Below are 55,067 nucleotides of genomic sequence, written 5' to 3'. Positions count from 1 at the left end.
TTCTTTCCTGGAAAATCCCATGGACAGAGGGGCCTGGCGGGCAACAAATGGGGTTCCAAAGAGTCAGACATGACTTAGTGACTTCACAACAATAGCAACAACAACAGACTATTTATTTATTGCCTGTCTCCCCTATTCCAATCCCAAAGAAAGGCAATGCCAAAGAATGCTCAAACTACGGCACAACTGCACTCATTTCACACGCTAGTAAAGTTAGGCTTAAAATTCTCCAAGCCAGGCTTCAGCAATACATGAACCGTGAACTTTCAGATGTTCAAGCTGGTTTTAGAAAAGGCAGAGGAACCAGAGATCAAATTGCCAACATCCGATGGATCATCGAAAAAGCAAGAGAGTTCCAGATAAACATCTATTTCTGCTTTATTGACTATGCCAAAGCCTTTGACTCTGTGGATCACAATAAACTGTGGAAAATTCTGGACAGCCCTCAGATTGGGAGAAAATAATAGCAAACGAAGCAACAGACAAAGGATTAATCTCAAAAATATACAAGCAACTCCTCCAGCTCAACTCCAGAAAAATAAATGACCCAATCAAAAAATGGGCCAAAGAACTAAACAGACATTTCTCCAAGGAAGACATACAGATGTCAAAAAAACACATGAAAAGATGATCAACATCACTCATTATCAGAGAAATGCAAATCAAAACCACAATGAGGTACCATTACACGCCAGTCAGGATGGCTGCTATCCAAAAGTCTACAAGCAATAAATGCTGGAAAGGGTGTGGAGAAAAGGGAACCCTCTTACACTGTTGGTGGGAATGCAAATTAGTACAGCCACTATGGAAAACAGTGTGGAGATTTCTTAAAAAGCTGGAAATAGAACTGCCATATGACCCAGCAATCCCACTTCTGGGCATACACACCGAGGAAACCAGATCTGAAAGAGACACCTGCACCCCAATGTTCATCGCAGCACTGTTTATAATAGCCAGGACATGGAAGCAACCTAGATGCCCATCAGCAGACGAATGGATGAGGAAGCTGTGGTACATATATACCATGGAATATTACTCAGCCATTAAAAAGAATTCATTTGAATCAGTTCTAATGAGATGGATAAAACTGGAGCCCATTATACAGAGTGAAGTAAGCCAGAAAGATAAAGACCATTACAGTATACTAACACATATATATGGAATTTAGAAAGATGGTAATGATAACCCTATATGCAAAACAGAAAAAGAGACTCAGATGTATAGAACAGACTTGTGGACTCTGGGAGAAGGCGAGGGTGGGATGTTTCGGGAGAACAGCATCGAAACATGTACATTATCTATAGTGAAACAGATCACCAGCCCAGGTTGGGTGCATGAGACAAGTGCTCGGGCCTGGTGCACTGGGAAGACCCAGAGGGATCGGGTGGAGAGGGAGGTGGGAGGGGGGACCGGGATGGGGAATACATGTAAATCCATGGCTAATTCATTTCAATGTATGACAAAAACCACTGCAATGATGTAAAGTAATTAGCCTCCAACTAATTAAACTAAATGGAAAAAAAAATAGAAATAAGAAAAAAATTAAAAAAATTAAAAATAAACTGTGGAAAATTCTGAAAGAGATGATCATACCAGACCACCTGACCTGCCTCTTGAGAAACCGGTATGCAGGTCAGGAAGAAACAGTTAGAACTGGACATGGAAAAACAGACTGGTTCGAAATAGGAAAAGGAGTACATCAAGGCTATATATTGTCACCCTGCTTACTTAACTTATATGTAGAGTACATTATGAGAAACGCTGGGCTGGAGGAAGCACAAGCTGGAATCAAGGTTGCCAGGAGAAATATCAATAACTTCAGATATGCAGATGACACCACCCTTATGGGAGAAAGTGAAGAAGAACTAAAGAGCCTCTTGATGAAAGTGAAAGAGGAGAGTGAAAAAGTTGGCTTAAAGCTCAACATTCAGAAAACTAAGATCATGGCATCCGGGCCCATCACTTCATAGCAAATAGATGGGAAAACAGTGGCTGACTTTATTTTTCTGGGCTCCAAAATCACTGCAGATGGTGATTGCAGCCATGAAATTAAAAGATGCTTACTCCTTGGAAGGAAAGCTATGACCAACCTAGACAGCATATTAAAAAGCAGAGACATTACTTTGCCAACAAAGGTCTGTCTAGTCAAGGCTATGGTTTTTCCAGTAGTCATGTATGGATGTGAGTTGGACAATAAAGAAAGCTGAGTGCAGAAGAACTGATGCTTTTGAACTGTGGTGTTGGAGAAGACTCTTGAGAATCCCTTGAACTGCAAGGAGATGCAACCAATCCATCCTAAAGGAGATCAGTCCTGGGTGTTCATTGGAAGGACTGATGTTGAAGCTGAAACTCCAATACTTTGGCCACCTGATGCGAAGAGCTGACTCATTGGAAAAGACCCTGATGCTGGGAAAGATTGAGGGCAGGAAGAGAAGGGGGCGACAGAGGATGAGATGGTTGGGTGGCATCACTGACTCGATGGACATGGGTTTGTGTGGACTCCGGAAGTTGGTGATGGACAGAAGGGCCTGGCATGCTGTGGTTCATGGGGTCGCAAAGAGTCAGACATGACTGAGCAACTGAACTGAACTGAACTATACATTTCTAACTGATAATAAGCATTTTGAATGTTTTGACAACACATATTAAAGGTCATGCAACAGTTATTTTTCCCATTAAATATTAACATCACTTGGCATGATTTTAACTTGCATGGTAATTGCAGCAGTAGCTTAAGTAACAACTGTAGAGATTACAGATAGTATATTTTCCATCAGAGAGGCTCTCTTTTTTCTCAGGCATTTAGGTAAGGGACTGATCAACTTAACTCAATCAAAAAGCAAGCCAAGCCAGGGCTGTTTTATTAAGACTGCGATCTAACTTTGGTATAGTCTTGAAGCAGCCGGGTTCAGTTCTTGGTAACAAAACCAACTCACTGGCTGGCTGGAAGGGTGGGGTGGCAGGAAGGATGGCGGGGAGTGGGGAGAGGGGGTTGGGGTTGGGGGGACGGAGTTGGTAGGAAGAGAGTCTAGCCCTTAACAATGTACGCAGCGCTTTTAAGTACCTGACAGGCTCTTTTAATCCACCCAGCAGCACTGTTGACATTAAAATCCCAACTTTGCAGATGCAAAAACTGAGGCCTGGGGCTTCCCTGGTGGCTCAGTAGTAAAGAATTTCACCTGCTAGTGCAGGAGACATGGGTTTGATCCCTGATCCAGGAGGATCCCACATGCCCATACGACACAACTATTGAGTCTGTGCTCTAGATCCCAGGAGCGACAACTCTTGAAGCCAGCATGCTCTGGAACATGAGAAGCCACAGCAATGGGAAGCCTGTGCACGGAACTAGAGAGTAGCCCCTCCTCGCTGCAACCAGATAAAAGCCTGTGCAGCAACAGAGACTCGGCACAGTCAAAAATAAACAAATAAATTTTTTTTTTAAATCTGAGGCCAGCAATCTTCTGAACAGATGTTTTCTGATTCCTAAATGTTTTTGCTACGTGACCACATGAAGAATTCAGTTCAGTTCAGTTGCTCAGTCGTGTCCGACTCTTTGCGACCCCATGAACCACAGCATGCCAGGCCTCCCTGTCCATCACCAACTCCCAGGGTCCATCCAAACTCATGTCCATTGAGTCGGTAATGCCATCCAACCATTTCATCCTCTGTCGCCCCCTTCTCCTCCTGCCCTCAATCCTTCCCAGCATCAGGGTCTTTTCCAATGAGTCAGCTCTTCGCATCAGGTGGCCAAAGTATTGGAGTTTCAGCTTCAACATCAGTCCTTCCAATGAACACCCAGGACTGATCTCCTTTAGGATGGACTGGTTTGATCTCCCTGCAGTCCAAGGGACTCTCAAGAGTCTTCTCCAACACCACAGTTCAAAAGCATCAATTCTTCTGCGCTCAGCTTTCTTCATAGTCCAACTCTCACATCCATACATGACCACTGGAAAAACCATAGCCTTGATTAGACAGACCTTTGTTGGCAAAGTAATGTCTCTGCTTTTTAATATGCTGTCTAGGTTGGTCATAGCTTTCCTTCCAAGGAGTAAGCATCTTTTAATTTCATGGCTGCAATCACCATCTGCAGTGATTTTGGAGCCCAGAAAAATAGTCAGCCACTGTTTCCCCATCTATTTGCCATGAAGAATTAGGCCCCTTTTCACTGTACCTAGTTTAGTAACTAAAATAGATGACCAGCTCTAATATCAAGACCAGCTTTGTTAATCATTCGACAGTCATTATGCAACCCCTGGCTGTTGTGAGTGAGGAAAAAGCTAAAGCAAAATAGATCTTTACCCTTGAAGATGTTCATTTATAACAAAAGGACATGGCTATGAGCAGTCCCTCTCAGGGACTCTTGAGAGCAACATACAATTTCTTATGAATTGCAACCTGCACGCTACTTCACATTTTAATATCTCTGGATGCTGTAAAATCAACTGAACATCAGTTAACTTGTTAGCATTTGTGTTCTATGTTAATGGGACGTAAAATAACATGCCTCTTATAAAATCAATGGCATCTTATAAAAGTCAAGAAAATATAAAATAATTAAGTGGCCAGTTATTTTATAGCAATCAACAAATATTTGTCAAAAAGTAAGCCTTTTTATCCACAGGTAATAAAATTAATATCTGTTACCATAAAACTGGAAGTCATTAGTACCACCGTTATTGATTCCCACTACCCAACTCGGGTTCAAGGTCTTTCATCCCAAGATACAGGCACAGCAAGAGGTTCCTCGGTGTTGGTTCAGAAAAGCCTGCACAAAGGAGGCAAACAATTAGGTTGACAGTCCCAGATGACAGCGTAACCAGTGGGCAAATATGCAAAAAGCATAATCATGTTGAACTTCGGGTTCCTCCTTTGTAAAATGACTATAAAATACGTTTAGTGGTGTGATGAGGAGAGATAATGTTTGTAAAATATTTGGTAAGGACAGCAGACATTCAATAAATGGTAATATAATTGGTTAGAATGTTTTGAATAGAATTAAATCCGAAAAGCTGTGATTTGAGAAATTAACGTGTTATCTGTGACTAAAACGGGTTGGATAAAGAAAGTGCTAAATATAAATCTAGTTAATATGCTTTTTCAACAGTCTGGATGAAAGGTGGAAGGGCAGGGGGGCAGGTGGGGGGCAAACTAGCACCTCTATCGGTGGAGATGCGGCAGTCGGGGGTCCCTAGGGGCGAGAGCTACAAAGACTGTGAAGCTGGTACAGTACCCGCCTGGGTACAGAGCCTGGTGGGTGGAAGCCCAGCAAAGCACGCGAGGAATCCGGAGGGTCTGCAGTTTGGCGCCCAAGTACCAGAGAGAGGACGCGGAGGGGAGAGAGATTGGGGGTGTGGGGGGACACGTGTTCACCACCGCCACCTAAGGCCCACCCTGGGGAGCTTCTGTATCCAGGCAAAGGAGTCAGTCAGTACTGGAGGCTTGGACTGGCAGAAACCGGTTCCCCCGCGGGATACTGGCGGACAGCCGGGCGGAGGCGGAGCGCAGTCCCTGCTCCGCCCCTCTCGCCTTCCCGCTCCTCCGAGCGCGTTCCGAGGGGCGGAGGCCGAGACGCCCCGCCCATCTTGGCCAACCCCACTAGTTGCGCCCCGCCCTCCCACCACCCCGAGCGCGTTCTGAGGGGCGGAGCCCAGTGCGCCACTCCTATAAGGGCCACGCCCATCCTCCGCCCCCCACTCACCCGCGCTCGCGCGGGAGCCCTGCCTCCGCCGGCAGCTCCAGCCCTTTTCCACTTCCCAGCGTTTCCCCGCGCGTCCTGAGCACCGCGGCGACACCATGTTGGGCATGATCAGGAACTCGCTGTTCGGGAGCGTGGAGACTTGGCCTTGGCAGGTTCTGAGCAAAGGGGACAAGGTAGGCCCACAGGGCTGTTGAGGACCAGAAAGGGGGCTCTGCTGGGAGGAGGGGGGCCAGAGAGACAGGATGGGTTTGAGGGGAGAATCCCAGCTTAACGAGATGGGCTGCGCCTGTTGAATGCACGGGTCCATTTATACATTACAAACATTCTGAATGTTTGTGTACTGCGAGGTCTTCGGTTGCAGGAAGGACTGAAAAAGTGCTTATCTTTAAGAAGCTCCCAAACCGTCCTTGGTGGAGAGCGGAGTTTAAAAGAACAAGATCCGTGCCGCGTGGAGGTAACTGTGGAATGCCAGAGCACCTAGCAAGGAGCAGTCCAATTCTGCCAGTGGGTGCCTGTGAGGCCTTCGCAGAGGAAGTGCCTTCAGCTGGGCCTCGGGGATATGCAGGAATGCTCAGGAACGAAAAGAGCCTGTGCAAAGGCTCAGAGCTGTGAAATGGCTTGTTGGTCAATGGAACTCCCAGAACTGGGTGCCTGGAATACAGGATGAGTGAGGCATCAAAGCAGTTTTCCCCCAGACTGACATCAGTGCTCACCCAGGCAGATTGGATTCCTCCCTGAAAACAAGGAATCTGCCACTGGGTGATAAGCTCCTTGCAGACAGGTACTTTGTGCTCCTCCTGGCTGGATTCTGAGCTCCCCACCCAGTGCTTCTTTTGTTAAGAAACCATGTTGTCTGGGCGGCCAAGGCCAGGTACCCATTACACGATCATCACACAAAACCCTCAACTAGAGTCTGGACTGTTTAAGCAGCTAAGAGCCAGAGGCCTGTGCCTTTGTCTCTTTACTCATATGTAGAATGAGCAGTTTAGATCTATCAACGGTGACCTTTTCAGATGCCTACAAGCAGCCAGGCACATGATGAAAATGGGTGACAGATTGAGGCAAGCGTAGGCTAACTGGAGTGAGAACTCAAGTCCCCATCTACAAAGAGTGATTCCAGGCAGTTGTCATGCAGTGGGAAAGAAGCCACGTGCCAGTGCAGGAGATGCAGGAGACGTGGGTTCAATCCCTGGGTCGGGAAGATTCCCTGGAGGAGGAAATGCAACCCACTCCAGTATTCTTGCCTGGAGAGAATCCCATGGACAGAAGAGCCTCGTGGGCGACAGTCCGTGGGGCTGGAGAGTCGGCCACGACTGAGTGACTGAGCACACCCATCATGCATTGATGTGAACCAGAGTTGCCAGGTTTTTAAGGAAAACCAGCAATCCAGACTCTTGTGTGTGAAATCTCTAGATATAAAATTTATTCATTCAACAAATAACTGTTTATTAAGTGCCACGTGAGGGTCAGGTACTCTTATAGGCAGCAGGGTAAAATAGTGAACAAAACTGGAAAAAATCCCTGTCCTCATGGAGCTTCTGTTTTAGTGACTAATGAACAATTAAATGTCAAATATTTCATGTATCAGGTGGTGATCAGTACTGTGATCAAAAAAAAAAAAAGCAGAGAAGTGGAGGAAGGACTAGAGAGTGTTAGGCTGAGGCTATAGTTGGGCAACTGTGTCAGTTTTAACTGTTACAAATGTTTGTAAACACTGCAGATCAGGTGGGCAGGAGGAGGTGTCTATGATGGGATGTCACCCATGTGCACACGCATGTGTGGACTCAGCCCAGTGACCTCCAGGGTCCTTGCTGGCCTTGACACTGAAGAACCCGCCTGTTACTTAAACCTCACAGAGAACTTTCCTTTCTGTAATAGACTTGGGCTCACTTTGTCTTTGGGGTACAGGATTATTTGCAATGCAGGCTGAGGGTTTGGTCTCCTGGGAGAAAGGACTCGAAGGAGCCAGGAGGATGGGAAGAAGGGAGAGACCAGGGTATTTCTTGTCTCCTTCTCCACCCTATGAGGTCTCTGGAACCAGGAGCTTCTCTGGGGCTCCAACTCTTGCTGGCCGGGTTACCATGGTTCTAGTTTTCACACATGACCCAGGTTTCTGAGCTCAGGTAACAGATCACCCTCCCGCCACAGCCCTGTAGAGCTCTTGCACACCTCTGGGTTGCTTCACTCTTCCCTGCTGGGCTTCTCAGCTCTTTTGCAAAGTTGTTCAGTCGTGTCCGACTCTTTGCAACCCCATGGACTGTAGCCCACCAGGCTCTTCTGTCCATGGGATTCTCCAGACAAGAATACCGGAGTGGGTTGCCATGCCCTCCTCCAGGGGATCTTCCCTATCTGGGGCTCGAACCTGCATCTCTTACATGTCCTGCATTGGCAGGCTGGTTTTCTTCACCACTAGCACCACCTGAGAAGCCCCTTTCAGCTCTTTTAGTATCTGTGAAGTCAATTCCTTGGTCAAGTTGCCTCTGTTCAAAAGTCTTTTTCCTTATTAGCCACTTCTCAGTACAGAGTCACCTGACGCTGATTTGTTGTCTCCAGGCATAAATGCACCTCCCTGATAAGCATCTTTCCTCAACATTTGGTAAGAATACGGGGCCAGTTTGCAGCAACATGGGTGTACCTAGAGATTACCATACTGAGTGAAGTAAGTCAGACAGCGGAGAAATATCATATGACATCCCTTATATGTGGAACCTAAAAGGAAATGATACAAATGAACTTACAAAACAGAAAGAGACTCACAGACTTAGAGAACGAACTTATGGTTGCCTGGGAGAAGGATGAGGAGGAGGAATAGTTAGAGAGTCCTGGATGGATATGTACAGACTGCCATATTTAAAATGGATAACCAAAAATAATTAAATAAAAATAAAAATAAAATGGATAACCAACAAGGGCCTACTATATAGCACAGGGAGCTCTGCTCAATGTTATGTGGCAGCCTGGAGGGGAGTTTGGGGGAGAATGGATACGTGTATATGTATGGCTGAGTCCCTTTCATTCACCTGAAACTATCACAATGTTGTTAATCGGCTATACCCCAATAGAAAATAAAAAGTTTGAATCATGGGACCATACAGGGTATTATTACCAAGCCGAAGCAAATCATTTAACCCGAATGAACCTCAGTTCCTGCAGCTTAGAAGGGGTATCAATATATCTCCTCCATCCACTCCCAGAGTTGATAGAAATCTTACATTTTTTTGAGAAACATGAAGATGATTTATAAACTAAAATACCCCGACAAATGTAGTGATATTGTTATGTCAGAACTCAGCTCAACTCCGCTCTCACTAGCTGCGCTGCGTGGTCCTGGGTAGCTTAACCTCTCTGATGCTGATGAGGGGGTAAAAATAATTCATGTCTTATTGAAATTTAAATGAGAACCAATTATAAATTGTGCAACAGAATACCTAGCACTTGATTGTTAACTTTTCCTTTCTTACAGGTAATTTGGGGTAAGTTTCTTAACCTCTCAGGCTCAGCTGGTAAAGAATCCGTCTGCAATGCAGGAGCCCTGGGTTCAATCCCTGGGTTGGGAAGATCCCCTGGAGATGGAAAAGGCTACCCACTCCAGTATTCTGGCCTGGAGAATTCCATGGACTGTATAGTCGATGGGGTTGCAAAGAGTCAGACACAGCTGAGCGACTTTCACTTCACTTTGCTTAACGTCTCAACCTCTCTGAACCCTCAAATTCCTCAACTGTAAGATGAGAATGACAGTGCCTTGTGTGACAATTAAACATTCAAAGACTCTTATAACCCTTTTAAAAGATATACACTTTCAGGGTGTTATTATTGTGAAAAGAATCTTTTTCTGAAATGATCTCTCCTCAGAAGGAGTCTTAAGTCAGAAACTGTTGTCCACTGTCCTGGGTCAATGAATGGAGCGCATGGTATGCCCCATGTAGTTTGAGGTTAGGTTCAACCAGATGTTCAGGGCTGATTCCAGGTACCTGCTGGGCGCGCAGGCTGCCGCAGACCTTATCAGGTGCCTTCTGCATTGCCTGGAGGGAGAGAAGGATGCACAGCTCTCTGTGTGGGGTTGGGCAGGACTTGTGGGTTCTCAGTGCAGGACTGATATTACTAAGGGACATCTTTATGGGATTTGTTTCCAGCCTGTGCACATGAGTTAGGACCCCACTGCCTGGCTTGGAACCCTGGCTCCACTTCTTGCCACTATATCTTGGGCACATTGCTTAACCTCACGTGCTCCAGCTTCATCTGTAAATGAAGATAAGAACATTTCACTGGGTTGTTGGAGGGTTGAATGAATGGATCCACATAAAATGTGTCAAATAATACAGGACACAGAAAGTACTCAGCTTGATCCTCATTATCATTAGTTATTCCCTTATAATGAGAAAGCTGTCTTCCAAAATCCATGTGTATACCCACCAGATCAAGTGGCAAGGGGGAAAATCAGCCTTGCAGAGGACTTTGCAAATCTCATAGCAAGAGGCATTCTTACAACATCTCTGTCTGGGGCTTGACTATGGTTCCCACTGAATGTTGAAAACTGGTGTTTGTGGCCACTGGCTGAAATCCTCATCAAGTATCTGGGAGCATGAGCTAGCTGAATGTGGGGCCAGGAAGGGTCATTATTTTGTTCCATGTAGCAAGGAAATGCACTCAAGGTGTTAAATTTGAAGAATCAAATATGCTAACAGTGTTAACTTAAGTGCTTTATTTTCTGCAGAAATAGAGAGAACCTATTTAAATTGAGCTCCCTGGAGAACGAGAGTAGTTGGATAATAACCATCTCTCAAACCTGAATTTTCGTAGTGATCCAGCAGTTCAGATGAGAAGTTGCAGACACAGATGCTGTGAAAATAGGGGGTACCTGTTGGAGAACCTCCTTCAGATAGTGTGATGCAGCCTTCCTCCAAGACACACATAGTTAGGCTAGGGTCTCATCTCTCTAGCCATCTGTGTTTGCCGAATTCCTTGTCGTTGGAGTAAAGCCAGGTTTCACCCCACGACCTCCTCTCCCACAAATCCTTATAGAGACCCCGCTGTATATATGAAGGACATGGTCCTCGATGCTGAGAGATAACACTGGTAAACAATGCAGACAGTCCCTGACCCCGTGGGGCTTATGGTTGCCAGTAGAGATTAAACATGTTATTATTCCATTACAATTTCCATTGTAATTATATTCCAATGTTGTTCAGTTGCTAAGTCATGTTGGACTCTTTGTGACCCCACGGACTGCAGCACTCAAGGCTTCCCTGTCTTTCACCATCTCCTGGAGTTTGCTCAAATTATGTCCATTGAGTCAGTGATGCTATCTAACCATCTCATCCTCTGTCGCTGCCTTCTGCTTTTGCCTTCGATCTTTCTCAACGTCAGGGTCTTTTCCAATGAGTCAAATCCGCTTCAGGGATCAGAGCCTTGTCATGGCGAAGGGGCTTGCATAACTCAGTGTAACTCATATTACATCAGATATCGGTTTTGTGCTTCTGTCAGTATTTTTTTTTCCCGTGTTTTTCCCCTATGAATTCATCTGGAACATTTCCGATTACAGGGTTTTTTCTTAAATGTCCCGTACACTAGTCTTCTTACCTCAATGGCCTAACATTTTCACTCTAACAAAAACAATGTTCCACAAATTTCAGGTATAGTATGAACTCTTTAGACAATAAGACAAACATGGGAAGGGCTACACAACATGTTTGACATTTCTGAGAATAGTACCATGTGAAAACCCTGATATTTTTCTTTACCTGAAATTACAAAGTTTACAATGATTAACTGTGAAGCAGCAAAACACCTCTAAAGCGGCAAAACACCTCTGTTAATAGTGAGGGAATGGCAGTGAAGCTGGTTAATATAAATCTTCTATTGAAATCCTATGTACCCCATTTCCTAACTCTACAAAAATACCCATAATCTTCCATGTTGTTTAAAGAAAGGGAAACAATGGACAAATAGCAAGGAAATAGCAATAATGAAAACCCTCTCAACCAAGGAGCAAGTAAACAGAAGCAGTATATCTACTAAATCTAAATGCCTCTACTCTTTTCTATTCTAGAACATTATAATCTTTTAAGCAAGCAGCCAAACTATGCCTGTGGCCTTTTCCTTTATGACTTGATGTTTATGGTCATATCCTGAGCCAGAGCAATCATGAGCATTTCCAAAAAGGCTTGGACTTTTCCAGGGAGGCCTGATCACTATATGTTACATTTCCAAAAATTAATAGAAAGCCCAACAACAGTAAGACAGAAAGAGGAAAGAGACATACAGGGTCCCCAGGACAACCCTGAAGGAAAGAGTTGCCTTGGACGTTCCTCTCTCATCCATGACCTTATCACGGTCTGGGTACGTCCCGGTGATTCTTGAGGGGACCTGTTGGGTCCCCGGGGCAGCCCCGTGTGAGGAACAGCTGCCTTGCAGGTTCCTCTCTCGTCCCATGACCTTGTCAGGGACTGGACGCATCCCAGTCCCATGAGCTTGTCACGGACTGGGCGCATCCCGGCAGCTCCCAGCACCACTCCAGTATTCTTGCTGTGAGAACTCCAAGAACAGTATGAAAAGGCAAAATATCATGGGGCACCTGTTTTAAACTGGGATCCTCTCTGAGGAAGTGACTTTTAGGTTGAGACCTGTTGGATGAGTAGGAGTTCATCATGCAGAGAAAGGAAGGGAACCCCCAGGCAGAGGGAGAGGCAGGTAGAGAGGCTCTGAGGCAGGAATGACCAAGACATTGACAAAAATAGCAGAAGGCCAATGAGGAGGTGCTCTAGCGTGGCTGCCAAGGTAGGTAGACACTCCGGTGGTGCCTGGGCTATCACAGGAAAGAGCTTGGTGAATGACAGCTTTTAGGTGGGGATTCATGAACATGATTAATTTATATAGAATGCTCTGTATACATTCCCTGGGGTTTCCCAGGTGGTGGAGGTGGCAAAGAATCCACCTGCAATGCAAAAGACTCAGGAGACTTGGGTTCAATCTCTGGGTCAGGAAAATCTGGAGGACCACGTGGCAACCCACTCCAGTGTTCTTGCCTGGAGAACCCCATGGACAGAGGAATCTGGCGGGCTGCAGTCCTTGGGGTTGCATAGAGTCAGACACAGCTGAGCACACAGCAGCACAAATATACATTCCCTGGGCAACACATCCTCTTTCACAGCTTTGGTTACCCCTCTGCTGATGCATCCCAACTGAGCCAGGCCCTGGCTGAACTCCGGACATGTTTGTCCAACTGTACAGTGGACTGCTTGCTTGTAATAAGAGGCAAATGAACTGATGGATTTGTAAGCACCCTTCCAGCTCTTACTGGAGAGAGCTGATCATTGGTTTCTCCATTTGCAAGAGAAGGAACTGCATTCAAAGACTTTTGATGCCCTTGATCTGAGTTTGACATGGGCCTACAAGTGTCTGTCAGAAGTGCCTACCTCTGTACCTAAACAGAGAGGCTGAAAAACACTCACTTCATCCCTCATGGAGCTTCCAGCCTTGTGACAAGTGTTAGACCACTGAGTGAAAGTCACTCAATTGTGTCTGACTCTTTGTGACCCCATGGACTGTATACGGATTGTATACAATCCGTGGAATCCTCTAGGCCAGAATACTGGAGTGGGTAGCCTTTCCCTTCTCCAGTGGATCTTCCCGACCCAGGAATCGTACCAGGGTCTCCTGCATTGCAGGCGGATTCTTTATCAACTGAGCTATCAGAGAAGCCCCTAGACCAGAGTCTGGGGATTTAAATTCTGGTTCCTAGTTTCAGACACTTAGCAGCTATATGTTGTTCAGTCACTAAGTCATGTCCGACTCTTTGTGACCCCATGGACTGCAGCACACCAAGCTTCCCTGTCCGTCACCAACTTGCAGATCTCGCTCAAACTCATGTCCATCAAGTTGGTGATGCCATCCAACCATCTCATCCTCTGTCGCACCCTTCTCCTCTTGCCTTCAATCTTTCCCACCATCAGGGTCTTTTCCAAGGAGTCAGTTCTTTGCATTAGGTGGCCAAAGTATTGGAGTTTCAGCTTCAACGTCAGTCCTTCAATGAACACCCAGGACTGATCTCCTTTAGGATGGACTGGTTGGATCTCCTTGCAGTCCAGGGGACTCTCAAGAGTCTTCCCCAACACCATAGTTCAAAAACATCAATTTTTCGGTGCTCAGCTTTCTTTATAGTCCTACTCTCACATCCACACATGACTACTGGAAAAGCCATAGCTTTGACTAGGCTGACCTTTGTCAGCAAAGTAATGTCTCTGCTTTTTAATATGCTATCTAGGTTGGTCAGAGCTTTTCTTCCAAGGAACAAATATCTTTTAATTTCATGGCTGCAGTCACCATCTGCAGTGATTTTGGAGCCCAAGAAAATAAAGTCAGCCACTGTTTCCATTGTTTCCCCATCTATTTGCCTTGAAGTGATGGGACCATATGCCATTATCTTCGTTTTTTTTGAATGTTGAGTTTTAAGCCAGCTTTTTCACTCTCTTCTTTCACTTTCATCAGAGGCTCTTTAGTTCTTCACTTTCTGACATAAGTGTGGTGTCATCTGCGTATCTGAGGTTATTGATATTTCTCCCAGAAATCTTGATTCCAGCTTGTGTTTCATCCAAAGGGGAAGGCTGGGAGAGATAAATTAGGAGTCTGGGATTAACATAGAAACATTACTATATGTATTAAATAGATAACCAACAAGGATCCAGTGTATAGCACAGGGAACTGTACTTAATATTTTGTAATAACTTACAAGGGAAAAGAATTTGAGAAAGAATATATGTCTGAATCATTTTGCTGTACTCTTGAAACTAACACAACATTGTAAATTGACTATACTCCAATTAAAAAAAGAAAAGGCATGTATCATCATGCATCCAAACCATAAGGGTAAAGTGTTATTTTGTGAAACTTTGCTTCAGACATGTATGTCCATGATAGGCCATGATGTAAAAATGTATTTCTTGTTCTGGATTGTGGGTTTTTAAGTTTGAAAGTACTGCTTTACTGTATGTTCGGGAATGCAAAATTATATCGTGTTTGTTTGTGTGTGTACTGTCATGTCTGACTCTTTGCATCCCCATGGACTGTAGCCCACCAGGCTCTTCTGTCCATGGGAGTCTGCAGGCAAGAATACTGGAGTGGGTTGCCATTTCCTTCTCCAGGGGATCTTCCCAACCCAGGGGTTGAACCGATGTCTTCTGTCTCCTGCATTGGCAGGCACGTCCTTTCCAGTTGAGCCACCAGAGAAGCCCAGTATCATAATGAGACGTCAAAGGGCAAGGAGGGGGAGGAGGGCTGGAGGAGAGCTGTGTGGTCTGTAGGGTAACGGTAATGACTTTGGGACAGAGTCGATGCAGGAGGAGATCACTGCCAAGGAGGAAGGTTTGAAGGGGAAGTGACAGGGCCGCTGATTCCTCAGGGGATGTGCTTAGTGAGACGGGCTGGGGACAGGAGCCATGACTGGGAGCACAGTGCGAACAGAACTGCCCTGACTCTTCTTGAAAGGCAGTCCTGCTACTAGATTGAGGCTAATCTCGGGGCCTCAGAGTTTTGTGGGCTTGTCATTGTAGTTGTTTGTTTCCTCCTTTGCCATTTTGCTTTCTCTTTTCCTGCGTGCATGCATGCATGCTCAGTCGCAAAGTCATATCCAACTATTTGTGACCCCATGGACTGTTGCATGCCAGGCTCCTCTGTTCATGGAATTATCCCGGCAAGAAAACTGGAGTGGGTTGCCATTTCCTCCTCCAGGGATCTTCCCAACCCAGAGATCAAACCCTGGTCTCCTGTGTCTCCTGCATTGGTCAGCAGCTTCTTTACCCCTGAGCCACCTGGGAAGTCCTCTCTTTTCCTAGATCTCTTATTATTCAGATGTTGGATCTCTTGGCTTGATCCTTTTCCTTTTCTATTTTCTACATCTTTGCCTTTTTACTTGATTTTCTAGAATATTTCCTTCAATTTTATCTTCCAACCTTTCTGCCAAATTTTTCCTCCTCTGCTATATTTTTAATTTCCCAGAGCTCTTTGATCTCAGACCATTCTATTTTTACAGCATCCTGGGGCTGTTTTGGGTGGTTTGGGGTGTAACATCTTCTGTTATTTCTCTGAGAATGTTGATTATATGAAGTTGTTTCATGTTCTTGATAAGGCATGATGTAAAAATATTTCCTGTTATGGATTGTGATTTTCTTTTTAAGTTTGAAGGCACAACTTTACAATGTGGCAAAGGGTGAAACAAACCAATACAACGGCAATCACACAAGACTCGGAGACCCCAAGACTAGCCTCAGTCTAGTAGCAGGGCTGTAATTCAGGAAGAATCAGAGTAATTCAGTTCACACTGTACTCCCAGACGTGACTCCTCTTCCCAGTCCGTCTCACTAAGCAACACCCCCGTGCCCCTGAGAAATCAGCTGCCCTGTCACTTCCTCCTAAATCCTTCCTCCTTGGCAGCAGTCCCTTCTCTGCTGTCTCTAGGTCTGTAAGAACTCTCAGAGTCTATTTCTTATGGTTCTTCATACTCCGGCCTGTCTCTTCCACTGTCACCAGAGTTAGGCTCATAATGTAAAGCTCCTTAGCAGTTTGGACCTCTTGTAACTGGACTTTTACTGCTTGTAGGGGCTTCCCTGCTGGCTCAGATGGTAAAGGATCTGCCTGCAATGTGGGAGACCTAGGATTGATCTCTGAGTCAGGAAGATCCCCTGGAGAAAGGAATGGCTACCCACACCAGTTTTCTTGTCTGGAGAATTCCCTGGACAGAGGCTACAGTCCACTGGGTCACAAAGAGTCAGACACGACTGAGCGACTAACACTTTCAGAGTCCTCACAGGTTGCTCCCTCACAGCTGTATCCTCTGTATCTTCTCTGCCTCCAGGGAGATGTCTCCTACGAGGAGAGGGCCTGTGAAGGTGGGAAGTTTGCCACAGTGGAAGTGACAGATAAGCCTGTGGATGAGGCTCTGAGGGAAGCAATGCCAAAAGTCATGAAGTATGTGGGAGGCTCCAATGATAAGGGTGAGTGTCGCTGAAGGATGGGCTCTGGTCACCCGGGCCAGGGCTGCAGTCTCACGTCATCGATGGAAAACACAGGAAGGGACCCCACGACGCCTGTCACCACCTGTTTGAGTGAAGTGAGACCTTGCTATACTGTGTGGGCAGGGAGGCTCTGGGGAGACCCCCTGACTTCATGCCCGCTCAGTAGCCCTGAGTTCATGCCTCTCTCCCCGGTATGAAGACACACGCTTTGTTTGTTCGTTTGTTATTTTTTAACCTTACAGTGCTTATCTTTGGATTGGTGGACTGGGTAAAGTGTGTCCGTGGTAAGCCAGGTCACAGAACAAAGCCAACCTCTGACTTGAGACCTCTGCTCCCAGACTGAAAATCTCAACAGTCAGCCCCCTAGTCGCTCAGATTCTATGGGGTTCTGAAGATCAGTGAGTGATGAGTGTGGCTGGTCCCCAGCTCTGTTCTGGCAAGTCAGGAGCCTGAGAATTCTTAGTCCCCTTCTTAAACACTTGGCAGTCTATGGGGATCCCCTGGTGGTCCGGTGGTCAGTACCAGTGCTCTCACTGCTGGGGTCCAAGGTTTGATCCCTGGGCAGGGAACTAAGATCCTGCAAGCCACATGGCACGGTCTAATAATAATAATAATAAGACTTGGTAGTCCATGCTGGCTGTCTCCCTGTTTTTGTGATAAAATGAGAGGCCTGAAGTTTCAGGGTACCCGTTTGCATGTAAACCATATTTAAATAGGACTTTAACACTTAAGGGCTTCCTTTGTGGCTCAGCTGGGAAAGAATCCACCCGCAATGTGGGAGACCTAGGTTTGATCCCTGGGTTGGGAAGATCCCCTGGAGAAGGAAAAGGCTACCCACTCCAGTATTCTGGCCTGGAGAATTCCATGGACTGTATAGTCCATGGGGTCACAGAGAGTCGGACACGACTGAGTGACTTTCTTAAGCTCTCTAACTTTGTCTGCACTTTAGAATCTGTACAAACCCAAAATGGTTCAGAATACAAGATGAAAAAAAATGTATTTCATATTTAGGATATATCTCAAGTTGGTAAATGAGAAAGAAGCTCATATCAAGCTTAGTAATATTTGCTAGAACCAAAGAAATTAGGCTTTGAACATAAGTCGACCAATAGGAGGTCACAAAGAAGTCTTTCCCTTCTTAGCACTGTCATAAATTTTCTTCAGAAGAAAATATGTGTAAAAATTATAAACTCATCAAACATTTTTGAAAACAAAACAGCACCCCAGTCCATCTTTTCTAATGTAATCATTGTCATCTTTGAATGTATCTTTAGGGCTTTTTAATAGGTTTTTAAAATGTAATCATAATAGCATCTTCCCTGGTGGCTCAGATGGTAAAGGATCTGCCCACAATGCAGGAGACCCAGGTTCAGTCCCTGGGTCGGGAAGGTCCCCTGGAGTAGGAAATAGCAACCCACTCCAGTATGCTTGTCTGGAGAATTCCATAGACAGAGGAGCCTGATGGGCTACAGTTCATGGGGTTGCAAGAGTCGGGCATGACTAAGCGAGTCACACACAATATGTAATCATAGTGTTTGTGCAATATATCCTGTTTCTGTTCCTTATTTCATAATTATTTTCCACTGTAGCTCACTAGTCCTAAGCATGACTATTCATAGCTAAATTGTATTGCATCATGTGCCTATAATTTACTTAGACATATTCCTCTTTTGAACATTTATATAAATCCCAGTTTTTCACAATTATGAATTCTGCTGCAAGGAAAATCCTATTCCCTAAATATCCTTTTTCATAGTTTAGATTATTTCATTAAAATCAACAATTATGACTTCTCTGGTAGTATAGTGGTTAAGAATCCGCTTCCGCTTGCCAGTGCAGGCAAGTGGGGTGCCGTGGGGCCACTAAGCCCATGCACCGCAGCTACTGCAGCTCGTGTGCCCAGAGCCCAGGCTCTGCAACAGGAGAAGCCACTTCAGTGAGCAGCCCAAGCATCGCCGCTCGAGAGTAGCCCCCACTCTCTGCAACTAGAGAAAGCCCATGCACAGCAGTGAAGACCCAACACAGCCAAAAACGAAAAATTAAATAAAATTTTAAAATATATAAAATCAGCAATTAGACAGGAAGTACTCTGTTGTTGTTTAGACGCTAAGTTGTGTCCGACTCTTTTGCGACCCCATGGACTGTAGCCCACCAGGCTCCTCTGTCCATGGAATTTCCCAGGCAAGAATATTGGATTGGTGTAAAGTAATTAGCCTCCAACTAATAAAAATAAATGGAAAAAAAAAAAGGATATTGGATTGGGCTGCCAGGGTATCTTCTCCAGGGTATCTTCCCGACCCAGGGGTCAAACGTGCATCTCCTGCATTGGCAGGTGGATCCTTTACCACTGTACCATCTGGGAAGTAATTAGACACTGATATATTTATAGTCTTGATATATATTGCTAAATAATTTTTTCCAGACAAGTTTGAATCACTACCTCTAGTATGTACAATTAAGAGTCACTTTATATGTGTGTGGTGATACACACTAATGCCTGAAATGCCTATTATAAATTTCAAGAACAGCAAATATTGTCTTAAAGGAAGAATGAGACCAGCAGATGGTCCATGGGCCTGAGCAGGTTCTGTCTCTAACACCCATGTCTTTCTGTGGGCTTTTATGTTTTCAGGACTCGGAATGGGGATGACAGTTCCTATTTCCTTTGCTGTGTTCCCCAGTGACGATGGGGACCTACAGAAGAAATTAAAAGTCTGGTTCCGGATTCCAAACAAGTTTCAAAGTGACCCGCCAGCTCCCAGCGATAACAGCATTAAGATCGAAGACAGGGAAGGCATCACTGTCTATTCCACGTAAGGAGACAATTCTTTGGGCATCCAAGGGTAGCACTTGATTTTCATAATCACTTCTTGAATCATCTACCATGAACATTTGCATTTAAATTATTTTTTTTCCAGTTTTGAGCTGTAATTGATATATAATATTGCATTAAAGTGTACAACATAATGCTTTGATTACATAGTTATGAAATGATTACCAATGGAAGTTAGCATCTTTCATTTGACAAAATTCCAAATCTTTTTCCTGAGATGAGAAATTTTAACTCTCTTAGTAACTTTCAAATATGTAGTTCAACATACAGTGTTGTTAACTGTAGTCACTTTGCTGTGCCTTACATCCCCAAAACAGATTTATCTTATAGCAGGATGTTTCTACCTTTTGACCACCTTTACCCATATCTCCCACCCCCTCACCTCCCCACCCTATGGCAATCACCAGTCTGTTCTGTATCTGTGAGTTCAGATTTTTTTTTAATTCCACATATAAGTGAGATAATACAGTATTCCCCTATCTCTGTCTGTCCTATTTCACTTCGCATGATGCCTTCAAAGTTAATCCATGTCATCACACATGGCAAGTTTTCCTTCTTTTTATGGCTGAATAATATTTCATTGTACGTATATTCCACATCTTCTTTATCCATTTATCTGTTTGTGGACTCTTAGGTTATTTCTACATCTTAGCTATTGGTAAATTGGTGCTCCTGTGAACATAGGTGTGCCTCTATCTCTTCAAGTTAGTGGTTTCATTTCCTTCAGATATATACCCAGAAGTGGAATTGCTGGATCATGTGGTTTTTATTTTTCATTTTTTTGAGGAACTTCCATACTGTTTTCCATAACGGCTGCACAATTTACATTCCCACCAGCTTTACACAAGGATTCCCTTTTCTCCACACTTGTTACTTCTTGTCTTTTTCATAGTAGCCATTCTAACAAGTGTGAAGTGACATTTCCTTGTGGCTTTGATTTGCATTTCCCTGCTGACTAGTGATGTTGAACACCTGATTATATACCTTTTGCCCATTTGTATGTCTTCTTTGGAAAAATGGCTGTTCAGATCCTCTGCCCATTTTTTTAATTAGATTGTTTGGAGTTTTTTAGTCTCAAGTTATAGGAGTTTTTAACATATATTACATATATATGATTTGCAAATAGTTTCTCCCATTTAACAGTTTGCCTTTTTCCTTTGCTGTGCAGAAAGCTTTTTAGTTTGAAGTACTCTCACTTGTTTAGTTTTGCTTTTGTTGCCTGTGTTTTTGGTGTCCAATACAAAAAAAAAAAAATCATTGTCAAGACTGGTGTCAAGGAGGCTACCCTCTATGGTTTCTTCTAGGAATTTTACAGTTTCAGGTCTTGCGTTCAAGTCTTTTATCCACTTTGAGTTAATTTTTGTGTATGGTGTAAAATAGTGGTCCAGGGACTTGCCTGGTGGTCCATGCTCTCGATGCTTCCATTGCAGGGAATATGGGTTTGATCCCTAGTGGGGGAGCTAAGATTCCACATGCCACGCAGTGTGGGCAAAAGTTTAAGAAACAAAAAAAGATAGTGGTCCATTTTCAGTATTTTGTATTTGACTGTCCAGTTTTCCCAACACCATTTATTAAAGACACTGTCCTTTCCCCGTTGTACATTCTCAGCTCTTTTGTTAAAAATTAATTGACCATATACGCATGGGTTTATTTTGGGGCATTCTATTCTGGTCCGTTGATCTATGCATCTGTTTTTATGTCAGTATCATACTGTTTTGATTATGAGAGCTCTGTAATATAGCTTGAAAGCAGGAAATGTTATGCCTTCAGCTTTGTTCTTCTTTCTGCAGATTCAGGGTCTTTTGTGGTTCCATACAAATTTTAAGATTTTTTTCTATTTCTGTTTAAAAAAAATTTCCATTGAAATTTTGATAGGGATTGCATTCAATCTGTAGATTTCTTTGAGTAGTATGGACACTTGAACAATATTAGTCCTAATCCATGAGCCTTCTGTCTTCTCCAGATTTTCAGATTAATGTTTTATAGTTTTGCATGTAAAAATCTTTCACTTCCTTGGTGAAATTTATTCCTGGGTATTTTGTTCTTTTTGATGCAATTGTAAATGGGATTGTTTCTTAAGTTCTCTTTCTAAACTCATATTATTGATGAATTAAGTAAGAAACGCTGAGTACTAACAGTTTCTCTCAGAATTTCTTCAGCCTATAGCACACAAACATTTGCATTGTATCTAAGTAAACACCTTTATGTGCTGTGTGTGCGCTCAGTTGCTCAGTTGTGTCTGACTCTTTATAACCCCATGGAATATAGCCCACGAGGCTCCTCTGTGCATGGAATTTCCCAGGCAAAGAATACTGGAGTGGGTTGCCATTTTCTTCTCCAGGGGATCTTCCTGACCCAGGGATCAAACCCATGTTTCTTGTGTCTCCTGCATCAGCAGGCAGATTCTTTACCACTGTGCCACCTGGGAAGCCCAAGTAAATGCCTTTGCCTGTTAAATTGATTTGGATATAGAGAATATCCTCCCAACCCCAGCTTCAGCTGGACACCTACATTAGCCACAGCAGAATTCTGGAAGAATGAGAATATCTAGGTCAATCTGTAGTTTGCAGTCATGAATACCTGGGGAGCATTCCCCACATTCCCCTTGAATGCCAGAAGGGCAGGGAGTAGTTATTCATGGTTTGTGGGCTTTTAGCAAGGCACACGTGCATCCTATTGTTCTAGTCCTGTTTCCAGGGCCTCACGTGGGGTCCAGGTCCCTTGACTGTAGAGAGCAACAGGTGCACGTGTTTTCATCATTTTATTCTTTAGGCCTCAGCCTCTCCTAAGAAGTCAAGTCTCTTCTGGATAATCAGGGACTTCCCATTTGTTAAAATCCTCTTGTGTGACAGGCGTGAAACCATGGAGAGATGAGCGAGACCAGAAGCCTCACCAGGGCTCTAGAACAACCTCATGAAAAATATACAAATAATCTGCCACTGGACAGTTTTTGTCCACTCCTGGGGTCTCCAAACTTAGTTACTTTTATCTGCACTGCTCCAGCGCCACCCACAAGGATGCAGCTTTCAACACTGCTGCTGCGGCGGCTGCTAAGTCGCTTCAGTCGCGTCCGACTCTGTGCGACCCCATGGACGGCAGCCCACCAGGCTCCCCCGTCCCTGGGATCCTCCAGGCAAGAATACTGGAGTGGGTTCCCATTTCCTTCTACAATGCATGAAAGTGAAAGGAGAAAGTGAAGTCGCTCAGTCGTGTCCGACTCGTTGCGACCCCATGGGCTGCAGCCCGCCAGGCTCCTCCGAACGCTAATGCTGACAGTGTAAGCTTGGCTGCCCTGGGCAGTCCTAGACTGGGTGACGCAGAGCCCCCCAGAGGACGCTGTGTGCACTGCAGCTGGACGGCTGGAACTGGAGCCGCCAACTCCCGCTGCAGTCCTCATTCAGACTTTTGAGCCTTCACTGCAGAGGCTGCCGAGAAAGCAAATTCTACTGGAAGCATGTCAAGACTGTCTTTTCACAGGGCAGGGAGTAAGGTAGGGAGGCGGGGTGCCTGTTGTGCAAAATTTAGGGAAGCGCTCACTCCACCATTGTCTAGTACATATAGGGTAGGCCCTGAGAGTGAAAGAAAAGTGAAAGTGTTTTTCACTCCATCGTGTCTGACTCTTTGTGAACCCATGGACTGTAGCTCTCCAGGCTCCTCTGTCCATGGGATTTCCCAGGCAAGAATACTGGAGTGGGTTGCCATTTCCTACTCCAGTAAGAGAACCTTCCCTCATCTACTGGTTGGTTTCCCTAAGACAAAGTCACAGCAAGAAGGCCAGATACCTTCTCTTTAGCTTGATGCCTTCTCTTTATCAGTTTCCAGAATAATGACTTCTTTTCTTAACATCCTCCAAAGGGGAGATAGTGCTGATCTCTGTTTTCTGAGTATCAATATAAATATATGAATTCAAACATAATTGATGTGTTTCAGTTGTTTGCAGTTATTATTCTCATTGATGCTCAAATTGTCCCATCTTTGGCCAGTGAGAGCCTCTTCACTGGCCATGGTCAGTTGATTGATTGGTCCTTTTGGTTTCTTGGTCCTTTTGACATGACCCTGGTAATCTCCAGCAGCTTCCTCGGTTATTGATAGGACAGGATATTTTAAGCACATCTTAACATTTCTTGCTCTAGAGCTGAAATGAGCCATTTCGCCAAGGAACCCTGCTACCCTATGGTGGAAAAGGGACTCTCTTTAAAAGGTACTTTTCAAGCCAGGTCTGTGGAAATTTCCTTTACTGCAATTTAAAGGAACTTCTCTCTTCTAAACAGAGGAGAGTGTCTAGCGTAACTTGGTGAATTTTTTTTAACCTGTTTGTTATCTCTGATAGGCTTTCTTGGATTTCAGTCCCTGGGTCGGGAAGATCTCCTGAGGAAGGGAATGGCACCCCCACTGCAGTATTTTTGCCTGGAAAATCCCATGGACAGAGGAACCTGGCAGGCTACAGTCCATGGGGTCGCAAAGAGTCGAACCCGGCTGAGCAACTAACACTTTGACTTTATCTTTGATGCTTTTAGTATCTGATCATTCCTCCACTTGCCACTTGGTGTCACTGCATAGTCAAGTGTGCATTTAAAAGTACCCTTCTGTGGAAGGCAGTTAATGACGTAGCCAAAGGTACAAGTCCTGTTTTACATACACATGGGTGCCCACTCACTTCAGTCATGTCAGATTTTTTGCGACCCTGTGAACTATAGCCTGCCAGGCTCCTCTGTCCATGGGATTCTCCAGGCAAGAATACTGAAGTGGATTGCCATGCCCTCATGGGAGGGATCGAACCTGCGTCTCCTTCAGCTCCTGCATTGGGCAGGCGGGTTCTATACCACTAGTGCCACCCAGGACACCCTTCAGATACACAGTGCATCCTTAACTCAGTCTTCCTGTTTTGTGACCTTGTGATGTCCATTGATTAGCAGTAGGTACTGCAGATGCTTTTTAAATGAATAGAAGTCTGTGAGGAAGCTGTCCCTCTGGTCTTTTACAGACTGGTGCTTACAAGGGGCTTCGGTCATCCATTTCCAGGTGGATGAACCCAAATCAACAGGGCCAGTGCTGCTGCCTTTTGTTCCAAGTTTCCTGGGAGGTTTCGCCAAGTAAACCTCCTCTGTGCTGTGTGTGCTGTGCTCAATTGCTTGAGTCGCTTCTGACTCTTTTCGACCCAAAGGACTATAGCCCGCCAGGCTCTTCTGTCCATTGATTCTCCAGACAAGAATAGTGGACTGGGTTGCCGTGCCCTCCTCCAGGGGATCTTCTCCACCCAGGGATCGAATCTGTGTCTCTTGCTTCTCCTGCATTGGCAGCCAGATTCTTTACCAGTAGTGCCACCTGGGAAGCCCCCAAATCCACATGCCCTGATGGAACTCAGATTCCCTCCCACTGTGCTCTGTGTTCTGCCTTCCTAGAGGTCCCCTCCAACCTCCCCATCCCGTTCAGATCCATCCTGACTCCTCCGTCTTCTGCATCAGTCGCTGGTCAAGTCCTCGTCACCCCCTACTGTGCGTTCCCTTCCATCCTATGACCACGGTCTTCATCATCTCTTGCCTGAACTGTTGCAAGGCCTTTTGAGCATTTCTAGTTCTCCCACTTTTCCTGCCCCTTCTGGCTTCTCCGTTTGTCTCCTCCAGCCCTAAAGCTAAGGACCACTGATGGCACTGCCACCCCCTGCTGTTCGACTCTGGTTGCGGGCCTTGCCCGCCTCTGCCTGAGGCACACCCAGAGGTTGGGACCAAGCCCAGAGTAGCAGTAAAACCAGACGGGAGAGGGATAGGCTTTGGGTTGGGTCCAAAGCTTCCACCAAGCAGTGAATCCTACCGAGTAAAGAGCCTTGTCGTGGCACATGCTGTCTTCTACAACACAGCCCCACTCCAGGGTTCCACCTGGCCTCAGAGCATCCCATCCCCACCTCCCAAAGCCCACTTAAACACACACGTACAACATCCACGACCAGATCACTCACCCAGCACCTCTCGGCCCCTCCCCAGTCTCTGCTCATTGGCAGCTCTGTGAGGCAGGAACTTTGGTCCTGTGCATTGCCAGCAACACAAGAGATGCTCCAGCAATAACAGCTTGATGTCATATCCTCCTTAGCCTCCTCCCCTTCACGTTCTAAGTCAGAACCAATCATTCCTTGTTCCTTGGCCCGAGAGCATTCTGTATGTACCTCCATTCTAATCTTTTCTCCTGCCCTGCATAATTTTTCTGTTTCTGTCCTGACCACTACAGTTGGACCTTGCTGGGGCAGAAAGACTTCCCCATCATCTTTACGGCTCTCTGTTGTCAAGCATGTATTTCCTGCTCAGTGATGCTCAACTTGTTAAGCCTGGTTCCGTCCGATTGAATGGAATGCCATATGGTGTTACGCTTCTTTCCCATTGACATGGAATTATCAGCTCTTTGTCTTAGGCGTCTCTTGCCTAGCACAGGAGCTCCCTGCATAGCAGACTCTCTGCAAATCTGCTGACCTGTAGATTATGAAAGTTCTAGACCACACCGAATGGTCAGGCTCAGAGTCATTCCATTTCTCTTCTTCCTCACTGCACTGCCTGAAAGATAGCACTTGATCATTTTTTGAACTTTGGACCAAAGCTTCCATCTGCTAGCCCGCCGTCATCCCCCTCCACCCCAACCCTTCCACACCTTTTAGTCAGTTCCTTTTGTATTTCTGGAATCCAGGGTGTGTGTTTTCTTTCTCGGTTCCCATGGCAACCAAATTCTCGGGAATACTGAACTCTGACGTTGAGTAAGATTAAAAAAAGACAGCCCTGGAGGTGAGCAGCTTTGAAGATGGAGACTTAGACTCTTGTTAACAGACTTGTATACAGTCTAATGTATAGACGACTCATTTATTTCTTTTGAGGAGCTCAAAGGGCTTATGAGCATTCCTCAACAGGTGCAGACCTGCCCGTGGACTTGGAAAATGGGGCACCACACGGTTATCTTCCAAGTGCAGCATGGAAGCTGAGCTCTGAGGAGTGAGGCAGCCAGAGCTAGGCCTCCTTCACATCTTAGGGCTCTGGGCCTGGAAGGGTTTGTGTCCTGGCTCATTTGCGTGGTTCTGTGATGGAGGTTTGGGAGGGATGGCTAGAATGAAGGCAGGGAACACTCATGGATCTTTCTGCAGCTCACTCAGCTTTGTTTGTTCCCTTGATGAAGCAGGAGGGAAATTTTCATTCTCGTTATGAGCGTCTCAGTAGGCCTGGGAATAAATATCGAGAGTCAAGGGTTTTTATTCCAGTAATGAATGAAAGAATCCCTGAATGATGACGTTCTCCACGTCACTCTGGTGGGTCTCCCTGGACTCAGACGGCTCCTTCTCAGTGGCCTTTTCTGAGTCCTCAGCCTCTTCCCACCACCTGGGGACTAGGATTCCTGAGAGCAGCATACCTGTTTGCTCCCCACCTGGCGTCGTCTGCCTCTTGGCCATGACCACAGCCAGCACTCACTCACTGGTTATGCCCAGATGCCAGTGTCTGTCGCTGGACCCATCTCTTTCTCCAGTTATTTCTCTGATTCCAGTTCTTTCCAGAGTCTGAGATTTCACAATGCCCTCCACTCACTTAGGGGCACAGTGACTGCTGCATGAATGTGGTTCATTTATAGAGAGACCTTCATATCAACATGTCCCAAACCAGATGATGAACCCACCCACCCCTCCTCTCCAACGGGACTCTTCGGAATCCCTCTTCTGTTTGGCAGCATCCATTTCCATTCAGAGACTTAACTGGAAGCCCTCAAGAATTCTCCCTTCTCCCCACCCCACCCTCGCCCTGGCCTCCCCACCCTTCAACTCACCTCCCAAACTTGCCTTTATCCAGGCTTTAATTGTCTCATATTTGGCTGCTGTTAGCCTCCGTGTCTCCCTTCCCCATCCCTCTACCACCTCCAGAGGGGTCTCTATCAAACTACAGTCTGATAATGGCAGTCCCTTAACCTTTTTGGGGGAGATGGGGCACATGTTGTGGCATGCAGGAGCTTAGTTCACTGACCAGGGATCAAACCCGTGCCCCTGCAGTGGAAGCACAATTCTTAACCACTGGACCATCGGGGAAGTGCCTAGACCCTTAACTTTAAAACCCCTTCCTGAGTCCATCTTTGTATCTAAGGTCAGGCTCAGAGTCCTTAGCCTGCCCTTCGGCGTGACCCTAGTCAATCCACTTCCTTTGAATTCCCACCACTGTGCCGTTAGTAGGTGCTTCAGATTTTATTCTACAAGTTAGTGAATATGGAGGCCAACAGATTCAGTGCCCTCATCTTTAGGTCTATCAGCCCAAAGACAACAACTTTGATTGTTTATTGCAAATTTGTTCATTTAGCCAAGGGGTCTGATATATGTGTTAGGTCAGAATATGCTGGTGGACAAAGAGTGACAGGATCACTGCCCTCCTGGGGCGTGAGTCTCCCTGCCACGGAACTCACCGTAAACAGTGAATAATTTATATACCATGTTAGAATAAATTGTATAGTATTCAATATGTTAGAAGGTGAGAAGTGCTGAATAAAGAAAAGGATAAAAGAGAAGGAAGGAAGAAATAGAAGGAGGAGGGATAAGGAAAGAATGGGGAAAGGGAATGCTATTAGACGATAAAAAGCATTTTGCGAGGAGGCCTCACTGAGAAAATGAGATTGTCATTTGAACCAGGTCTTCATTATTAGGCCCTGGGTTCTGGATCTTACTTTTAATTGCCATCCTGTCCCTCACCTTGGGAGTCAGGGAATTGAACAACTGTTCTGAGCGGACTATAAAGTACAATGACAATAATACCTGCTGTTTGCTGTGAGTTTCCTCTGTGATAGGCATGAGGCTGAGTCATTTGCAGGGTCTTCTCGTCTGTCATCTTCACAACAGTCTTCTGAGAGTGACACCCTCATCCCTACTGAGCAGATGAAGGACCAGAAGGCTAGAGACATTAAAGCACTTGCCCAGACGAGGAGCTAGACAGACAGTAGAAGAGCTGGGATGTGAGCTCACAAGTAGCCATTTTGCCTCCAGCTGATGAATGAAGAAGGTTGAGGACCAGCCACTGCTTTGGATGTTTCTAGAAACCAGTAGATTAAAGAGCCAAAATCGTCCATTTTCATAGAAAACAGCTCAGTATCAATATGTGAGAGGGGGCCGCAGAGGCACTAAATTCCTGCCCCCTGCCCCATTCAGCATTTGATTGGTTGCAGACAGGTGGTCCTCAGTTTATAGACATTCTTTGGAAATAAGCCCAGCATTTTACAGGCTTTTATTGCCAAACCAGTACCTCCTTAATATTCACCCTCTGTCTCCTCATCCAGTTTTATCTCACTGGAGCCTCAGTGAAGCTAGAACTCACCTTTCTCCATCAGCCTTACACTCTTTCTTGCATAGACTTGAAGAACTAACTGTCACGTCTCCCAGATTGGTCTCGGCCCTGTGTTCTGTAGCTGTTATCTAGACACTGGAATAGCCAGCTCTTTCAAGATGAAATCCTGGGTGTTTGCAGATCAATAGCCCTGTGATGTATGTGCTGAATACTTAGCAAGCCTGACTAACCGCTCATAAAAGAGCAAAGCATGAGTCAGAGAACCCCACCAAAAATAATGCATTTGGATGAATCTTAGCTTGGTGTGGATTCAGGCCTTTGAGTCATAAAGCTCATTAGAAATGGGGATGTCCTTGACTCTAATAAAGATTTTAGTGCAGCCCAGATTTAGAGTGGTATATTTAGGGGAGGTCACAGGATGAATTTTTGGAGTAGAGGCAATGACGTAAGGAGAGAGTCATAGTCTTGAAATGACAAGCTTTATTGTTTCTCTGTCTCCACCTTCTGCCATCAAGAGAAATGCCTGATTTAGGAACATTCTCTTTACTTATTAGAAAATGAAGGCTTTCCTGATTTGAACAGGAGAAGGGGTTCATTGAATCTTCCCTGGTAGCTCAGATGGCAAAGAATCTGCCCGCAAAGCAGGAGACCCAGGTTCGATCCCTGGGTCGGGAAGATCCCCTGGAGTAGGAAATGGCAACCCGCTTCAGTATGCTTGCCTGGAGAATTCCATAGACAGAGGAGCCTGATGGGCTACCGTCCATGGAGTCGCAAAGAGCCAGACATGACTGAGCAACTAACACACACACACGATTTATTGGACTTCCCAGGTGGCGCTAGTGCTAAAGAACCCACCTACCAATGCAAGAGACATAAAAGACACAGGAGTCAGAAAGATCCCCTAGAGGAGAGCATGGCAACCCATTTCAGTATTCTTGCCTGGAGAATCTCATGGACAGAGGAGCCTAGTGGGCTACAGTCCATGAGGTTGCAAAGAGTCAGACATGACTGAGCAACTTAGCATGCATGCATGCAGGGATTTATTACAAGTGATTTCTTGGTGCGTACTTCAAGCTTGCCTTGAAGCCCTCCCAGGGCTTCCTCGGGTCCCTGTCTTTGGCTGCTCTGATTTTAACAAAGCTGCTACTTGTCCCAGCTGGGATGTGTGAGAAACCAGTGCTCCATCTTCACCCTAACACCCTGGTCTGCCCCCACCCCCTCCACCTCTCCCCCCACCCCCAACCCAGCTGGATTCAGAGAAGCAGCTGGGGCAGCAGAGGGAGCTAGGGAAAACAATGAAGACTTGGCCTTGGGAAAAGTTGGCCTCCCCTCTCTTGGGCAGATTTCAGGAAGAGAAGGGAAGCTCGCCTTTAGTACAGTACTGGTTCCAGGAACCCCGCCATTACCAAAATCCAAGAATGCTCGAGTCCCTTATATAAAATGGCATATAATCTGCATGCATCCTTCTGTATACTTTAAATCATCTCTAGATTACTTACAATGCCTGACACTATAAATGCTATGTAAATAGTTGATGTGTGTCATTGTGCTCAGTCACTCAGTCGTGTCTGACTCTGTGAACCTATGGACAGACTGTAGCCCACCAGGCTCCTCTGTCCATGGGATTCTCCAGGCAGGAATACTGGAGTGGATTGCCACTTCCTCCTCCAGGGGATCTTCCCTGGCCCAGGGATCAAACTCTTGTCTCCTGAGTCTCCTGAAATGCAGGGGGATCCTTTACCACTAAGCCACCAAATAGTTGATGGTGGGTGGCAAATTGAAAGTTCTGCTTTTTGAAACTTTCTGGAAGGTTTTTTTTTTTCCCCTAAATATTTTCAATCTGCCGTTGATTGAGTCTGCAGGCCCAGAACCCACCAATGCAGAGGGCCGATGGTACTGTGTTTCAGGTTCCACATTAGTTTTTTTATACCCATGATTGTAGTTAATGTTCATAATCAGTTGGAAGGAAAAGGAAACATATCCCAATTTTGGCTCTCAGGTGTCACTAGTGGTAAAAAAAACATGCCTGCCAATGCAGGAGACATAAGAGACTCAGGTTCAGTCCCTGGGTCAGGAAGATCCTCTGGAGGAAGAAATAGCAACCACTCCAGTATTCTTGCTGGGAAATCCCATGGACAGAGAAGCCTAGCGGCTACAGTCGATGGGGTTGCAGAGAGTTGGACATGACTAACGTGACTTAGCACGCATGCACCCAGATTTTACACAAGATGCTCTGAGGCTCAGTGAGCTTCAGTCCACCCCAGTAGGAAGGGGCAGATGCAAAATCTTACCACTATAGCCTGCTTGTTGTAAATAAGAGTAGTGAGTGACTTTTTTGGAAAAAAATCCCCCCTCTCTCCGAGACTCTGCCCCTTCTTAACCTGCAGCTTGCTCTGTGTCCCCAGGCAGTTTGGCGGTTATGCCAAGGCAGCTGACTACGCTGCCCAAGCCGCCCAGCTGCGCTCGGCCCTGGAGGGCACAGCCACGTACCAGACGGACTTCTACTTCTGCACCGGCTATGACCCTCCCATGAAGCCCTACGGACGTCGCAACGAGGTCTGGCTGGTAAAGAGCAGTGAATGAGTCATTGGCTGAACCCGAGCTCCCCGGATGCCTGCATCTGTGCCCACCTCCCCTGGGAAGAAGCAGTGCCCCTGTGCCGGTCCAGCAGAACCAACTTCCCTTCAGAGCCAGTCACTGCCAATTTCCTGAGATAAGCACCGTCCAGATGCTGAGGCTCTGTTTCTCTTGGTGGGAAATAATGTACCCACAATACACATGAGTCCTTCTAATTGACTTATAGACAATTCAGTGGTAGGCCAGAAAAACCCAGCAGCATTTTCCAGCTCTCTGGATCCCCTAAAAACAGATTTTTAAAATCATGAAAACTGTATTTTTGTTAATCCACGAAGAAGTGTGATTTACGTGTGATCTTTCCTATGTAATTCTTAAAAGAGCTTTCTTTAAAAAGAAACCAAAAATAAAGATCTTTGACTTAAAACAGCTGAAACAAATCCTGTTGTTATTTAGTCACTTTTCTCTCTCCCCAAAACCCCAAACAGTGGAACATCATCAGATGACGAAGGGAGGACTTTTCAGTCTCCTGTTCCATGGTGAGGACACAGATAATGGGATGGTGTCAAACAGTGAATTAAGAAAAGATAGGGACAGGAATCAAGGAAATATTAATAGGTTGTGTATCTTCATCCTGGATTAAATAGTGAAAAATAGGACAGAGACCAAGGTGGCTGACTGTCAATCTATGGACTATTAAAGCAATCTTTTTTCCCAACTTCAACCCACTTTCTTGTCCGCATATTTCCCAAAATAGAGGTTGATGAGAAGACCTTGCTCATCCCTCTCCTCCTCTTACTAGGGCCTAGAGTAGAACATATGGCCAATATTTTAGATTTAGATTGTTTTATGATTAAGTTGGGAAACAGTTGACAGTAGAGATATTAGCAAATATTCAAACTGTGCTCTAGATGTAATGCTGGGGTTCACAGCCTTAAGGCTGCAGGCTCTCTGGAGCTGCACATAAAAAGATGCTCTGCATTCCACCACAGACCGTCTTCCCATGCCATTAATATTCTTATATGCAACTCAACAACAAAGAACGAACAACCCAATCGAAAAATGGATGGAAGACCTATAGACATTTCTCCAAAGAAGAAATACAGACGGCCAATAGGCACATGAGAAGATGTCCAACATCACTAATTATTAGAGAAATGCAAGTCAAAACTACAATGAGGAACCACCTCACACAGGTCAGAATGGCCATCATAAAAAGTCTATAAATAACAAAGGCTAGAGAGGGTGTGGAGAAAAGGGAACCCTCCTACGCTGTTGGTGGGAATGTAAGTTTGTGCACCCACCATGGAGAACAGTAAGGAGGTTGCTCAGAAAGCTAAAAATAGAATTATCGTATGATCCAGCAATCCCTCTCCTTGGCATATATCCAGATAAAACTAAAATTTAAAAACCCCTATGTTCATAGCATCACTGTTTACAAAAGCTAAAACACAGGAACAACCTGAATGTCCATCAATAGATGAATGGGTAAACAAGATGTGGTAAGCTTCCTTGGTGGCTCAGTGGTAAAGAATCTGCCTGCCAGTGCAGGAGACACGGGCTTGATCCCCAGCCCAGGAAGATCCCACATGCTGCGGAGCAGCTAAGCCTGTGAGCCACAACTATTGAGCCAGTGCTCTGAAGTCCAGAAGACACAACTATTGAGCCTATGTGCTGCAACTACTGAAGCCCTCATCCTAGAGCATGTGCTGCACAACAAGAGAAGCCACTGCAATGAGAAGCCCCAGGACCACAACTAGAGGGTGGCCCCTCTCACCACAACTAGAAAAAAGCCTGTACAACAATGAAGAACCAGCACAGCCAAAAATACATAAATAAAATTATTTTTTAGAAACTCCAAAACTTGTATTTTTTAAAAATGTGATGTGTATATATATATATGTATACACACACACACACACACACACACACACACACACATATATATATATATATATATATATATATATATATATATATATACATACAGTGGAATATTACTCAGCCATAAAAAATGAAACAATGCCATTTGCACCAACATGGGTGCAACTAGAGATTATCATACTAAGTGAAGTAAATAAAAAAGAAAGACAAATGCCATATGGTATCACTCATATATGGCATATAAAATGTAACACAAGTGAGCCTATCTATGAAACAAGCGATCACTAAAAGAACAGACCGGTGGTTGCCAAGGAGAAGGTTGAGGGGGGAATGGAGTGGGAAGTTTGAGGTTAACAGATATAAGCTATAGAGTGGATAAACAACAGGGTCCTAATGTATAACACAGAACAATGTTCAATATCCTATGATAAGCCATAATGGAAATGAATATTTTTTAAAGTATATATTTACATATATATACATATATATGTTGCAAAAGGAAATGGCAACCCACTCCAGTGTTCTTGCCTGGAGAATTCCATGGACGGAGGAGCCTGGTGGGCTGTGGTTCACGGGGTTGCAAAGAGTCGGACACAGCTGAGTGACTAACACACACACACACACATATGTATAAATGAATAACTTTCTGTACAGCAGAAATGAACATTTCTGTAAATCAACTGTACTTCAATAAAAAATATTGATTAAAAAAATAAAACATCCCTCAAGAAAAAAATTATCCTTGTATGTTTTGTGATCATACCCAATAAACTTTGTCCTGTATATACCACAACATAATTCCACACTCTCCTGCTTACACGAATGCTTAAGGGGCCATCGGGTGATTGTCTATGCCGTGCAATGCTTGGCTGAGCTCAGGGTCATCACCTTTCTAAGACCTCCTTCATTTACATTTGGCTTCTCCACTCCTGAGTAATGTTACTTTGATCTTGAGCACTGTAATTAAAGCTTCATAGCATGCCACACAGATGGGTATTTATTTGGTTGAATGCCATAGGTTTTGCCTTCCAATTTATATCTTTGACAAGCTCTAGGTTTTCCTTTAAAGTATTTGATTTCTATAGCAACCATAATTTTCTAGGAATAAGAAGATAGACTGAAACAATATCTACACATGCAGAATCAGAAACCAATCCATGTAAGGTGGAAAATGGCCAGGGTAGACTGAAGGTGTGGGCTGCATAGAGTCATCTCATAATCAAACATGGAGTAAAGTCTGAATCACCTTGTCTTGACAATGAATTATCAGTCGCTTCAGTCATGTCTGACTCTGTGATCCCATGTACTGTAGCCTGCCAGGCTCCTCTGTCAATGGAATTCTCCAAGGAAGAATACTGGAGTGGATTGCCATGCCCTCCTCCAGGGGATCTTCCTGACCCAGGGATCGCACCTGTGTCTTTTATATCTCCTGCATTGGCAGGCAGGTTCTTTCCAACTAGAGTCACCTGGGAAGCCCAGAACTTCATCAAAAAGTCACTTTATGTGCTGGCTCAAACACAGCCTTTTCTCACATCACGCCTCTTCCTCTCTCCTGGGTTCCCTTCCCTCTAGCAGAACCAGAATAAATGCTGGTTCCCCTGCGATGTCCCCCACTTTCATGCTCCGTGACTTTGCTTACCTTGCCTCCCACACCTAGAATCCACCCCCCACCTCCCTATCCATCCTCTACCCATCTCTCAAGTCCCAGCTCAAGAGTCTTTGAATCTGTTAGAATAGGAAAAAGTTCAGAAGGGCAGTGGCTAAAAGACAAGGAAGGGAAAAACCCTCAAAAATAGAACAAAGAAGGGTCCAAGGACCAGAGTGAGGACCTCAGGTAAAACAAACAGCTCTTCTGGCTAGCCCAATTTACATAGTGCAGGCCCGGGGGAGGAGAAAAAACATATAAAAAGAGGAGTCAAAGGGCGGGGGGTGTCTCTTCTCCCTCTCTCTCTCCCCCCCTCCCCCTCTGCCATCTAGTAGGATCAGACTGCAGCCTCCCCCTACGGTGAGCCCTGAGGACACTCAGGATGTGAAAACACTGGATGCTGGCCCCAGATAGCTGAGGTGCATATCAAATAAATGATTTTAGTGAGCCCAGGCTCTTGCATCTTTCCATACAAAGAACAGTGCTAAATTCCTTAACTTATTTTCCTTTTAATTCACAATAATGTCTTGATTACCTGCTCTTGGTTCAGACTGCCAGCCCTTTGATGCAAAACTTTTGTGTAACCTGGCTCCTCTGCCTCCTCAGAGCAGTTCTCTCAGGGTTACTTGAGATACTGCCTCCTGGGTTTGAAGTCCTAAAAATTCCTGCTGAATATAACTCAACGTTTAGGTTGTGAATACTTTATAAGTCTACAAGGGTATGTGTACAATAGATGCTCGGTCTTATTAATGTAGATCAGCTGAATTTTTAAAGATAAGAGTTGTTGATCGCTAACATTTATTAAGCATTCACCACGTTCCAGGCACTACGCAAACTTGTTACATGAATTCCCTTTTTATTAGACCCCACAATCCTATGAGGGAGTCACAGGCAATACCCCATTTACAGATAAACTAGGGCAGCCCAGAGAGGTTCATTAACATTCTCTAGGCTACACAGATGATACCCAACAGAGCCAGAATTTGAACTTAGGCAGTTTAACGCCAAGACCAAATACACTGAACTCTCAGTTCAGTGTCTGTTTCCCGTGTCTGGCAAGAAAGGTAATGAGGCAGAATGTGACTCTACGAGTGAGTGTACAAGGTGGATGCTCCCTCCTCCCTGTATCATTTATTCTGAGGCTCAGCCAATGTGGCAATGCTATGATCCCTGTGTCTCTAGGGCATAAACCGCTGCCTGGAGTGTAGATGAACAAATTCCATGAGCTTATAACTCTAGAAACAGCACAGAGAACCAGCAGCAATCTATTTGCCCCCTGTCAAATCAGCAGCCCTGTCTATCCTCTCTCTTGATTAAAAGTCTGATAAAAGAAGTTCTTGTGACCCCGATACTAACAGAGGACCATCATCCCTCCTTAAATAATGTCTACAACATAGGGACTTTTTCTTCCAGTTTTAATGAGATATAATTGACATACAGCACTGTATAACTTTAAGGTGTACAGTATAATGATTTAACTTCCATATGTCATTAAATCATTACCACAATAAGTTTAGTGAACATCCATCATCTCATATAGAAACAGCTTTCAACGGGAGTTCCCTGGTGGCCTGGTGGTTAGGACTCTGGGCTTTCACTGCCAGGGCCTGGGTTCTGTCCCTGGTTGGGGAACGTCCCAAAAGTCACATGGTGTGACAAAAAAATAAAAAACGAAGACAGGAAGGAAGAAAGAAAGAAACAACATTAAACAAATAGAAAAATATTTTTTCCTTTTGAAGATAACTGCAGGATTTCCTATATAACAGACATCAGTGTGAGTTATATTTATCCTTTCATAGGGCTTCCCCGGTGGCTCAATGGTGAAGAATCTGCCTGTCAGTGCAGGAGATGCGGGTTCTACCCCTTGGATCCTGGTCCTTCCAAGCAGGTAGGGAAGATTCCCTGGAGAAGAAAATGGCAACTCACTCCAGTATTGTTGACTGGGAAATCCCATGGACAGAAAAGCCTGGGCCTACAGTCCATGGGGTTGCAAAAAAGTCAGGCACAACCTAGCGACTAAACAACAACAACATGATTGATTCACTATTTATGTTAGTTTCAGGTGTGCGGCAAAGTGATTTGGTTACACATAAACACATGTATCTATTCGTTATCAAATTCTTTTTCCCATTTAGGTTATTACAGAATACTGAGCAGGGTAATACTATTCATTTCTGTACCTTCAGCTCCCAGCAAAAGCTCAGTGTATGAATGTGGGATGAATAAATGAATGAATGTGTTTCCCAGTTCACGCAGCAGCTGAAAGCAAGCTGTAAAATGAGGGATGGAGAGGGGTAGCCGGTCCACCTGTTAGCCATCCAGCTTGGTATACGTCTACAATGCCAACAGGAAGTCTAACATTTTTTAAAAGTACAAAAAGGCAGAAATAAATCTATAAGCTCCAGATGTATGGATCCAATGACTTGCTTGACGTTTTCACGTAAGTAATTCAGATCTCTCAGACGACACAACCAGAATGGAAATTTTGGCTCAGATTCTTTAATACCCCCAAATCTTTTTCTCCCTCCATCTTCCTGGACTCTCTGAACAGCACCACTATTCACAAACTGACTCAAGTCAAAAAGCCAGAAATCATCCTGAGATCAAGACATTTGCCCAAGACCAGAGAGCTAGTTCTTAGCAAATAGCCAGACTCAAGTCAGAGTGCCAGCAAGAACTCATTTAACGAGGCTAGTATTTTTCAAGCTTTTTTTCTTACCCCAATCCACAATCAGAATTACATTTTACCTTTTAACCCAAGACAAGCACCCACGCATGTGTAACACATGTTTTATGAAGCAATACGTTCCATTACTCCCAATGGTAAAGTAAAAAAACACAGCAGTGGACAGAAGGAGGGGTGAGTAGGTGGAACATAGGTGATCTTTAGAGTAGTGGGACAATAAATACCGTATGACCCTGTAATGATGGATATACGTTATTAAACATTTGTCAAAGTCCATAGAATTTACAACAGAAAGAACAAGTGTGAACATCATAAACAGTAGACTTCAGAAAATAATGCCGTGGACAGAGGAGACTTCCCTGGTGGCTCAGAAGGTAAAGAGTCCACTCCTTTGTCCATGGAATTCTCCAGGCAAGAATACTGGAGTGGGTTGCCATTTCCTTTTCCATGGGATATTCCCAACCCAGGAATCGAACTCGGGTCTCCTGCATTGCAGGCAGATTCTTTACCATCTGAGCCACCAGGGAAGCCCTTAGAAAATATTAGTGTATCAATATTAGTTCATCAATAGTAACAAATGTACCGCACTAATTCAGGATGTTAATACCACGGGACACAAAGGTAGGGAGCCAGAAAAGGGGAGAATGGGAAATCTGTATGTTACACTCAATTTTTCTGTAAAACTAAAACTGCTTCTGAAAACAAAGTCTATTGGGAATTCCCTGACTGCCCAGTGGTTAGTACTCCATGCCTTCACTGCCTGCCTAGGGCATAGGTTCAATCCCACAAGCCACACAGCCTAGCCAAAATAAATAAATAAATTTTTAAATTTAAGCCTACTTAAAAAAGCATGGCAGAGACAAAATTGCATAGTATTTTATAGCTATTCATATAGAATATAAAAATTCTAAACAAATAACACAAACAAAAATTTAGACATGATTGTTACTGAGTGAACAGATGTGCTTACCTGTGTGTAAAATTCATTCCAGTGGACCTCCTGAGGACACAATAGCATGTACATCTGGTATACTATTGGACCTGGTTCTTTCCCTTTTTAAATCTGACCAAAATTGAAAACCCTAAAAATTCACCCAAATAGGTTGTTGTGATTGGTAATATAGTAATCTTTAATATTTAGCACTGGAAATTTTTCTATAATCTTAATCTATACAATAAACATAATGTCAGTATAAGAATTAAATGAAGTCATTTATTCTCTTCCATGTTCAATTATTGATTCACAGTTTTGAAAAGCAAGTATCTTTTATTCACATTTTTCTTTCAAGCTTCATATTTTCCTCTAAAAAGTAATGATTGTGACCTTGAGAGAAAAGCAAGATGTAAAAATGCATATCTCTAACTTTATTTCATTCAAACTGACTTTATAACATTCCATTCTATGTATTGCAATCATGTTGAAAATATGCATCAACTAGAATTACTCCGTTTATACAGAAAATTTAAAGACTTTGGAATGAGCATCCTTTTTGATGGAATGCTGGTGCCTCTGAGAATACCTGAGCCTACAGGGATGCATGCCTTGGGCTTCAGCTAGGCTATTTTAGAACTCTTTAGAAATGAACTTGTAGAAAACTCAGAGCAAAGCAAGTATGTCTTGCATTTGACAAATACACAAATTCTGTTCAGCGAAGATTTGATTGAACTGCTGAAACAAGAGAATCCATTTCCCAGCTGACTTCCATTCCCATGTCTAGTCCTTTGGCCATGATTGCTGGGAGGCTGGGGTCAGCTGGTGATGTTGACCAGAGAACCTACATTGTAGTCTCTTGTGTGGCTTGGGCTTCTTAGAACAAGGAAGCTGTGTCTCAGGAGAAATAATCCAGAGTATTCCAAGGGACCAAAACTGAAGCTGGAAGGCACATTTTGACCTAGCCTTGGCAGAAATTGCATATCGTCACCTCCACCCCATTTTATTGGTTACAAGAGAATCACTAAGGCCAGCCAGAGCTTCAAGTGGAGGGGAATTCAACCCCATCTCTTGATGAATTACAGCCCTCTTCTAAAACTGCCACATTTCTTGGAATCTTCAAACGTGTTTGACACGTTAAAATATACCATGGTTTTCTTCCAAAATTGTACTCAAGAATGTTCAAACAAGCAGTTAAAAGCACACTTTTATTATCCAAATATCATGTCAAATATTGGCCAAATGAGATAGTTTTTCAACTCAAGAAGTCGACATCTTATTTCTGAGTTTATGTATTATGCTCAGCTTAATTCCTGGTACCTTCTGGCAACCAGGAATTCCACCGTGTGCAGTAAGTGGATATAGTCAGTTCCAACATGTGAACAAAATATGTCTAAAAGTTTTGCTCACTGGCAGTTCATTTGATTTCAAGAAATCCAGGAGGTTCAAGTGAAGTATCTTTAGGTTACAAAGCTTCATGATGAATAAACCAGGGTTGTTAGTCATTTTTAACCATTTTTGATAACTCTGCCATATTTTTGGTCACATTTGTTGTCTAAGTTTGTAAATCCTTTACAGTTTTTCTAGTTTAAACAATTGAATTAACAATCTATTTTTCCAACTCAGAGATCATACCTAATCCAGTGTGAGTGAAATTAAACAGCACAAGAAATCCTCTATAAAAATTTTTTTTTTCACTCATTTCTAATCTCATCAAAAGTGCTTTTATCAAGCTGAATCACAGACTCTACATCACACTGAAATTTCGTTAAAACATTGCTTCCCTATGCTCTGTAGTAATACAGATTTGGTGAACTATTATGGGATACTGAAGGTATAATTTTTCACTGTTAGCTGATTTATCATTTTATCCTCAAAAATCATATGTACTATTCCATGGGGCTGTCCTGGTAGCTCAGTTGGTAAAGAATCTGCCTGCAGTGCAGGAGACCTGAGTTCAATCCCTGAGTCGGGATGATCTCCTGGAGAAGGAAATGGCAACCCACTCCAGTACTCTTGCCAGGAAAATCCCATGGGCAGAGGAGCCTGGTGTGATCCCATGGGGTCACAGAGTTGGGCACAACTGAGTGACTAACACAACAACATATATCCTGAAAGAATTAATTTTTAGCAGCTGTGTGCCCCATTTGGTTTTTTGCCACCTAATATATTGTTGGGCTCCCCTGAGGGTTCAGTGGTAAAGAATCCACCTGCCAATGCAGTAGACACAAGTTTGATTTCTAGGTCGGGCAGATCCCCTGGAGAAGGAAATGGAAATCCATTCCAGCATTCTTGCCTGGAGAACCCCATGGACAGAAGAGCCTGGGGGTCTATAGTCCATAGAGTCTGCAAAGAGTAGGACCCAAATTAGCCACTGAACACACACACACACACACACACACACACACACACACACAGTATATTGCTAAATAGATGACTAGAAGCTTCTTTCATTAATAGTAGATGATAACTTAGAAATCATTGATAAATTCATATATTTTACCTTTGGAAATATGTATAGGATTTATTGACAGGATACCATGTTGTTTCCCTGGATATGTTTTTAATTTTGAATATTTTAAGTTGTCTTTTATAAAAATTTCATTATAAATTATATGTTGAGTCTCACTTCTGTTGTTTTGCATATATTTAAAATCACATTTAAATAATTTTCATTATAAGACCTTGCTTCTACTTCTTCCTTTTCAGAATATAGCTCAAATAGATAAAAATTTTTATTAATCAACATTTTTCTCAGTATTGTCATGTTTACACTTCCGTATCCAGAAGTTGAACTTTAACATACCTCTATATTTTTCCCATCATCTGCTTTCTTCTAATAATGATAAACAACCCAGTGTAATAGCAATGTATATTAGTTAGGGCTTCCCTGGTGGCTTGGTGGTAAAGAATCCTTCTGCCAATGCAGGAGACCCACATTCGATCCCTGGGTCAGGAAGATTCCCTGGGGAGGAAAACAGCAACCCACTATAGTATTGTTGCCTGGGAAATTCCATGGACAGAGGAGCCTGGCGGGCTACAGTCCATGGGGTCACAAAGAGTTGGACACGACTTAGTGACTCAACAACAACATATTAGTTCAATTAAAATGTTATAATAGGCAAAAACTGGAGAAAAATGTCAGATGACTTCCCTCCCCCCAAATACTCTATTAATTAAATAAGGCTTGGTTTAGAGTTTTCACAGTTTGCTGACCCAAATAAAACACTGCAGTTCTTCACAACTATTAATAACTTCATATTATAATATACAATTAAACTCTACAATATTAACATCCTGAAAGGAATTTGATCAAGTTAGCCATTATATGCCAGAAAATTGAAGGAGATGACCAGGGCTAGTTACATAATTTGCATCAGTCAGTTCAGTTGCTCAGTCATGTCCGACTCTTTTCGACCCCATGAACTCTAATACGCCAGGCTTCCCTGTCCATCACCAACTACCGGAGCCTGTTCAAACTCACGTCCATCGAGTCGGTGATGCCATCCAACCATCTCATCCTCTGTCATTCCCTTCTCCTCCTGCTTTCAATCTTTCCCAGCATCAGGGTCTTTTCCAATGAGTCAGTTCTTTGCATCAGGTGGCCAAGGTACTGAAGTTTCAGCTTCAGCATCAGTCCTTGCAATGAATATTCAGGACTGATTTCCTTTAGGATTGACTGGTTTGATCTCCCTGCAGTCCAAGGGACTCTCAAGAGTCTTCTCCAACACCACAGTTCAAAAGCATAATTTGCATGACCCAGTGCAAAATGAAAATGTAGTATCCTGCCTGGACATAAATCAATCCCCCCTTTCAAAGGGCCTATCACCCCAACCCATGTCAGACAGGTGAGCCCAGGTGGAGTGTGGAGGGAGTCTAGGGACAGGGGCAGAAATGGGGAAACCAGAGGCCCTGGGGCCCCAAGGGGTGGCAGAGAGAGGGTGGCCAAGAACCTGTCCCAGGGAGATAGGCAAGTGATGAGACACAAAAGAGATGGGAGGCAGGATCATGCATGAGCCTAGGCTCCAAGTCCCATCTGACTTCACTCATAAATTCAGGGACTTCCCTGGTGGTTCAAGGGTTAAGACTCCCCCTTTCCACTGCAGGAGACACCTGTTCAAGCCCATATCAGGGACTTAAAATCACGAATGCAATAAATAAACTTCTTTAAAAAAATTTTTTTAAAGCCAACGGCTTTTTCATTAAAAATAAATAAAACACAAATTCAAGATTAAATTATTAAGAATTTCAAGATGGTGATGGCGGGACATTAGACTCTAGCACAGGAGCCCTCTGTGTTTTGGGCCCTAAACAGCTACACTCGTGGCAATCCCATGAAGCCAGGTCTGGAAAGGCCAGTGAGCAAAAGAATCAGCGATGTTCCTCCCAGCCAGATCAACCCATCTCATACAGCTGGTCCTCACATGTTTACCATGACAGCTGAAGCTCCAATATTTTGGCCTCCTGATGCAAAAAGCTGACTCATTGGAAAAGATCCTGATGCTGGGATTGAAGGCAGGAGGAGAAGGGGACGACAGAGGATGAGATGGTGGAATGGCATCACCAACTCAATGGACATAAGTTTGAGGAAACTCCGGGAGATAGTGAAGGACAGGGAAGGCTGGTATGTTGCAGTTCATGGGGTCGCAAAGAGTTGGACACGACTGAGCAATTGAACAACAATGACAGCTGTTTGGGGATAAAGGGTATATAATGCACTCTCCTAATGAACATTTTTCTTTCTTTCTGATCCTGATCCATTTGCCACATCTAAGGGCTTATTCCTCTTAGGGCTGGTCCTCACAATATGAAACATATCAGGAAAGTAACCTGGTGCAGCAGCAAGAATGGGACCAGGAGTCAGACAATGCTGGCTGTCTCCCCTAACATCCCGTCTCTTGGGTACCTCCCTTCATCTCTCTGGGCCTCCGCCTCCCTGTTGTTAAATTCCTCCTATTATTATGGTGGCTTCCTTATTATTATTAATGAAAGGGTTAGATTAGGTCACCTCTAACATTCCCTCCAGCTCTGTTTCTAGGAGAAGGAAACAACACAGAAAGATGTTTGGCAAAAGGCGTTTGGCCTCTTGACAGTTTTATCTCCGTTTTTAATGGACTTGTTGTAATCAATATGCTTTGATTCATCAAAGTCTGAGCTGTTTGGTGTGATGTTGTCACAGCATAAAAGACAAAAGGAAAGAGATGTGAGTAATTTGAATGTGTGTAGGCAAAGGGAGCCCTCTTTCCTTAGGGCCTGGAGAAGATGGGCTAACTCTATTACCCTAGATTTTAAAATAACAATAATTAGTACCTGAGACAGTTCTTTTATCTAAGGTGCTCAAAGGGCTTTGTGGTCTTTAACCCATTAATTCACCTGCCTCAAGCCATCAGGGGGTCAGGAGGAATCTCCTTAGAAGACAAGTATGCCAGGAACTCTAACCTCACAACAGTGAGGAATGCCCATGACTAAAGCCAGAGGGGTTGACCTTCTCTGTCTCTCCTCCAAAGGTCACCAAAATGGTCATCTTGGAAGAATTCAATGGGAAATCCTCACCTGCTGGCCTAACAGCAACTTCACCATTCACAGATGTCTTTGGGTGAATCCTCCCAGATGTCGTATTTCAGCATCTGGAAAATCCCTTTACCCTTAATGTAAACTTTATAGATAAGCTTTTACAGCTTCAGACAGACCGTGATTGTGCCCAAAGCCAGTAAAGGTGAGGACGCTTCTCTCTAAAATAGTCTTCTCTCAAACTGAAGAAAAAAAAAAAAAAAAACCCCACGCTTTTTAAAGTTAAGGAGATTCTAGATGATAGAATACCACTTCAGAATGAATTTGTCCAGAGTTTGTTAAGATTCTTATCTCAGGTGGCTTCCATTTAAAAGCATGGGTTGGAAAAGCACATTGCTAAAAAGTAACTTCATGCAGCCTGGAATTCTATCCTTAGATACATTCCATTAATCAGTTCATCCATCACCTAGGAGGTGCTTCCTGCAGGGCCAGGTGCTATGAGGACATAAAATGTGGAGCCTAACCCCCAAGCAGCTATAAATCTAACCAAAGGGATGAATTACAAATAAAAGAAATTAAGAAATTATTTTTATTGGAAAAGACCCTGACGTTGGGAAAGATTGAGGGCCGGAAAAGGGGACGATAGAGGATGAGATGGTTGGATGGCATCACCGACTCAACGGACATGAGTTTGAACAAACTCCAGGAGACGGTGAAGAACAGGGAAGCCTGGCATGCTGCAGTCCATGGGATCGCAGAGTCAGACACGACTTAGTAACTGATCAACAACAATGACAATTGTTTTTATTATTATTTATTATTTTTTAACTTTTTATTTTGTATCAGGGTATAGCCGATTAACAATATTGTGATAGTGTCAGGTGCAATGCCAAGGGACCCAGCCCTACATGGCCCAGATCACAGGAGACTTGAAACCACACTATACATGTATCCATTCTCACCAAATGCCCCTTCATTCCAGGCTGCCATATAGCATTGAGCAGAGTTCCCTGTACTATACAGTAGAACCTTGTTGGTTATCCATTTTAAATATAGCAGTGTGTACATATCGATCCCAAACTCCCTGATTATCCTTTCCCTTCTTCCTTCTCCGCTGGTAACCATAAGTTCCTTCACTAAGTCTGTGAGTCTGTTTCTGTTTTATTATTATTTAAATTCATTTTATTTCTTATAGTTTTTCATAAAGTGATTAATACAAATAAAATGGGCAGAAAATATTATTTCCATGACTTTGGACAGTACAGACTGTGAAGTTTCCTGAGGGAGTGATCAGTGAAGGCCAGAGTGATGAGGGCAGGAAGGAACACTCACAGAGGAGATAAGATGAACTAGATCATGGAGGCAGAGAAAGTACTTGGGTAAGAAGCAGGATCAATGGGAATCGAGCACAGAGGATAAATGGGAATAGAATAAAAGGCAGTTCAGGACAGGGACAACCTCTAAGAAAAGGTGAGCAGATGGGAGGGAGAAAACTGACCTGAAAGAAAAACAAGGCCTGGAGAGGAGAAAGAAATATGGTTGGATGGTGGAAGGAGGGGCCGGATCATGGGGAGACTTGAAACCACACTAAAAAGTACTGATTAGGGTCTTTAGAAGTCCCCTGTTGGAGCTTCCCTGGTGGTTCACCAGTTAATACTCGATGCTTCCACTACAGGGGTGCAGGTTTAATTCCTGGCCAAGGAACTAAGACACCACATGCCAAAAAATAAATAAGTAAATAATATTTTAGAAGCAAATATCCATATATTCAATAACCCATAATAAACCATAATGGAAAAGAATATGAAAAAATAATATATATACACACAGTCAAGTGGTTCAGATGTGAAATAACACAACATTGTAAATCAACTATATTTTCCATTTTTAGAAATTAATTATAGATAAGTAGTAGGAACCTACTGTACAGTACAGGGAACTCGACTCAATACACTATAATGGCCTATACAGGAAAAGAATCTAAAGAAAGAGAAGATGTAGGTGTATGGATAATTGATTCACTTTGCTGTACATATAAAACCAACATTGTAAATCAACTATATCCCAATAACACTTTTTTGATCAAATTAAATTAAAATTTTAAAAATAATTAATTTTAAGAATGAAACTAAAACCTTCAAACATTTTTAAAAAATGCAAATATCCAGGAAAAGAACCAAAGAGTAAGTAAATTTGAAGGGGGGGGATTAGGGGTGGCCTATGGTCAGATAGCCTGGACCCTGTCCTGTGTTCTGTATTATACATCACCACAAGAGAAAAAGAATATGTTATACCAACATAAGCTGGAACTGTTAATTGCACATTCTTCTGTCTTGGGCCCTGGGAAAGCCTCAGTGGAATGAGACCCAATAAGAGTGCATTCTGATAAGGGTGAGGGGAGCAAGGAGAGAGGGAAGTTATACCAAAGGCCTTGGCAATCCCAGAAGAGCTGGTCCAGGTGGAGCCCCCACCTTATGGGCAGCCAAAGCTTGAGGAAGGACCTCCAAAGGAGAGGAAAGTGGCAGAGTAGAAAAGTCAAATTTCCCTGAAGTCACAGAGATGGCAACCAGTGGACCTTTTAATGTGCATGATCCTTCTAATCGTTTATGGCTCAGCCAACCTTTGATTCCTTTGGAAAGGATGCTCCTTTGGATCTTAAGATCAAAATCAAGATGTGGGAAAGACTCTGGAGATGGCTTTGTAGGGAGTGGTGGTGGTGGTTTAGTCACTAAGTCATGTCCAACTCTTACAACCTCATGAACTGTATCCCACCTGTCTCCTCTCTCCATGGAATTTTCCAGGCAAGAACACTGGAGTGGGTTACCATTTCCTTTTCCAGGGGATCTTCCTGACCCAGGGATAGAACCCGAGTCTCCTGCATTGCGGGCAGATTCTTTACCACCGAGCCACTTGAGAAGGTCCTTGTAGGGAGTAGGTCAGAAGAAGAATGACGTGTCCTCATGTGGCCAAGGGAAGGCCTTTTGCAGCCCCCCATCACATCAGCACCTGTGGGGAAGAGGCGGTCTTTCCTAAAGCCACACCCCCCTTCAGGACCTCCCTAAGGTCAAGGTGCCTCTGGTTAGCAGTAAAATGAGAAACAGTTGTTCTCACCAAAGAAGTCTGTGTAGACAGGCTGCTGGGAAACTTGAATAGGTGTGTCTTTCTGACCTTCCGGTTCTTTTTATAGGCGCTGTAGGAACCCCAGTGGGTGCCTCCATCCTTCCGCCCATTTGGGGAGAGATTAAAGACACTGAGGTTGTCTCTTTCTTACTCATTGGCAGTTACAACCTCGCAGCCACTACAGCCTCAGCCTCCAGCGTGGACACAGAGGAGGTAAGTGGGAATGAAGGGACCATGCCCTCAGCTGTTGGCCTGGGTCACTCAAGCCAGAGGGGAGTGGAATTGGGGGGTATTCAGCTGCTAGGTACTTGTTTCCAAATGAATATGTGTGATTTTTTTTTCTAGACAACCCTACTCAAGACAGTTTGGTGCTACACTCTCCAAAAAAATTAATTGAGGGCAGAGACCACTTTGTAAAATTCTTTGACAAATGAACAGTGGGTATTTAAGCATAATGTGTTGGATTGACTTGAATTAAAAGAAGGAACACTCATTAAAATGACCGGGAAGAGCCTGTCTCCTTTGAGCAGCACCTCATGTCTTGAATGATCAAATGGTCCATTAATGTTGGCAACCCTTTTTCTGGGGCCTGCTATAACCAGAGTCCAGCAACCATGCAGATATTGTCACACACCCCATCTTTATGAAAAAAATTCTGCCTTAGGCTTCAAAAAGCCTTGGTGGAAATTATGACATGAAATTCATGAATGATCCAGAGGCCTCAAATGAAGATGGTTCTCCTTTCCTAGCAGGACGGAGCTAGGATAGTTTTGAGGGGTGGATAGTTCTGAGCTATTTCATTCAATGTGTCCAGGCATCTTCATCTGGGAATCAGAGATATTGTAGTGTCCTGTCCAGGACTACCCAGCAGACGTTCTTGTGGGTGAAGGTAAAGTCATGTTTGTTTCATCTTGGGTTTTTTTTTGCAGGGGAACAGAAGATTGTTCTAGTGAGGTACCAACAAGTCACCATGTATGAGGACTGCAAGGAGTCCACGGGGGACTATTACTTCCTCTGTGACACTGAGGGAGCATGGGGCATCGTTCTGGAGTCCCTGGCAGCAGTCGGCATAGTGGTCACAGTTCTGCTGCTCCTGGCATTTCTCTTCCTCATGAGAAGGGTCCAAGACTGTGCCCACTGGAATGTCCTCCCCACCCAGTTCCTCTTCCTCCTGGGTGTGCTAGGGCTCTTTGGCCTTGCTTTTGCCTTCATCATCCAGCTCAATCAGCAGACTGCCCCCATCCGCTACTTTCTCTTTGGGGTCCTCTTTGCTCTCTGCTTCTCGTGCCTCTTGGCTCACGCCTCCAACCTCGTGAAGCTGGTCCGGGGTCGAGTCTCCTTCTCTTGGACGACAATTCTGTGCATTGCTATTGGGGTCAGCCTGCTGCAGACCATCATCGCCATTGAGTACGTGACTCTCATCATGACCAGGGGTGGCATGTTTGTGCACATGACGCCCTATCAGCTCAACGTGGACTTCGTGGTCCTCCTGATCTACGTCCTCTTCCTGATGGCCCTCACGTTCTTTGTCTCCAAGACCACCTTCTGCGGCCCTTGTGAGAACTGGAAGCAGCACGGCAGGTTCATCTTTGTCACGGTGCTCGTCTCCATCATCATCTGGGTGGTGTGGATCTCCATGCTCATGAGGGGCAACACACAGCTCCAGCGGCAGCCCCAGTGGGACGACCCCGTCATCTGCATCGCCCTGGTCACCAACGCGTGGGTTTTCCTGCTGCTGTACATCGTCCCGGAGCTGTGCATTCTCTACCGATCATGTCAGCAGGATTGCCCCCTGCCAAGCAATGCCTGCCCGCTCCCGACTTACGAACGCAGCTTCAGAGCAGAGACCCAGGAGCTCTCAAGAGGTACTCTCTGGGGAACTCGGGAAGGCTCTCCTGTGAGCAAAGCAGGAGGAAAAACAGGGCCAGAGGATAAAGCAGGAAAGAACAAAGAGGGAATGGTCAGGATCTAGCGTTAGTTGCTCAGTCGTGTCTGATTCTTTGCGACCCCATGGACTGTAGCCCACCAGGCTCCTCTGTCGATGGGATTCTCCAGGCAAGAATACTGGAGTGGGTTGCCATTTCCTCCTCCACAGGATCTGCCCGACCCAGGGACTGAACCCAGGTCTTCCGCATTGCAGGCAGACTCTTTACTGACTGGACCGCCAGGGAAGACTTAGGGAGGTAACTAAATAGCTCAAGCCTAGAGAGGCAGACAGAGTCTGAAAAGTTAAACTTTTCTGAAAAATCAGTTAATCCAGAATACAGAGATTCATGAGGAGAGGCCAAGACAGAAATGACTCAGAGGTCCTAAATAAAGAGGGTGTGGCTCTGAGTATTCTTACTGGATAAAGAAAGGCACCCACTATAAAATGAGTTTACCAGCCCCAAATTAGGCTTTGGTCGTGCCCTTGCATGACATAGCATGCTAAGTCCAGATATTTTGGCCGTCAGGTGCAAAAGTCACCCCTGGCAGCAGTGACTGACATTTTTAAAATTTAAGTCTCAAAATTAACTTCCCCAAACATCATAGTAGACTGATTCGTACGACTCATCATCTCATTAGAGTCACAAAGCCTAATAACTTCTGGATGTCTACTTTGCAAACCATTCACTTCTTGAGAGCCTTCAAGGTTTACAAAAAGTGACAGGAAGCGCCATTAAGTGAGAATTCTGAGCAGAAGCTCAGATGTGTAATCATTAATGGAAATCAAGAACTTGCTTATGTGACATTTTCATAATAATTTCTGGGTCAGATTTGAATCCTTATGTAAGACCAAGTCACCTGACTATACATTGTTAAAGAATAAAATGTATTATCCATGATAACAAGGAGATTTGGACTCCAATAACCTGGGGGAATAAATGGCTAATATCAGTGATCTGGAAAGACATCAAAACTCATTAATTCCTTTCTGAAACATCTGGCCCATTATTCATAACCCAATATCACAGTTTTACATCCATTTCTGTGTCTTAATAGGCATCTGATTTCTCACAATGTATTTCTAATGTGCAAAGATGATGTTATTTTACATATTGCATAGCACACATTATATTCACCAGGCTCAAAAAAATTAATAGAAGCTTTCCTGTTAAGTCGTACACTTTTTGAGCTGTAATCTATGGCTAATTACACATTCAAATTAATTCCTGTTCAGATAGCTGCATCCATTAATTCTGTTCAGTTCAGTTGACCATGAATCGGAAATTGAGACTATACATCCTTCCTATATGAGTTTCTCATTACTTTTGATGATGTGAGGTTCGTGGCAAAATTGCAGAGTCAATCTTTCTTGAAACGACTTCTCATAGTTCTCACCAAAAAATAGGATAAAACTTCTGTGTCTTCTTTGTTTGCTGTCATATGTCTCTAGGAAACAAAATCAGAGAAAGAGAGTTCTTGGTGTTTCATAATACCCAAAACACATTGGGACCTGTAGTGATCAATTTTCCATACCCCCCAAAGATTAGGCAGGTATTTAGTGTTCTAAGAAATGTCCTATGGAAAAACAAGAGGTTTCAAAAGCACAGTGTTTCCTTATAACTATCCTTATTACTAGAGCATTGGTAGAAAATCCATTTCTGCCAGAGATAGTCTCTGTCAATGTAATTTGATATTTTGTGGGAAGAAAAACCGATGGTGTAGAAAAGAACATGTAGATTGCTCTCCAAAACTGGGTGGAATAACCAGAAACTTAAGCTTAGAGAAGGGAATCAGGATGTAGGTCACCTGGAAAAAAGTACAGATGTCAAAAATTAGAAGAATGATTCAAACTCAGGAAAATGTATGAGATGACACCTAGCTCGGAAAAAAACATACAAAGAGATGCAAGATAGATAAGACCCAGAGCAGTACAATGTAATAACAATAATGTAAAAAATTCTAAGTGTTGCTGTGGGTCAAGAGTTGGCAGTGGGGGAGCAGCTCACAGCTGTGTTTGGTTTTGTCTGCTCAGGAAACAGTCGCAGTGCTGTGTAGACAGATGTGCGGTCAGCAAGAACAGTCAGGCCTTTGTTCTCAGCGTCGGTCAGTCCCTGACAAGAATATCCATTCCAGCTCTGGGATCCACGAGGAGAAGTGTGGGCATCTGGAGAGACTTGGTGGAAAACCTCCAAGATGATGAAGGGGTTAGAACAATAGACCTACGTGGGAAGGTGAAGAAGATGAAAGGGAGATGGTAGTTCTTAAGCTTTAGGTGCCTTTCTCACCAACATTCAGGTTCTCTCTAAATTCTGCACCAAAACACATTTTGTTCCAGTCTGTGAGGCATGCATTTGTCATGTGTGTCTTCTGATTTATAGCTGTGATTGCAGTCACATAATTATTTGATTTACCACTGGGTTCTGAGGCCAGAATTAATCAGTTAAGAGAAGAGTAAAACAAGAGGGGATTAGCAGGGAATTTCACACACATGATGACTTCTCCCCAAGAGGCTGCTGTCCTGTTTCCTGTCTCCAGCTAAAGATGAATGGTAGAAATAGACTCAAATGGAAGCGCAAAGCATTCAGATTAAATGCAAAGAGTTGGTACACTGAAATAAATCAGCAAAGGGGATTAAGGATTTCATTTCCCTGGAAGTCTTTCAAAAGATTAGTCTTTAAAGATTCTCTCTAAAGTGATATATGGACTTAGCTCAAAATATAAAAACATCTAGATGAAGAATAAAAATCCAATCAGGCATATTACTACAAAACACCAAGCAAATGGGTATAAATAGTCTGTGCCCTGTGATATAAACATGTTCCTGAAAAACTGCGTATCTACTGAATTTTTAAAATCAATTGCTCTTTTAACTGAGAATTTTTAGTGTGATATCTTTTTTTTTTTTTTTAGTGTGATATCATTTGCAAAGATCCTAAACCTAGACTATCAGGGGGACTTCCCTGGTGGTCCAGTGGTTAAGACTCCACGCTTCCATTGCAGGTAGTGGGGGTTCAATCCCTGGTCAGGGAACTAAGATCCCACATGCCTTGGGATGTGGCAATAAATAAATAAATAAAAGCAATAAAAATCTAGAATATCAGACATGAACCTTTTTTTATGAAAGGAAAGCTGCTATTCTAGTAGTGCCTACTTCATCTGTTTTAGATTACTTAGAAAATTGTTTTATCAAGTTCGCTAAAACCAAGACCCATGTGCATTTTAAAGAATCACATTATTGTGGGTATTTTTTTCTATCCCTCGTTTAAGTATCTACAGACAAATCTAGTATGATTTTTTTTTGGAAGGTATTAAGACAGAAACAATGAAGCTATGCCATGTAAAGAACAAGTCAATGAATAGCAAATGATGGAAAACAGGAGAAAAACGTTCTTGCCAACACAAGCCCTTCAGATTATTTTCCTTCCTGCAAATACCAACTTTTGCTCACCATAGAAAGTGACGATGAGGCTTCAGCTCCTTCAGTTAACTAAGCACAGAGGTACTTCTGCGTACACAGTTGTGATCTGTATGCAACCTTCCTCCAAAGCTTTAACAATGCTCTTTTATAAATCACACACACAAAAAAAAGTAGCCTCAGTGGAGAATTTATTTTTAAAGGAAGGAGCCTCTTGCAAGCCACTGAGCCCCACCCTCCTAAGGTGCTGTTTCCAGGTGAACCTCTGACACTAACCCAGACCTTCCCCCCTTTGGCTTTCAGCCCGAGACAGTGATGGCGCTGAGGAGGATGTAGCATTAACTGCGTATGGTAGCCCCCACTCAGCTGCAGGTAAATGTGCTCATCTGCATTCTCCAGGGAGGGACGGAGGAAGCCCACTTCCTCAGGCGAGCTATCAGGCTTCCTCTCCAGTGGCTTTCCTGACTCAGTAGAAGATAGACAGGGCAGGGTCATTCCTCCAGACCTGCGGAGCCTGAGCCATCCAGACTGAATCCACATCAAGGCAGCACAATGAAGCTAAATCCTGCCTTTTGCTTCTTCCCAAACCATTCCCAAGCCCCACTGCCACTGCCATTGGCAATAAATTCTGATGCAGGTGAATGTCCCTGAAAGAAATGGCAGCTTGAAAGGTTCATGTGAGAGTGAAGAGGAGCAAGCTCACTTTTCGCCTTGGGGACAAGGGGGAGGGAGGTTAGAAATATGCATGAGTGTAGGAACTGTTTTTAGCATCGGTTGTCTAAACGCATCTCCTGGACCATGCTGACTGCCTCTCTGAGTCACTGTCTGGGCCGCCCCAAGAACTGGGCTGGGTCTGTCAGCATCATCTGGGCGCCCAGATGGGTGCACCCATTTTATGCCTGCAAAAACAGGGACACTGCTGAGTAGAACCAGAGTTAATTTACATTTGTGCCATGATGGCTTGAAGACAAACAAAGCCAAACAGCCAAAAATACCACTTTGGGACACACTTGTATTATGGGGTCAGAAGTCACTAAGATCCAAGAGAGAAAGCCATGCCCAGACTGCTCGTTCAATGAACTGCACTAGGCAACTGTAACTAGGTTAATCCCTTTGGTCTGTTATCTGACGTTGCCTTTCTCTGGAATGACACACAGGCCAGGACATAGCTATATCATTTGCTGTAATTAAGCCTCCAGAGGGTATTTACACGATGAGAAAATCTTCACTATCCCCACCAAGAACTTCTTGGGTTACTTTCAACTTCCAGTAATTTTGCAAACAGATTCTTATTAATGGCTAAGAGCAAAAATGATGTGGGTAGACTCAACATTTTTTTTTCTTTTTTGTTTCATTAACAAAGGATTAAATGATGGTGAAATGATAATATTTCGGGCATAGTTTTGCAGAGTATCATCCCCTATGTTGGCTGAGAAAGCTATTGATGGCATTTCTTCTGTTGCAGATTGTTGATGCCACATATCTCATTCCATGGGCTAAAGGAAGCCCCCAGCAAGATGCAGAATTATAAAGTCCACAGAAAACATGAGTCGTGAAAACCCAGAAGATCATCCTGTCACCCCACTGGGCAAGTGGGAAGCCTACCTGCCAACAAAGCATCCTTCCTTCCCTGCCTCCTGCTCCTCTCCATCCATCTGGGGCCCTTCATCAGGACACTGCCCTTCAAGCATAATTACAATCTTTCTGGCCACCCTACCATGACTATGTGTCTCTTTCTTCATTCATGTAACTGAAAGATTCTCTTCCCCAGTAATGCTAGGACAAGTTGGCGCCTCTTACTAATGAGACCAAAAGACCTCAGTTTGATGAACTTAGGGTCGTGCTAATGTAACAAAGTACAGATGGCAGTAGCAACTTACTATTGGATTACTCCTCTAGCCATTTTTTTAAAAGGGGCCCCTAAATATGATTGACCCAGAATTTGCAATAAATGTCATAGCAGAACCCTCAGGATCTCCACAATTGTACATTTCATGGGCTTGCAATCCAGCAGGTTTCTCCCACAGCATAAGAACTCCCACGACAGCAAGTATGGCGTAGACATGACTGAGGTCAGTGATCTGCTTTGATGAACCAGTAACAGCCAGATAAGAGCCACTGAGTTGATGCTCATAAAGGATTGCAGCATTGTCACCCATCCTCCTAGTTTTTATCCCAAAAATGATGACAACAACACCTTCAACACAATTTTGTTTCATTTAGTTTCAAAGGTAACAGGTGTTTGAGTCAGCTGACAAATTTCAGTAAACCCATTAAAGACATATAGGATGGCTAATGCTGTTTCCCAAGATGTTTTCCCTAAAATTAGTAAAGGTAAAATTGAACCTCTTCGTACCAGATTGCCTCTGAGGCTTATCCTCATTTTATTTGATCAAACTTTGGACCATGTGGTAGTTAGATTTGGGGGGCTGTAAGGCTGCAAAGTGTCTTCTTCAGGCTGTCTGAGGAATGGAATTGTAGGCTTACACGTTTCAGGAAAGAGAGAAAAGCCTCGCTGGGAACCCGCTACAGTCACTCATCCAGCTTC

At 44.0% G+C, this 55,067-nt stretch overlaps 2 protein-coding genes across 3 annotated transcripts; both read left to right on the top strand.

The window, feature by feature from the left end:
* The first annotated feature begins 5,692 nt into the window (after positions 1 to 5,692).
* On the top strand, positions 5,693 to 31,841 carry HEBP1 (heme binding protein 1). The gene is made up of 4 exons (XM_020883781.2): positions 5,693 to 5,871; positions 16,548 to 16,686; positions 19,340 to 19,520; positions 31,233 to 31,841. The coding sequence occupies exons 1-4, from the start codon at positions 5,794 to 5,796 to the stop codon at positions 31,408 to 31,410; spliced, it is 576 nt and encodes a 191-aa protein (XP_020739440.1). The 5' UTR covers positions 5,693 to 5,793; the 3' UTR covers positions 31,411 to 31,841.
* Positions 31,842 to 47,132: 15,291 nt separating this feature from the next.
* On the top strand, positions 47,133 to 54,233 carry GPRC5D (G protein-coupled receptor class C group 5 member D). Of its 2 annotated transcripts, XM_020883779.2 has the most exons (4): positions 47,133 to 47,391; positions 48,108 to 49,043; positions 52,823 to 52,891; positions 53,985 to 54,233. In XM_020883779.2, exons 2-4 carry the CDS (start codon positions 48,149 to 48,151, stop codon positions 53,990 to 53,992), a joined length of 972 nt encoding a protein of 323 aa, XP_020739438.1. In that variant the 5' UTR covers positions 47,133 to 47,391; positions 48,108 to 48,148; the 3' UTR covers positions 53,993 to 54,233. The 2 variants fall into 2 exon arrangements, with proteins under 2 accessions (XP_020739438.1, XP_020739439.1); XM_020883780.2 differs by lacking the exon at positions 52,823 to 52,891.
* The last annotated feature ends 834 nt before the right edge of the window (positions 54,234 to 55,067 follow it).

The sequence above is a fragment of the Odocoileus virginianus genome, chromosome 23 (assembly GCF_023699985.2).
Source record: "Odocoileus virginianus isolate 20LAN1187 ecotype Illinois chromosome 23, Ovbor_1.2, whole genome shotgun sequence".
Taxonomy (NCBI): domain Eukaryota; kingdom Metazoa; phylum Chordata; class Mammalia; order Artiodactyla; family Cervidae; genus Odocoileus; species Odocoileus virginianus.
Note: the sequence above shows the minus strand (reverse complement) of the source record. Positions and strands in the feature narration are given on the sequence as shown.

Excerpts from the sequence above, each read along its gene's own strand:
- HEBP1 (XM_020883781.2), top strand. The coding sequence starts at position 5,794 with ATGTTGGGCATGATCAGGAACTCGCTGTTCGGGAGCGTGGAGACTTGG. Across the intron at positions 5,872-16,547 it reads TTCTGAGCAAAGGGGACAAG|GGAGATGTCTCCTACGAGGA; the intron begins GTAGGCCCACAG and ends CTCTGCCTCCAG. Across the intron at positions 16,687-19,339 it reads GGGAGGCTCCAATGATAAGG|GACTCGGAATGGGGATGACA; the intron begins GTGAGTGTCGCT and ends TTATGTTTTCAG.
- GPRC5D (XM_020883779.2), top strand. The coding sequence starts at position 48,149 with ATGTATGAGGACTGCAAGGAGTCCACGGGGGACTATTACTTCCTCTGT. Across the intron at positions 49,044-52,822 it reads GACCCAGGAGCTCTCAAGAG|CCCGAGACAGTGATGGCGCT; the intron begins GTACTCTCTGGG and ends TTTGGCTTTCAG.